Consider the following 72089-nt stretch of genomic DNA (forward strand, 5'->3'; position numbering starts at 1 on the left):
TATTAGTTTCAGAAGTACTACATAGTGATTAGACATTTATATACCTTACAAAGTGATCATCACAATAAGTCTACTATCCATCTGACACCATACATAGATATGATATTGACTATGTTCTCTATACTGTACTCTACAAACCTGTAAATATTTTTTCTTTTTTGTGAGTTTTCATCTTTATTCTGCTTAAAATTGCTCTGCAATTTACAGTCAGCCTCTGTAAAATCTGAAGATTATCATTGGGCTCTTTCATACTGCAGCACTCGTAGGCAAACAATGTTAGACTGCATTACTGTCATTTTAACACTATTGGCTGTGAACCAAAATTCAAAGGCAAATGAAATGATAATTCTAGAAAGTTTCTGATTGGCAACAATTCCACAAGCTTAATGGAAACCAGAGTTTCAGAGAAAAACAGTAAAGTTAGCGATGAAGTGGTAAGAAGAAAGAAAATACCACAAAGTACTAAGGATACTAAAAAGAAAGGCATGGAATTCTTCAGAAACATTAGCTTTAATAAACCCAAAAGGTGTACATTAATTACCTATTAGTAAACTATGTTGGCCCAGATAATCCCCCCTAAGGATTTGCAAATTAATTTTATAAAATTCATGTATTTGTATTAATCTTTTATAAAAAATGATAAAAATAATGCCTCAGAGATTTTCTTGAGTCACTTAGAGTATTGTTTTTAAAATCAAATGTTGTTGCCACTGTCACCAGATGAAGAATCAGTATTGTCTTGGAAATTAGGGAGACTCCTGTAATTCTTTTACTAAAATGATACCTTAATGGTGTTTACATTGGTGTGCTCTATTTATTTCCAGCAATACATGTGCAGGTAGCCTTTTGGCTCATAGATGCCAGTCCTATTTGCAAAGCTCTTTGGCCTGTTCTAAGTGCTCAGAACATATTTGTGGAATGGAACTGAACCAATTATATAGGTCTTTGATTGCACTGATTGTATAAGCTTGGGCAAAGAAAGCTACCCAATTTTGACAGAGCCCAAGGCTCCAGGAGAATTGATGTGCCTTCTTGCAGACAATTATTTAAATGTGTAAAACATTTCAAGCGGTACATAAATTATAAGGCAAGAAATATACAAGCAATGAAATTCACATTTATAAAGAGGAAATATGGTGAACATTTTTCTTTGATTTTTAGAAATCAAAAATCGCTCAGGGTGAGTATAACCCATACACTTAAGATATAAAAATCTTATTTCCCCAATTCTTAGGTACCTAAAAAAGAACTTAAAGGTGAAGACATTACACATCTAAAGAGACTGTTTTGCATTGCCCTTGTGCACCATTAAGCAACTCGAATTACTTTATCAGCCAGCCAATATTGCAAACACCTGTCATTTCCTTGGTGTTTATCCAAATATTTGTGGGTTGTTTTTTCCATGTAATGTAACTGCATGGTCATGGAAGCTTTTGAACATTAAGTTCTTCTACCTTTGGACTTCAGGAAATTAATAAATGATAGGCACTTCTACAATGTTTTATATGAGAAAAAATATCTTCCATAGAGGTTGGATCTGTGTGATTATAAGAAGAAACTAGGATTCATTGAGCACTTACCATGTGCCCAGAACTGACTTTTACAGAATAATTTCATTTTAGCCCTCACAGCAAATAAGGGAATTGACATTTGGAGAAGTTAGATAACTTACCCTAGGCCACAGACCTAGTTGGAAAGTAAGCAGGATACAAACCCACATCTGATTTAAGCACCTGTCTCTTAGCCTTCACCATGCTGTAGTGAAAGAGCAGTTCATTATATCTTGCAGCAAATGCAGGGTTTCAAATATGCAATGTATACTGAGAAAGACTTGGATGTCATAACCTTTCCAATTCTTCTATACGTAACCATTACATTACCTATGCCTATAGCCAGGTAATACAATGGTTACATATAGAAGACAGAGGAAGAGAGGAAACATAAATAAATAAATTTTGTATATTTGGAAAATGAAAGTTAAATTCCAAAAATACATTGGTTTGGGGGCCATATTAGTTGGTTCTTAAACAATTGTCTCTCATGTCCAAATACATTATTCTTTTCTGCTTTTTATAAAGCTAAGACTAGGACTACGAAAATTGCATTTCTTCTCTGTCAATTAATTCCTGTTAAAATCTGTGGGGAGGGGTGCTTTATAAGGACATTTAGAAGACAGGAGGAGGACTTATAAATATGAAAAAGAAAATATGTAGATAAGAGCAGAAGTTGGTGAAATAGAAAAGATAAAACAGAGAAATTCATTACACACAAAATATGGTCCTTTAAAAATATTAATAAAATTTTCAAACCTCCGGCACAATTGACCAAGAAAAAAAGAGAAAGCAAAAGAAATTTGAATTTCAAAAAAGAACACATAACCAAAGTTACAACAGAGATGAAAAGAAATAATAGTATTGGGGGTTTCTGTTTTCAGCATGACAGACTAGATTATTTAGATCTTAAAAATCTATAAAACTCTAATGCCAATGGAAAATGGACTAGAAACAAAGAAAAAATGTGAGATAATAAGAACATATCATAGTAAACTTCATACATATACTAATAGAAGGATAGTACAATGTATCTTGGGGGAAGCTGGGACTCAGACATCTTAAGGGAGGGTACTACAGATGCTCATATTTCTAAGGCAGTGCAATACAGCTAGTACTGGGAAGATAAAAAAGAAGGTGAAAACTGGAACCAATTGCTGTTGCCAGGGAAGAGGCCACTGATAAAGCTAAGTTGACATGACAGCCCGCTAACAGGAAGCAGAAAGCAAAGAACAGAATATGTAAAAAATACATCATTCACAGTGATAGTGAAAACATGTAACATTGGTGTATAATAGTGTACAACCTTTCTGAAGGTAATGTGGCGATATGGATCCAGAACCATAAAAATGTTCATTCCATTTGACATAGTAATCCACACTTTGTAGCTTATCCAAAAATAGGATTTAGAGATACAGCCAAACATTTATGTTCATGGTGGCTCATGACAGTATTAAGATTTAACTACATGCATGATAACTACATGCATAAACATGTCCTATGCAGATAGGTTCTCCTTTTCACCCCAGTTCTTTCAGTACTTACAGTAAGTAAATATTACATACATAGAATGTCTTTACTTCAGCTCCTTATTAAGCAATTCCAAAACCACTAAAATGTTACCAAAAAAATTAGTAAGAAAATTAAAATCTTGTGATCATCCCAAATGCAAAAGAACAAAAATAGTCCAGAGATTGATCCAGTAATTTGTAAAATATAAATTGCTGATCTCCATATTAAGCAACCAAATAAAGCATAATTAAGAATTAATACAGTGAAAAAAATCAATAAAATTCAATGTACATGAATTTGTATACAAAAGTATGTTGCATTTCTGTATACTAAGAATGAACTATCAGAAATGAAAAATTAAGAAAACAATCCAATTACAATTATATTTTTTTAAAAACTTTAGAATAAATGTAACCAAGGAGGTAAAAGACATGTACACTGAAAACTATAAACCAATGATGAAATTAAATGAAAAAATACAAATAAATTCAAAGATATTCTGTTTATGAATTGGAAGAGTAAATATTGTTCAAATATCTATATTAACCAAAGCAATGTGCACATTCAATTCAGTTCCCATCATTATTCCAATGGCGTTTTTCACAGAAATAGAAAAAAAAAGTTGTATAACTCTCATGGAACCATAAAAACAACAAATAGCCAAAGGAATTTTGAGAAAGATAAATCAAGCTGGAGACATCACTTTCCTTTATTTCAAACTATATAATAAAGCTATAGTAATCAGATACTATGGTATTAGCATAAGAACAGACACTAAATCAATGGAACAGAATAGAGAACCCAGAAAGAAACCCAAACATTTATGACCAATTATTTTATAACAAAGGAGCCAAAAATACACAATGGGAGAAAGACAGTCTCTTCAAGAAATGGTGTTGGGAGAGAGATTTCAAAATGGTGGCAAAGTAAGTGCAAGCTACATTGACACTCTCCCAGAACCAACTGGAATTACAACTTAAATACAGAAAAACTATCCTGAATAATCAACTGAAGTCTAGCTGGAGAGAACCCTGATAGCCAAGGAAGGAAGGTAGAGACCACATGGAGACTGTTAGGAAGTGCTGATTGCAAAAGAGCTGGCCAGGCTCCCTCAAGCAGCAGCTGAAGTTCCAGAGGGATATCTCAGCTGTGTGTGTGGTGGGGAGGAGGGGGAGGGAGGGGGGAGGGGCAGGGAGTGGGAGGGGCAGGGGGGGTTCACACTGATAACTTTGTGGTCTAAACCCAAAGCTGGTCTTCTAAGCCAAGAGAATCAGAACTGAAAAAAGTTGCCCACACAACATCTGGTTGTGAAAGCAATAGAGTTGCTGTCTGCTAGGGAGAGAAGGCTGGAAATGGAGGCACCCTCTTAAAGGGCCAATGCACAAAATTTTGTATGCAGCCACTCACTCTGGCAGAGGGAGGGCAGTTTAGACTAGATTATACAGTATGACCAGGGATGCAAGGATGATACAATATTCGCAAATTGTGGGTTACATCACATAAACAAATTGGAAGACAGAAATCACATGATGATTTCAATTGATGCAGAAAAAGTATTTGACAAAATCCAACACTCATTTTTGGAAAAAAAAAAAAAAAAACCTCAGCAAAGTGGGAATAGAGACATCACACCTCAAAATAATAAAGGCCATATATGACAAACCTACAGCCAACATTATACTCAATGGGCAAAAACTAAAACAATGTATTATAAGAATGGGAACAAGACAGGAATGTCTGCTTTCACCGCTCTTATTCAACATAGTACTGGAAGTCCTAGCCACAGTGATCAGACAAGAAGAAGAAATAAAAGGCATCCAAATTGGAAAGGAGGAAGTAAAACTGTCATTATTCACAGATGACATAATATTGTACATAGAAAAACCCTAAAGACTCCACCAAAAAAAACTACTCAATTTAATAAATTAATTTGGCAATGTAGCAGGAAACAAAATCAACACCCAGAAATCAATGGTATTTTTACACACCAAGAATGAATTCTCAGAAAGAGAAACTAAGCAGGCAATCACATTTACCATTGCAACAAAAAATTAAGATACTTAAGAATAAGCTTAACCAAGGAGGTAAAAGACTTGTACTCAGAAAACTATAGGACATTGAAAAAAGAGATAGAAGAAGATATAAACAAGTGGAAGAATATACCGTGTTCATGAGTTGGTAGAATCAACATTATTAAAATGTCCATACTACCCAAAGCAATCCGTAAATTCAATGTAATCCCCATTAAAATACCAATGACATATTATACAGATCTATAACAAATACTCCAAAAATTTATATGGAACCATAAAAAGATCCCAGATAGCTGCAGTAATCTTGAGAAAGAAGAACAAAGTTGAAGGGATCACAATAACCAGATATCACATTATACTATAATGCCACTGTACTCAAAACAGCCTGGTACTGGCACAAGAACAGGCATATAGACCAATGGAACAGAACAGAGAAATTGACCCAAGCCATCATGCTCCATTAATATTTGACAAAGAAGGCAAGAGCATACAATGGAGTCAAGACAGTCTCTCCAATAAATGGTGCTGGGGAAATTGGAGAGATACACATAAAAAAGAAAGAAAGAAAGAAAGAAAGAAAGAAAGAAAGAAAGAAAGAAAGAAAGAAAGAAAGAAAGAAAGAAGAAAGAAAGAAAGAAAGAAAGAAAGAAAGAAAGAAAGAAAGAAAGAAAGAAACTAGACCACCAATTTACACCAAACATAAGAATAAACTCAAAATGGGTAAAAAAGACTTAAATAGTGGGGTGGAGGGGGGGGGGGGCAATGGTAAGATATGTACACATATAATACCTTAATAAAAACATGGAAAAATTAAAATTAAAATAAAATAAAAGACTTAAATATGTCATGAAACCATAAAAATCCTAGAAGAAACATAGGCAGCAAAATTTCAGGCATCTCTCATAGCAATATATTTGCAGATACATCTCCTAGGGCAAGGGAAACTAAGGAGAAAATAAACAAATAGGACCACATCAAAATAAAAAGCTTCTGCACAGCAAAAGGAACCATCAACAAAATGGAAAGGGAGCCCACTGTATGGGAAAACATATTGGGCAATGATACATCTGATAAAGGGTTAATATCCAAAATATATAAGGAACTCATACAGCTTAACAAAGGAAGACAAATAATCCAATTTAAAAATGGGTAAAGGATCTAAATATACACTTCTCCAAAGTAGACATACAAATGGCCATGGGACATATGAAAAAATGCTCAAAGTCACTGATCATCAGAGAGATGCAAATTAAAACGACAATGAGGTATCACCTCACAGCTGTCAGAATCGCTATCATCAACAAATTAACAAATGACAAGTTCTGGTGAGGACCTGAAAAAAAGGAAACCCTAGTACACTTCTGGTGGGAATGCAGCTATTATGGAAAACAGCCTGGAGTTTCCTCAAAAAATTAAATATGGAACTTCCATTTGACCCAATGATCCCACTTCTAGGAATATATCTAAAGAAACCCAAAACACCAATCATAAAGAATATATGCACTCCTATGTTCATAGCAGAGCAATTTACAATGGTTAAGATCTGGAAACAGTGTAAGCACCCATCAGTAGAATGAGTGGATAAAAAAAACCTATGGTGCACTTACACCATGGAATACTATTCAGCAGTAATAAAGAAGGATCTCTTACCCTTTGAAACAGCATGGAGGGACCCGGAGAGTATTACGCTAAACAAAATAAGCCAATCAAGGAAAGATAAGTATCACATGATCTCATTCATATGTGGAATCTAATGAACAAAATAGATCCAGAGACATAGAAGCACAGAACAGACTGTTGGAATCTCAGAGGGAATGCAGGGGAGGGTGGGTGGTTGGAAAGAGATCAACCAAAGCATTTTTATGCATATATGTGTAACCCATGGACACAGACAATAGGGTGGTGGACGCCTGGTGGGCTGGAGGGGGGGAAGGCTAGAAGAAGTCAATGGGGGAAGAAGGAGACATATGTAATACTTTCAACAATAAAGATTTTTTTAAAATAAAAAAAATTTTAATGGTTTTTGGATACCTGGACAGTCACATGCAAAAAGTGAAATCAGACCACTATCTTATAACTCACAAAAAATAACTCAAAATGGGTCAAAGACTTGAATGTAATACCTGAAACCATAAAACTGCTAGATAAAAACATAAAAGATAAACTCTTTGACATGGATCTTGTCATTCTACATTTTTTTTTTAAATTCTACACCAAAAGCAAAGGTAACAAAAGCAAAAATAAGCAAGTGGGAGTACAACAAACTAAAAATCTTGCTGCACAGCAAAGGGAAAAGAAAAACAATCTACCAAATGGTAGAAAGTATTTCCAAACCACTTATCTGACAAGGGGTTAATATTCAAAATATATAAAGAATTCATATGACTCAATAGCAAAAAAATAAATAAATGAAAACAAATGCAAATCAAAACCACTATGAAATATCACTTCACACCTGTTAGAATGCCTATGATCAAAAGACAAGAACTAACAAGTGCTGGTAAGATTGTGGAGAAAAGGCAACTCTGTGCACTGTTAGAAATGTAAATTGGTGCAACCACTATAGAAGACATTATGAAAGTGCCTCAAGAAATTAAAAATAGAACTGCAATATGATTTAGCAATTCTACTTCTGTGTATTTTTGTGATGATAATGAAAACGCTAACTCTAAAAGACATATGCACCCCTATGTTCACTGTAGCATAATTTAAAATAACACAGATATGAAAGCAACCTAAGTGTCTATCAATGGATGAGTGGATAAAGGATGTGGTGTATATAATACCATGGACTATTATTCAGCCATAAAAAAGGAAGACAATCTTGCCATTTATGACAACATGAATGGACTTTGAGGGCAATTGTGCTAATTGAAATAAGTCAAAGAAATGTAAGTACCATAAAATCTCACCTATATGTGGAATCTAAAAAATGAAATAAGAGCCAGCTCATGAATGCAAAGAACAGATTGGTGGTTGCCAGAGAGGGTGGGAGAAGTGTACATAATGAGTGAAGAGGGTTAAAAATTACAAACTTCCATATATAAAATGTCATGGAGATACAATATATAGCATAATGACTATAGTAGTAAGAAAGTATTGTATAATTAAAATTTTCTAAAAGAGTAGATTTTAAAAGTTCTCATCACAATAAAAAAAATATTGGAACTATGTATGTAGTGATGGATGTTAACTGGAATTATTGTGGTAATTATTTTATAATATATACAAATATAAAATCACTATGTCATACACCTAAAACAACCATATCTTATTAAAAATTCGACTTAACAAAAGAATAAATACATATCTACTGAATTAAAACAAGAGTTAAGAAGGTAGAAATTGGAAGAGAAGAAAAAGAAAACCCATAGAAACAATCTACTATAGATCTTTGAAGAGTTAAATAAATATGAAAGAAGGAGATACAAATAGTTAAAGGAGTCTACCCAAATCACCTGTTCTAGGAAGCCTTTCAGACAATCTGTAAACTGGAGTAGCCTGCCTCTGAGCTACCATTGTCCCTGTTCCTTCCTATAACCCCGTGGTCGGCAAACTGTGGCTCGCGAGCCACATGCGGCTCTTTGGCTCCTTGAGTGTGGCTCTTCCACAAAATACCACGGCCTGGGCGAGTCTATTTTGAAGAAGTGGTGTTAGAAGAAGTTTAAGTTTAAAAAATTTGGCTCTCAAAAGAAATTTCAATCGTTGTACTGTTGATATTTGGCTCTGTTGACTAATGAGTTTGCCGACTACTGCTATAACCCATTGTGCTTACAGTACTCCATAAAGTGATGGCTAATTTATTTCTCTTATCCCCTTCCTAAGGTGTGATCCTTGAATCTATGGCACAGGAGGCTGATCTTTGTGTCTTGTCAATGGGAACCTCAGTTGGCAGATTGGGATGGTAGGAGAATGAGGTTAGAACAAGAATTTCCCAGTTCACCACCTGCTGATCACCATGGAAAGGCTGTCTCTGTCTGCAGAAATTCAGCTCTGGTCAGGCAGTCTTCTCCCTACAGCTACCTTCTCTGAGTTCCCCAATCTGTTCCCTCTCCTTGCTTCTTGAGGCCTAGGAGGAGGACTATGGCCTCATTTTGCTAGCCCTAGGATCATTTGCTTTTCTAAACACTTCCCACACCTCCATAAGCAGTCCTTTTCTCAAGTTGCCTACTTGGAGATGTTTTCTGATTCTTTCTAGGACCCAGACTAGTCAAAGGCCTTAATTCACAATTATGCATAAGATCTTTTTTTTAAAAATTTATCTTTATTGTTAAAAGTATTACAGATGTCCCATTTTATTCCACATTGATCCCCTCCACCCCCCACTCCCCACACACAGGCCTTTACCACACTATTGTCTATGTCCATGTGTGATGCATATATGCATGTAAGTTCTTTAATTAATCTCTCCCCACTCACCCACCCACCACTGCCTTCCCTAGTAGATTTTCCTGTCTGTCCCATGCTTCTATGTCTCTGGATCTCTTTTGTTCATCAGTTTATTTTGTTCATTTGATTCCACATATAAGTGAGATCATGTGATACTTGTCTTTCTCTGACTGTTTTATTTCGCTTAGCATGATACTCTCCAGATCCTTCCATGCTGTCTCAAAGAGTAAGAGAGCCTTCTTTTTTATAACTGCATACAGTCCCACATTGTAAATGTACCATGATTATGCATAAGATCTTGAATAAGGCACAAATTTTTCATTTGACAGAAAATGCCATCTTACACTTCATGAAGGGAACTATTAAGTAGCATTCTGGTCATTACCTAACAGACTGGAAGAAGATGATTCAAGAAATAGTAAACACCCATGAATAAATAAATAAAAATAATTGGTATGTAAATGGACTAAAATAATTGGACTTGTATGACAATAGTAGACTCCATTTGTTACCTCACAGTCAGCACTTTACATGTACTTCAATCCTCACACCCTTGCCCAGTGGAGGTGGTCAAAGAAGGCTTGTAAGAGAAAGCGATGTCTGTGTTGACACAGAATGGAGAAGCAGGAATCATCCACAAAGATGAAAGGACAAAGAAAGTCCTAGGTAGAATGCTATCATACACAATAAAGCAGATGCAAGAGAGCCGGTTGCATTTCAGGAACTTCAGACACTTCAGTAATGAAAAAAGAGGGAAGATTGGTGGTAGATGGAGCAGGATTTTATCCCAAAAAATCCAGTAATGAAGAAAGAGGGAAGATTGGCAGTAGATGGAGCCACTATTTCTACCTAGAAATGTCATTATCTAATAATTGTCTTGGGCATGTGTATGGAGCAGCAGTGAAAAGATTATTGTAATAAAGATTAAAATAAATAATGAAGGTAACTAATGAGTGTACTATTAAGTACTTTAAGACACTAGTTCTTATTTTTCTTAGGTTGTTGCTCTATGACGTTTTGCCTCCCCCCTCCCCCCCCCCGCCCTATTGTACCAGTCCACTTTCTCAAGCCCACATATGGCTGACTCTGTGCCCAGTTACTGTTCCGACTGTCAGGCAGACTCCAATGATGTTCAAACCAACCACATCTCTTGAAGTGGTGCATACTTTGATTAATGAATTGCTCTATCACTCACTGGGACAAGAGTGCCACCTTGTGTTGCGTCGCTGCTTTCTTTTTCACTTGAGCTACTTTGGGATGAGGCCACTGACGTTTTCCCCCAGGAGTAACATGAAAGAGAAAATTGCTAACAAATGTTTTGCCAAATACAACAGAAAGGGAGTCCACACCCTTTTTCAATATAAACTCAGTGCTACTGCCTGAGCTTAGCAGATTGGTTGCTACATGCTGGAAAATGCTTAACCTACATCCTCTGAACTCTTGCTATTATTGCTTTTAACAGATGTACAGGTATTTTAAACTTAAATTTAAAAATTATGATCTAGGACTTAAGTAGGTTAAGTACAATCCTACCCTGCTGTCTCTCATAAAGGCTCTTCTTAAAAACAACTTCTGAGAAGGGATTCCGGAGGTTGTTTGAAAGTGCATTCCTTGATGTCTGCAAAGGAGGCTGTAAGCCTTTGCAGACAGACCAGCTATTTAAACTACTTTAAAATAATTATTGCAGAAAGAAATTTCCTTAAATCCCTGGAGAAAGACCAGGCATAGATTCTTTCTGCCTCCTCCTCCACACACATTTCCACAGACAGTTTTGCTTTACTTTCCTCCTCTTCTGGCTTCATTTTTTTCTCCCATATTTGTTGAAAAAATATGATCCCACTACCTGAAAGTCTATTGCTGTTTTCTGAATCAAAGTATAAGATAATATACTGTCACTACACATCTAAAAATGCCACTGCACACACATGGTGAGCATGTGATATAAATTGGCATTCTGTACACAAAAATAAAACCCATCTTTACTGAGTATTTTATATATATTACCTGATTTAATTCTCACAAAAATCTGCTAATGAAAGTCTTATTGTCCTCATTTTAATATGGGAAACTGAATCTCAGAAAAGATTATACAAGGTCACATATCTATGGAGTGGTAGAATCATTCCAAATCCAATTATCTCTGAATCTAAACACCTGTTCCTCAACCATTATGCTTCATTGCCTCTAACAATAAATCTCCAATTTATAAGGATACACTAGTACCAACTACCTCTTAAGTACAACCAAATATAAATTATGTGTAAATGTCAAAACTGATATAAATTTGGAAGTAAGGTGATCATTCAAGACTTACTGCAAAGCTACAATAATTAAGACAATGGGTAGTGGCATAAGGATAGACACAGAAATTAATATAATAGAATTAAGAGTCCAGAAGTAAACCTATACATCTAGGGTCAACTGATTTTAGGCAAGAGTGCAAAAACCATTCAACAGAGAAAGAATTATCAACAAATAGTGCTGGGACAAGTGAATAGCCACATTCAAAATGATGATGTTGAACCCATACCTCACCCCATATGCAATATTAACTCAAATGGACTAAAGACCTAAATGTAAGAGAAAAAACTTTAAACTCTTACAAAGAATATGAACATAAATCTTTCTGACCTCAGATTAGGAAATGGTTTCTTAGATATTTCAAAAGTACAGCATCAAAACAAAAAAATATATAAATTGTACTTCATTGAAATTTTAATCTTTTGTGCTCCAAAGGATGCCATCAAAATAATGAAAAGTCACTCCAAAGGATAGGATAAAATTTTTACAAATCTTATATCTGATAAGAGACTTGTACCTGGAATATACACATAAAAAATTCTTTATAACTCAATAATAAAAAGACAAATAACCCAACTTTATTGTTTTAAAAACATATATATTGATTTTTTTTTTTTTTTTTTTTTTTTTTACAGAGAGGAAGGGAGAGGGATAGAGAGCCAGAAACATCGATCAGCTGCCTCCTGCACGTCCCCCACTGGGGATCGAGCCCACAACCAAGATACATGCCCCAGACTGGAACTGAACCTGGGACCCTTCAGTCCGCAGGCCGACGCTCCATCCACTGAGCCAAACCAGTCATGGCATAACCCAACTTTAAAATGAGCAAAGGACATGGAAGTACCTGAAGAGTATTATGCTAAGCAAAATGAGCCAATCAGAGAAAGGCAAGTATCACACAATCTCATTTATATGTGGAATCTAATGATTAACAAAATAGATACAGGGACATGGAAGCTTGGAACAGACTAACGAATTTCAGCGGGAAGGGGGAAGGGCTGGAAGAGATGAACCAAAGAACTTACATGCATATATTCATAACCCATGGACATAAATAATAGTGTGATAAATGCCTGGGGGTGTGCAGGAAAGGGCTGGAGGGGTTCAGTTGGAGGGGAAGGTGACATCTGTAATTCTTTCAAAACTAAAGATAAATTAAAAATAATCCTATCTAATAAAGAGGGGATATGCTAATTGATCCTCACGCCATCACAAAGATGGCGGCTCCCACAGCCAATAAGAAGGGAATATGCTAATTGACTGCCCCACTCTCAAAGATGGCAGCACCCACAGCCAATAAGGAGGGAATATGCTAATTGACTGTCATGCCCTCAAAGATGGCTGCACCCAAAGCCACTAAGGAGGGAATATGCTAATTGACTGCCCCACCCTCAAAGAAGGTGGTGCCCGCAGCCACAAGATGGCGGTGCCCAGTTCCCTCAGCCCCATGGGGGAAGCAGGCCCAAAGCTCAGGCAAGCCTTCGATGGTGGCTGCCCAGCCACCCAGCGCCACCCAAGGCTCAGGTAACCAGGGCTGGCCAAGGCTTGCACTGCTGGCAGTGGCAGCAACAGAGGTGTGATGGGGCGTTGCCTTCCCCTGATCACCAGGTTGCCTCCTGCCCCTGAGGGCTCCCGGAGTGTGAGAGGGGGAAGACCAGGCTGAGGGACCCGCCTCCAGTGCATGAATTTTCATGCACCAGGCCTCTAGTAATAAATAAAATGAGCAAAGGATCTGAATAAATAGTTCTCCAAAAAGACATCAAAATAGTCAATAAGCACATTAAAAGCTGCTCAACATTATTAGCCATCAGAGAAATGTAAATCAAAACCACTATGAGATATCATTTCATACCCTCTAAGATGACTATAATAAAAAAGACAGACAATAACAAATGTTAGTGAGAATGTGGAGAAAATAGAACCATCATACATTGTTCATAGGACAGTAAAATGGAGGAGTCACTTTAGAAAACAGTCTGGCAGTTCCTCAAATGGTTAAACATAGAGTTACCACATGATTCAGCAGTTCCATTCCTAGGTATATACCCAAGGGAAATGAAAACATAGTCACACAAAAACATGTACACAGATGTTCACAGCAACATTATTTATGACTAGAAGCCCAGTGCACGAAATTCGTGCACGGCGGGGGGTTGTCCCTCAACCCAGCCTGTACCCTCTCCAATCTGGGACATCCCTCTCACAATCCAGGACTGCTGGCTCCAAACTGCTTGCCTGCCTGCCTTCCTGATTGCCCCTAACCGCTTCTGCCTGCCAGCCTGATCACCCCCTAACCACTCCGCTGCCAGCCTGGTTGATGCTTAACTGCTCCCCTGCCAGCCTGTTTGCCCCCAACTTCCCTCCTCTGCCAGCCTGGTCACCCCTAACTGCCCTTTCCTGCAGGGTTGATCACCTCCAACTGCCCTCCTCTGCCGGCCTGGTCACCCCTACCTGCCCTCTCCTGCAGGGTTGATCACCTCCAACTGCCCTCCCTTGCAAGCCTGGTCCCTCTCAACTGCCCTCCCTTGCAGGCCGGGTGCCTCCCAACTGCCCTCCCCTGCTGGCCATCTTGTGGTGGCCATCTTGTGTCCACATGGGGGCAGGATCTTTGACCACATGGGGGCAGCTATATTGTGTGTTGCAGTGATGATCAATCTGTATATTACTCTTTTATTAGATAGGATAGAGGCCTGGTGCACGGGTGGGGGCCAGCTGGTTTGCCCTGAAGGGTGTCCTGGATCAGGGTGGGGTTCCCTTGGGGCGTGGGGCGGCCTGAGCGAGGGGCCTGTGGTGGTTTGCAGGCCGGCCACGCCCCCTGGCAACCCAACGGGAGGCCCTGGTATCTGGAATTTATTTTCCTTCTACAATTGAAACTTTGTAGCCTGGAGCAGAGCCAAGCCTGATGTTCCCTCCGGGGTGGCAGCCATCTCTGTGGCAGTTAATTCACCTTCTACAATTGAAACTTTGTAGCCTTAAGTGGGTGGGCCCAGCCAGGGTGTGTGGAAAGCTTTGCTTCCCCTGTTGCCACCGGCAACCCTGGCCTGCTCTCTCAAGCTCCATTCTGTTGCCATTTGTTTGAATTTGTTTACCTTCTATAATTGAAACTTTGTAGCTTGAGTGGAGGCTTAGGCCTGCAATGGCTATGGAAAGCTTGGCTTCCTCTGTTACCTGGGAAACCTTGCTCTCTGTGGCTGTAGCCATCTTGGATTGGGGTTAATTTGCATACTCGCCCTGATTGGCTGGTGGGCGTGGCTTGGCTGGTGGGCGTGGCTTATGTAGCGGAGTGATGGTTAATTTGCATATTACCATTTTATTAGAGAAGATGGCCAAAATGTGGAAACAACCCAAAGCTTAGCAACTGATAAAGGGATAAACCAAATGTGATATATTTATATAGTGAAATATTATCTATAATAATAAAAGCATAATATGCTAATTAGACCGGATAGCCAAATGGCCTTCCAGATGTCATTCCGAACGTCCTTCCAGACAAAGCCGCGGCAGCAGGGGCTGAGGCAGAAGCAGGCAGGCAGGCAGAGGTGGGTAGGGGCAATCAGCCAGGCAGGCAGAGGAGTTAGGGGTGATCAGGCAGGAAAGCAGAGTGTTTAAGGGCTATCAGGCAGGCAGGAGAGTGGTTAGGGATGATGAGGCAGGCAGGCAGAGTGATTAGGGGTAATCAGGCAGGCAGGCAAGCCAGAGGTTAGGAGCCAGCAGTCCCAGGTTGTGAGAGGGATGTCTAGAAACATGATAGGAAAGAAGTGAGATGATAGGAAAGATGTCAGACTGCCAGTTTAGGCCCGATCCTGCATGGATCCCTGCAAAATTGGACCTAAACCCACAGTCGGACATCCCTCGAGGGGTCCAGAATTGAAAGAGGGTGCAGGCAAGGCTGAGGGACCCCCACTCTCCCTCATGCATAAATTTCATGCACTGGGCCTCTAGTTCAGTAATAAAAAGAAATCAAGTAATGATATATGCCACAACATGGATTAACTTTGAAAACATTATGCTGAATGGAAAATATAGTTTCAAAGGATCACATATTGTATGATTCCATTTATATGAATTGTCATGAATGGGCAAATAAATAGTGACAGAAAGTAGATTTATAGCTGCCTGGGACTGACTGGGGAAGATGAGATTGAGAGGTGATGGCTAAGGGACACGAGGGCCTTTTTCAGGGTAATGAAAATCTTCAAAAATTAATTTTGGTGACGAATGCATAACTCTGTGTATCTCAGGTGAGTGATGTCAATTAACAAAAAACAACCCACATTCAGGAATACTAAGCCTTGAACACAGAAGCAGAGAAACACATGCCTTTTTTTCTATTTTACAATGGAGCTATTTTGTCCCTAGCCATTGTCTAAAACAATAGAGCAATAGCAGGCAATTTAAGGAACCTAACAGTTGGGTGTGCCACCAAAAGAGGCAGACAGTTTAACAGAGAGAGGAGGTAAAAAGATTGTCAAAGAGAGCTCTGCCAAAACCAGATGACTTTACTGACAGAAATTAAAGACCTAAATATGTGGAAAGACACCCTATGTTCATGGTTTGCAAGATTTAATTGTTAAAATGGCAATACTCCACAAATTAATCTACAGATTCAACACAATCCCTAGCAAAATCCCAGCTATCAGTTTTTCAGAAATGGGCAATCTTATTCTAAATTTACATGTAAATTTAGAAAGTCAACAATACCTAAAATAATCTTAAAAAATAAGAATCAGCCATGGCTGGTGTTGCTCAGTGGTTAGGGTGTTGGCCCAGGCAACAAAGGGTTGCAGGTTCCGTTCCCATCAAGGTCATTTAGTTGGGTTGCAGGTTTGATCCCTGGCCCTGGTCAGGGCACTTGCAGGAGGCAACAAATCGACGTGTCTCTCTCACATCAATTTTTTTTTTTTCTCTCCCCCTTCCCTCCTTTCCGTCCACTCTCTCTAAAAATCAATGGGAAAAAAAAATACTCTCAGGTGAGGATTACCAAAAGAAAATAAATAAATAAATGGAATCAATTTGGAGGATTCACACTTCCTGGTCTCAAAAATGTCTACAAAACTATGGTCATCAAGATGGTGTGGTATTAGCATAGAATAATCACATATCAATGGAACAGTATTGAGAGTCCACAAATAAATCTTCATATGTACAATTAATGTCATACCTTCAAGATGCGTATGTGGCAATAACGAACCTAAATTTTGGTTAGCTGTCCATCTTGCTTTTGAAGAGTGACAACAACAAGTTCTTAGTATAATTATTCATAATAGCTGAAAATAAACACAACCCAAATGTCCATCAACTGATAAGTAGACCATGGCATACACATATAGCTGGAATAGAGTGTCACTGGAAAGGGCCTGGGACTGGCCCAGGTTTGCCTCAGGACATCCTGTACTGTGTGGGTTCTTGACTTTGTGCAGGAAAGATTTCACAATATGAGTCCAGGTGATTTTGAGAGTAGATTTATTAATGCTGGGGACAGTGAAACAAAGGAAGGGCTTAGGGTAGAAAAAGCAACAGGAAAGAGCCAAGGCAGTGCTCTGCTCTGGCTGTCTAGAAACTTAATAGAAAAGAAGTGAGCCATACTGGGATTCATGGACTCATTCAGAAGTAAAAGTCACAGTGAAAGAAGTGAGCCAAGGTGGGGCTGTTTTCAGTTCCCTGAAAAGTCTAGGATAGAAGAAGCAACAGGAGAGAACCTGGGCTGTGCTCCGCATTGGCTCTCTAGAAATGTTATAGGAAAGAAGTGAGCCATGCTGATAGCTCACTGAAAAGTAAGAGAAAAGGGGGCCTTGGAAACAGGTTGAGGGGGTAAGCCCTGGACAAGCTGCCACTGCCTGTTACTCTTTTAGTTGCAAGTCTAGAATTTAGGAGAGAAAAGTAAAGATGCATACCTGAGAAGAAAGAAAGGCATGGGCCTACTTCAGAGAGAGCCTCCCCACATGCTGCTTTTGAAAGAATGTGATAAGTCAGATGTGAATGTACTAGTAAAACAATGCAAATCTCTAAGCCCCGTGTAGCTGCCCTTCAGACATGTACTAAAGACATTATTGATTTCAAAAATTAAAGAGCTAGTGAGCAAATGAAGTACATAAAGTAGTGAAACTGCTGCAAAGGTTACTTTGATGATATTGAAGATACAAGTCATTAAGGTAAGTCCCTGCCATGGACAATGGACTTTCAGGTCCCCTTTGCTGTGGGAAGCAAGAAGAAAAATGAGTCAACATACTTGTGCCAAAAATGAAGTGTTGGCAAGCTTTAATATTTTTCAGTTCCTTTAACCAGCCTTAAAATGACAATAACAGAGAGTCAGGAAATCATATTACTTCAGGAGAAGACCTATTCATGAGTTCATCTTTGAAAATATTAAATCTCTAAGGGATATTACCATACAGAGTGTACATGTAATATCTTAGTAATGAAGAATTGCTTTTGAAAAATATTCATTTTTACTGGGAAGGGCCATTCAAGGATAAAAGGTAGAAACTGCAAGGAATATTCTGAGTGGATATATAGGTCAATTTCCTTAATGTATGTGTTATACTTATGTTTTATTTTTAATTTTATAATTCATTTCCTTAATGTATATAAGCATATACACAGATACATATGCATATTCATTGCCTTTCTGAGTTTTATATTAAATATAGGAACTAATATGCAATTATTGATGAGTTTATATACCAATCTTCTTTTGCTAGCTTATACTACAACTAGAAGCCCAGCATGTGAAATCGCGCAATCCTGCCCACCTGTGCCGGTGTTTGGTTGTTATGGCATTAGGGCCACTGGGTTTTTACAATCCTAGCTGATAAAAGAGTAATATGCAAATTGACTGTCACTCCAACACACAAGATAGCTGCCCCCATGTGGTCAAAGATGGCTGCCCCTATGTGGACACAAGATGGCCAGCAGGGGAGTGCAGTTGGGAGGGATCAGGCCAGCAGGGGAGGGCAGTTGTGGGCGATCAGGCCAGCAGGGGAGGGCAGTTGGAGGTACCAGGCCTGCAAGAGAGGGCAGTAGGGGGCGATCAAGCCTGCAGGGGAGGGCAGTTAGGGGTGACCAGGCCGGCAGAAGAGGGAAGTTGGGGGCGACTGGGCCTGCAGGGAAGGGCAGTTGGGGGGAACCAAGCCTGAAGGGGAGGGCTGTTAGGGGTGACCAGGCCTGCAGGGGAGGGCAGTTAGAGGCAATCAGGCTGGCAGGGGAGCAGTTAGGCATCAATCAGGCTGTCAGGGGAGTGGTTAGGGGGTGATCAGGCTGACAGGCAGAAGCAGTTAGGGGCAATCAGGAAGGCAGGCAGGCAAGCAGTTTGGAGCCAGCAGTCCTGGATTGTGAGAGGAATGTCCGACTGCCCTCGAGGGGTCCCCGATTGGAGAGGGTGCAGGCTGGGCTGAGGGACACATACCCCCTGTGCACAAATTTCGTGCACCGGGCCTCTAGTATAGATGAAAAAATCCCAGTCTCTTGGGGATTTATAGCACTTACAACAACAAAAATGTTCTTACTCTATTTGTCAACTGGTGGTTAGTGTGTGCTCCACATTCCCTTCCCTTCATGATCTGGATACAAAGTAGCCTCTATGTGGAACTTTGTCACTGTTGTGTCAGAGGGAAAAGAGAGAGAGCAGGACAGAGGATGTCTCTTCTTAGAGCTTCTGGCCAGAAATGGCATATAACTTCCACTTATACTCCCGTGGCCAATGCGTGTAACCTGGCAACACCTGACATCACTGAGCTGGGAGGTATAACCTTCCCACAGGAAGGACACTGCAAGTCACATGGCTAAGCCTGACATCACAGGATGGGGAATCAGCAAATAGGTAAGAATAATAGTCTGCCATCATGGCAAATAACAGAATCTGAAGGAGACCTTAGAGATCATCTCATTCATCTCATTCAAGCACACCTGTGGGGGAGAAGTCAGAGGTCTAGAAAGGAAAACTTATTTACTCAGACTTATATAACTTATTAGGGTTGAATCTCTGATAAAGAGTCCCCTCTCCCTCATCATAATAGAATTTACCTTTTTATATGAAAAATCTATAAATGGAAAAGCAATAGAGTAAAGCAACTTAACGATGAATCTGCACAAAAGAAAAATAGATGCCAAGAGTAACTATTTCAACCAGCAAATGTATGTTATTAATGATGAATATCATTTATATTCAACAGAGTATTTGAAAATAAGGAAAATTATTCATATTTATTTGGGGAAATATTAACAAACAGGTCTTGATTTGTTGTTTTGATGATAGATTTTTAAAAAATTATGAAAAAAGTATTAATAATGAAGAATATATTGTGGTTCTGAGACATCAGTCTGAGCTCATATTTAGCCAGATGGATAGGCAGATAGATGGATACAGAAATAATTAATTACAGGTGTGTGTGTATATACATGACTTAGTATACATACAAACCTACATTTTTTAGTTGTTCTGTGACCATCTAGAAGCAGTGATACCCCATTAGCAGTGAGCACACCCCATGCTTAGACCTTTGTTCCTAATACCACTCTGTAGTAAACAGAACCAGAGCTCCCTGAAGAAGTGTCAGTGTCTAGGTCTGAGGGAGGGAAAATGCAAGATGATCCTGGAGATTTTTGTAGTGCCAGAAAGTTAAGATGTGTTCAAAAAACCAAGTTCAGGAGCACATCAAAGGGACACAAAGAGCCTACTTAACCTTTTGCACTCGGATGTTGAGTGTGACTCGACACGGTTAGCATTAGAATAAAGGAATCGAGAAAAAAGCAAGCGAGTGCAAAGGGTTAAGAACCCTCAAAAGCCACAACCAGAATAATTTAAGTCACAAAAATCAACAATAGCACTGAATTATATAACCCAAAGTTTAAAACAATACACATGAGTTCATAGTGGTATTAATAAGTCCATAAGGAAATAAAGAAGTAACAAATCTTTTTTACAAAAGAAGTCTGGATTTATATGTCGGTACTCATCTTTCCAGGAGCTTCAATCCTCCCTTGCTGGAAGCCAATTCCAACATGTCAGCAGGGCTGAATCATCTGGGACAGCTAAAAAGCATCTCCCCCAAACCTGAATAGGATAATCATTTGCTGCCAGACAGCTCAGGGCATCTTAAATCTGCATGTTATTGCCTCCTGTTGGCCAAACACCTGAACAGCTGTAAGCTATTCCCCAAACTGGCAATGCTTCTGTAAACCTTACCCTTTGAAGTGTATGTCTCCACCTTGCCGTAGGACAAATTGTGTTAATAAATAGCACGGGGTCCTTAGACAAGGGGTAGTCTTCAGTTCCTTTAGCTGAAGCTCCTCTGACCCCCAATGCCTTTCAAAATTATTTTTCAACCTTGGACTCCTTCTTAATCATCTATGCATCAGCTCCTTTCTCCAGATTGCAGCACCCTTTGTAAGGCTGGGACAAGAACCCTGGCACTCCCTCACTCTTAGTGTGAGCTAGATATAGTGACTTGTTTACAAAAATAGATATGGAAAGGGAAAAGTAGTAACTGTATGGTGGAGACACCTGGCAAATACTACCTTAACCAAGTGCTCAATCTTAAAATCCCTGGTGATAAATCATGTGGATATATGTACCTCCTGATGAAAAATGACAACAGTACACACATAACACACACACACACACACACACAACACACACACGTACAAACACATCAGTGTGTCTGCACTCTCTGGTTGCCCAATCTCCCATACTGTGCAATAAAAGGCATACTAGTGAGAGTCAGCCAGACAGACGATGCATTTTCCAAGCTGCTGTCTGAGAACCAGGGAGGGCACTGGGATCCTGGACCACTCTTAGGCTCCAGTGTTCAGGAAATTTTGGGAATCTGCTTGACCATGAATAAATTGGGGGAAGCTGGGCTCCAGGAGTTCCACACTTTGGAATGCCTTTTTTCCAAAAGTTTTAAGTCCCCATATGGTGACTGGACTGCAAGACATCCAGGCAAGGGTGCTCAGACCTAGTCCTATGCGGATCCAGTTATGTAGAAACACCTTCCTCAAAATCTTCTATATCTGCCTCTGAGACCCTAAACAAGCCACTCCATCTCCATTTCTCCCCTCCCAGGCTCTCTTCCCCCTTTGTGAGATTACAACAAATGGGGAAAGTATTTGACACAATCAGCATGAGGCCAAAGTGGGTTTGGGTGTGGATGGGGGAGGGCATGGATTGTAACATCCCAGATACAAAAGGAGCCTTTTTGTCTTAACTTGGTACCAAAATCTTTTGCAAGCACCATACTTAAAACACAACAATAAAGCATAATTATTAAGGACAAAATAAACAAGTTGTAGAATAGCATGTACAGTATGAAACCAATACTATAAAAATAAAAAATTATCAAGTATCAAAATTATACAAAGTATCAAGGCTTTAAATGGCTCTTAAATATGTAAATTCATAGACAATGGTCTGATATCAGTGAATATCTCTGGAACCAGGAAAAAGAGGTCCAATATCGAGTATTTTTAGGGTTGTCGAAGGAGGAACACACGAGGCCAAAGTGGTAAGGGTTTATAAATTTATTAGTTTATCTGGATACCAGATGGTCTGAGCCCCAAAATGGCACCAGCCCCCAAAGACGGGGAGTCAGGGATTTTTAGAGGACTCTATGCAGGCTTTTTCTGGGCAGAGAATTCTCCGTGCAGGTCCAGATTCTGGGAAAGTCCAGAGTGGGGAGAGAATGGTCTTAGCAAGTGGAATGTGGTCTAAGCAAGTGGAATGTCCATTGTGAAGTGGCCTAAAGGTCAGTTCCCAGGGGAGGGGTACTGATTCAATTATTTAATCAAACTTAACAAGTATAACATTTAATTTTTACAAGAAAACATTATCCTCCAACTCTTATACTTTCTCAGTTCAATATACCTTAATCAAGCCTTACTGTGCTTTTGTCCAGATCTCCTAGTTCCTTCTTCCACTAATGCTTTTACAGACTTGTTAAGTTTATTACACTCTTCATGTATTCTCATCCTAGACTGTCAAATTTCTTCTAGGATCTGTGTTTTCTTCTCCATTCAATTAACTATCCTTACAATCATCTCTGTCTTCTTTGTACCTCACATTGCTTAGAGAGTTCTAGTAGTAAGGAAATGCCATGTTTCATATACCCTACCTGTACCACAATCTTTACTCTTTTTTCAAAATTATAATAATGCTAAAATATTACTTTCAATGTTCATAATCTTCAACTCAGAAGAGTATTCATGTTTCTTTTACTCTATTATCCCAATGGGAACTAGAAGTCCTCCTATGAAGTGGGGGAAAGAGAACAGCGACACTTTCACAGAACCTACAAAATTTTCAGGATGGCAACCATTCTTTGAAATATAACAGTCAAAAAAAATAACACACACAAATAAATAAAAAGAAATGAGGATAAAAGAAAAATAATATCCTGAACCATAATATTAGATTTTTACTTAGTTACATCACAGAGAAAGAAGGCAAAATATTTAAATAAACGTATGTTCTTTAGAGAGGCTGTTGGTTTTATACCAAATAAAAGGAAAAACAGTTGAATAAGCTTTGGGTCTTCATTTCTCTTTCCTTCTCTAGGGGTAAACTGAAAAAGAAAAGGACAAATATAATTCCATTAATAAAATGGCATGCGTTTTTTAAATCTATTTAAATGAGTGTCAAATAGCTTAGACTGTCTTTCTGCAATTTCCAATTTTCACCAATGAAAATAAGTCAAGCTTGCCCTCGACCCATGGCAGCTGAATTCTTCTGCTGCACTAGGGGAGCAGACACCCCACTAGGTATTGTAAAGTCCTCTCCTCATCACTGATATCATGTTACTCCTCAGGCTTCAAAGTCACAAGCTTCCAACATCACTCCTCAGGGTCAATTCCTAAACACCTATCTCTTACCTTCGTTAATTATAAACCAACAAGGTGTCTTCTTCAAGTTAGACCTCTAGGAAGAAAATCTTACCATTTAGGACTGAAACAAACCACATTTTAAAACAACCAATTTGCAGAGACAGGAAGTTCTTCCTTGTCTGAATGCACAATATGTAGGCATTTTCATGTGGCAAAGAGTAAATTAAAGTCCAGTTAGTGGAATAAGCAGCACGGTCAGTTTGGAAAATATGAATGGAATTCATGCTAAAATTCACTAGACAACTTATTTTAAGAAAAAGTTTATTTTTTAATTTTCTCCAAAATATTGCAACCAAAATGGATGAAACATGTTTAAATTTTAAAGTGGGTCTTTTTGTCCTAAGAAGAGAAATTCTATTAAAATTCAGCATGTTGACATACTGGAAACTTAGTAGCAAATTATTTACTATTAAGTAGGAGTTCACATAGCAGATTTCTCATATTCTCCAATGACATGAATTTGGTATTGAGCTATTATTTTGAACCTTGTGAAATCATTGCCATTCAACTTTTTTTAACCTTCAGAAATTTATATTGTCCAGCCTAATAGCTGAAGTAATCCTCTATGAGTTATTGCTTAGTTGAATGGCTCTGTCTACTGTCACACTAGGTCAGAACAGGACAGTGATTAACTATCAAGCTCTGGTTTCAATTTTGAATTGTGGCTCCACCTCTCAGAATCTGGATGTTCCTTGGTAAACGACTTGGTCTATGGTTGATCTGTGCTTTGATCTGAAATATGGGAATAATAATAGAACTTAACTCAGACAACTATTGTGAGAATTAAATAAGTTAATATATAAAAAGACCTTAAAACAGTGATCGATACTAGTCCACATGGCTCTTAGCTATTTTAATATTAACTATTATAATTAGTGGGTGGTTTTTTTTATTAAGAAAATCCAGAGGATATTACCTGAAATGCTTGTGATTTTGTTGATTTTAGGCTAAAATTGCTTGACATGAAGCAACAAGTTTTGGACCCTGGATACAAAGAAATCAGAGAATTGGGGGAAGTAGTAGCATCATTATTAAGATAAATGAACATTTATACAACCATTGGATGATTACAAAGTAATTTTCCATGCTTCACATCCTTTAATTCCAGCTTAGTACTAGAATCTCTAGAAGAAAACTTAATAGCAACCCTTGCACCCAAATAAATAAAAGCATTATTGTCAAGTCATAGGGGAAAACAGTAATTGACTCAGACATTTAAATATAAACTCCCCCACTTGCTTGTGAAATCAAGCACACAGATTCAACCAAATTGCAAACCAGTACTTTTTAATAAAATGCTTAAATTAATTAAGGTTTTGGTTTAATGATGACTCTACCAAAAGATTTCAGAACTTCTGAATATTTCTATCTGTACTCATAAATGACTCAACTTTAGAAATAGAACAAACACTAAAAACGTTTAATAATATGCTTCAGTGCAGCAGGAGAAAAAAGCAAGAGTTAATTTAAGACATTTTTTTCAGACAACTATCCTATATAATAAAAGCCTAATAGGCTAAGTGTCTGGTTGTCTGGTCAACCGTTCAACCAATCAAAATGTAATATGCTAATGATATGCTAAGGCCACTCAACCGCTCGATATGATATGCATTGACCACCATGGGACAGACAGGGAACCAGTCGACCAGTCGCTATGACATGCACTGACCACCACGGGGCAGATGCTCCGACTGGTAGGTGAGCTTGCTGCTGGGGTCCAGCTGATCAAGACTGAGAGAGACAGGCCGGACACACCCTGGAGCCCTTCCACAGTCCCTCCCCAGCTGGCCAACCTCCCACATCCCTCTCCGGCCCCAATCATGCACCAGTAGGGTCCCTCAGCCTGGCCTGCAGCCTCTCAAAATCAGGGACCCCTCAGGGGATGTCAGAGAGCCAGTTTCGGCCCCATCCCACAGACCAAGAGAGGGACCCCACTGGTGCACAAATTCATGCATGGAGTCTCTAGTATGTAGAATAAGATTCCTGGGCCCTATGTGCAGAGTGTCCTCCAGACACAGAGTCCCCTGAGCCTTAGCCTGAACAGGCCACAACAAAGGACATTGTATATTAAAATGAAGATGACTCCAGCACCTCATCAGCAAAGCAGGCTTCTTTGTCATCAGCTGCGCAGCACTTTTGTAGAAGAGCTGAGAATTTCTCCATAACAGTTTTCAGTTGTTCCTCAGTGGCTTTGGGCTTGTGTTTCAACAGCTCTGCAAGTGCACTGCATTCAAATGAAACCAAAACAAAACAGGGAAGAGGTTACTCACATAAAGAAAATGAAGATCGTAAAGGCAGTAGTACTATTGTTTGAGATCATAATCTTTGGAGCCAGGCAACTGTGAGCCTGAGGCCCAGGCTTACCACTATAAAATTCAATATTCTCATTTCCATCAGGAAGAGAATAAAATCTACCTTCATGGAGTTGGTGGAAGTCTCAAATAAAATCATCAATGAAAATTTCTCAATATCTATAGTATCAGTAGATCAATAAACTCTTCTCAAATAAATGTCTGGAAATCATTATGCCATTGCATTTAAAAAGTATTCAGTTTATAGCAATGTGAGAACTAAAAATATTCTTAACAGCTTAATTACCTTAGACTCTAAAGTTTCTAATCCAAGATTCTATATTTTTGGTCTTTAGTTGGTCTATTCAAAATGAATATGCAGGGGCCAGGGGAAATAAGACTATCCGAACTCATGGGAGCCAGTGGTTCTCTTTCATTGATGTCTGCACAGATAATAGTGCTAGAGTGTCCTGTGAGCACAGTAAGTTTTACAATATTCCTCTTAAGTCTATGGCCACCATCAGAATCAGAACCCACCAGATATGACAGCAACTTTATATTGCATATCTAACCACTTGTGAGAGTGACAGAGCGTCAAGTCTCAGAATTCACACTTCTACATGTGTTTCATCCAAATGTCATTCTCAAAAGTTACATCACATAGGTTTGCCATATCATAATACAAACTTAAAATCATTTATGCCTAGAAATAAATTCTTCTAAGACTTTGCCTAACTTACTTACTACCTCACAAATGAATCAGTTAATTGTTCAGCTTTTTCTATTGTACCTGTCTTAAGATATTATTCTATTACTAGAGGCCTGGTGCACGAAATTCGTGCCCAGTCTGCACCCTCTCCAATCCGGGACTCCTCAGGGGATGTCCAACTGCCTATGGATCGGGCCTAAACCGGCAGTCGGACATTCCTCTCACAATCCAAGACCACTGGCTCCTAACCACTCACCTGCCTGCCTGCCTGCCTGCCTGCCTGATCACCCCTAACTGCTCTGCCTTCCTGCCTGATCTCCCCTAATTGATTCTGCCTCGGCCCCCGCCACCATGGCTTTGTCCAGAAGGATGCCTGGAAGATGTCCAGTCTATCTTGTCTAATTATCATATTACCCTTTTATTAGTATAGATAGCCTTTATCCTCAAGATTATTCTGAATGATTTTTAGGCAAATTTATAGTACAGTTTTTTGTTGTTGTTTGCTTGTTTTGCTAAGAAAACAAAAGCTATTCCTTTTTATTACACTTTTATCACCTTAACAAGGAAAATACTTAAATACTATTTTCTAAGGAATTTAATGACTACTTCAGAAAAAGTTACTCATTCCATTGACAGTTCTCCCTATCAAGGTTACAAACATATGCAGTAAAGAAATGCCACTCACATTTGTTTCATGACTTGTTGCTCAGGCTCGGCGTGTGCACATACAAATGCATGGAGAGTGAATATTGCAGCATTGAATTGTTTGGGAATGTAGGTGTCATCATCTCCCAGAGCAGAAAAGCATGGCCGTCTGTCCAAGAATGACTCTGTGCAGCATATGGTCACTCTGGTGCTCACAGGTGTCTGCTCATATGCCGTGCAAAATACATCCAGGGTGACGGACAGCTAAAGAACAGGGAGTCCAGCAGAAATTTAAAAGAAGCATAATGAAAGTTTTCTTGAACTCCTACTTTCCCATGGACCAAAAAAAAATGTTGGGTTTTAACTAGAAACTCTGAACGCAAGATTGACTTGAGGGAGTGATTTGCATACTACAAGTACTAAGTGTTTAAAAGTTTTTTCTATTTTAGATATATCTACATTTGCAGAATAATCCATTCAATAAAATAATTGATTAAAATAATTTGAGGTGATTCCTAAGGTATGTGTTGGTATGGGGTGAAAGCAGTCTCTCCAAAAAGTAAAAATTTTTTAATGCCAGATTGAAACGTTAAAAATTCAGGGAATTTTTTCAGAACAATTTATCAACTTCAGGATCTTGTCTCAATCCTCATTCTGATGGTCAGGATAATGTAGGCAACCAAGTCCTACACACACACACACACACACACACACACACACACACACACACACGTTAGTTCACTCTTGCTTCTGAAAGTTAACTTTGCAAATATCTCAAGACCAAGGTTCATCATTATTGACTTATTATATTTCAAAAGACTCACATAGTCTTCAGCACAAGCTGTTCTTCGTGATTCAGGAAGCATACAACACTTGCTGCCCATGCTTGCAAGCTTTGTTGAGAGATACACAAGAGTTGGAGTTGACAATTGGGGTATTTTCTTGGTGTAACGAACTAAGAGCCTGTAACAAAATAGTCCAGTGTTTTCAGCCGGGAATAAAGCTATTTTTTCTAACATAGCAGGTGAAGCAGAAAACAGACAAAATCAATTACAATAATTTTCCATCCATAAAATTATCTCCATCTTTAGGTTATTACGAGGAAGTTGGGGAGACCTCATCTTAAGCAAATAGGTAAGCCTAAATTTGAATTGCACCTGTTCTGTGTAGTCTTAGGAAAGTGACTTAACTTACTATAATTCAGTGACATTAAAATATTTACTAATTGCTTTTTTTCTCTCAATAAAACTTACAGAGAGCTTAAGATGCAGGGGTAGTCTAAAGTATATTTACAGTTGTTCATATGGAAAAAGATATGCAGGTTATGATTATATTAACTTTATTAACTCTGTTTAGCATACTCACAACTGTATTCCTACTATTGCTTTCCCTTGTATATCAGCACTGTGCTTAATTAGAAAGATATGGAGGGGTTTTCTAATCTATAAAATGGGATGAAATATACCTGACTCAATAGGAATGGTGCAGGGATTAAATTAAAAGACATAAAGTATGCCATCAATCTGGTATGATGTCTTGCATGTAACAATTCTTTATTAAGAATTCCAACCACCATTGAAAGTTGATATATGACTATAATCTACTCAAGGGAAGAGACTTGTTAATTATTATTATCCCTAGTACCCACAGTTAGAAGAGTGCTTATATATGTAAGTCGAACAGTAAATGTCTACCTAATGATCTTTCCCTACTTGTCTTTACTTTCACAGATAAGGCTTTACTAAATCAGCATATTATTCTTTCAACTTATGTATTGCAGCACTTCTTGATGCACTGTCATTCAAGTCTAACTAGTTGCTATTCTGAAAAGCATTGCTGTCTTTTGTTTGTTCACAATTATTTCCTAACCTTCAAAGGGAATCTTCAGTTCCTATATCAAAAGCTTTAGTATTTTCCTTCCCAGTCTCAAGAGGCTAATTTTTTAAACTGAACTCAAATATAAGTCTCTTCAACCCATCAACTATTTTATTCTCCAGTCTTTCTTAATGGAGAGAGATTAGAAATATATCCTGTATTTTCATTCATGTATGACAGATAGTGATATATATATATATATACTGTATATATACTGTATATATATATATGTATACACACACTAATAAAAGGGTAATATGCTAATTAGACCAGACATCCTTCTGGACCAGTGGTTCTCAACCTTTCTAATGCCATGACCCTTTAATACAGTTCCTCATGTTGTGGTGACCCCCAACCATAAAATTATTTTTGTTGCTACTTCATAACTGTAATTTTGCTGCTGTTATGAATTGTAATGCAAATATATGTGTTTTCTGATGGTCTTAGGAGACCCTGCTAGTGGTTCTCAACCTGTGGGTCGTGACTCACAGGTTGAGAACCGCTGCTGTAGAGCCTAAGACCATCAGAAAACACATATATTTGCATAACGATTCATAACAGTAGCAAAATTACAGTTATGAAGTAGCAACAAAAATAATTTTATGGTTGGGGGTCACCACAACATGAGGAACTGTATTAAAGGGTCATGGCATTAGAAAGGTTGAGAACCACTGTTCTGGACAAAGCCACAGTGGCAGGTGCCGAGGCAGAGGAGGTTAGGAGCGATCAGGCTGGCAGGGGAGCAGTGAGGGAGCAGCCAGGCCGGCAAGCAGAGGCAGTCAGGCAGGCGAGTGGTTAGAAGCCAATGGTCTCAGATTGCGAGAGGGATGTCCGACTGCCAGTTTAGGCCTGATCACACACCAGCAGTTGGACATCCCACGAGGGGTCCCAGATTGGAGAGGGTGCAGACCGGGCTGAGGGACCACCCCCCCCCCATGCATGAATTTCATGCACTGGGACTCTAGTATATATATATATATATATATATATATATATATATATATATACACACACACACACACAGAGAGAGAGAGAGAGAGAGAGAGAGAGAGAGAGAGAGTCTTAAAAATTACAAACTGATCAAGAAAAATATTAGTCAAAAACAAAAATACGCACGCATCTTGGAAGCCATACTCTCCAAGGTTTTTGAAAGTTTCACAATCTTTTTTTACAAATTCGTGTGGTTCATCCACAAGAGGCTGAAGTTCATACAACTAAAAGAAAAGAATTGTGCTTACAGGGTTTCACCCAAGGATCAGATGTAGGCTGTTTTTTACCTGTATAGGCTGAATAAGAGCCTTTTTCCCTTCTGCCCAAAGTCATGTAAATAAACCTTTGATGCCAAGCCTGTTACAATACACCCACACTGCATAGTATAAGTGATTAAGAATATTCAGGCTCTGGAAGCTGCAGCCCTGCCTGTTGCTTGTTCTAAAGACTGTTCAGGCTCTGGAGTGTATTTGAGCCAGGTAAGCTGAATCCTTTTCTAGTTGTAGAACTTTACTTCTGATCACTAAGTTTTAGAAAACTCACCTCTAAAAATGGGAATAAAGATGGTTACTCACCTCACGGAATGTTCTGTGGAAACCACCTGAGCTAATGAAATTTCAACAGCACTTGGAACACAATAAAAACTCAATACATTATAGCTATAACTGTAAGCATTATGATTATTATAAAGCCATCTCTCTAGTTGAATCCTGACATCTCTGAAATAACAGTTTTTACCTTGATCATGGGATCCATCATGGTGCCTGGCATATAGCAGGTTCTTGGTAAAGGAAAGAAGTTTGCAAATCACTTCATATATTCAAAGTGCTAAATATCCTAAACCTGCTAGAATCCCATTTTAACATAGTTAAATATAATGGCAAAATCCTCCAGAATAGATTTTGTCTCCTTACTTAATTTCTTATAAAATCATTCATAAACCTTCTCAAAAAGATTTGAAAATATTTTAAATGAATAGATTTTTCAACCTTCCTTAAGATGCTAATTCTTGATATTTGACAAATCTTGAAATCAGGTCAATTTTCTTCCTATCTACGTTATATCACTTTTAATTATCATTTACATTTACTTCATCTTATTTTGTTCCCAAAAGTTTAAAAAAGAAAAGCAAAAACATTGTCAAGATTTTGTGAAATTAGAGATTGTTCTCTTCAAGTCATTTTTCTCTGGACTATTCTATGTTTTATTAACCATTCTATCAAAAACATTTCCCCCTAAGATGCTTAAGAGCACAAAATTGAAATTATCTCAAGAAAATGTCTCAATTGTATTATATGCATTTTTCATTCTGGTATTATGTTTCTTTCTTATTATTGGAATCACCAACCAAAGATCTCTATTTTATTTTTCCTTTGGGAAACCTACCACTTTGTTATAGCATGCCTGATTATCATGGGTGTCACAGCACTCCGCCAGTGTAACTTGATATTTCTTGGCAAGTCTCAGTATTAATGAGACAGAGAATTCAGGATACCTTCTTGAGTATGCATGTAGAAACCTAATTAAGATGAAAATAAAATAGACTTAGTTGAACAACGAAGAAAGAAAAATCGCCTAACTAATCACAAGAGAAACACATATCCCAAAGGTCTCAATTTAACCAAACCCATGCAATAAAGCTTGGTGGCTAAGGGCTTGGGGTTCAGAATTAAAGCTACCTTCATGCAAATCCTTGTTCTAACACTTATTTTACTATACCACCTTAGGCAATTTTTTAAACTATCAGCACCTTAATTCCTTCCTCTTTACATTTCCATTTGTATGAAAAAAATATTTTCCATTCCTTTACTTTCAGTCTTTGTGAATATTTTGTTCTGAGGTGAGTCTCTTGTAGGCAGTATATATATGGGTCATGTTTTCTTATCCATTCAGCTACTCTATGTCTTTTGATTGGAGCATTTATTCCATTTATATTTAAGGTTATTATTGATAGGTACTTATTTAATGCCATTTTTTATTTATATTTATGTTCCTCGCTCTCTCCACTTCTTTTCCTTTTAAAGTACTTCCTTTAACATTTATTGCCGTGGTGGTTTGGTGCTCATGTACTCCTGTAGCCTTTTTTGTTTGGGATGCTCTTTATTTCTCCTTCAATTTTAAATGATAGTCTTACTGGATACAGTAGTCTTGTCTTCAGATCCCTGTTTTCCATTACTTTGAATACTGCATGCCAATCTCTTCTGGCCAAAGTGTTTCTGTTGAGAAATCAGCTGACATTCTAATGGGTACTCCCTTGTAGGTACCTTTCTGTCTCTCTCTTGCTGCCTTTAAGCTTCTTTGTCTTTAATGTTTGTCATTTTTATTATGACTTGTCTTGGACTGGGTCTCTTTGGGTTCATCTTGATTGAAATTTTTTATGCTTCCTGAACTTGTGTGACTTTTTCCTTCACCAGATTAGGGAAAATTTCTGTCATTATTTCATTAAGCAACTTCTCTATTACTTGCTCACTTTCTTCTCCTTCTGGATACCCTCTGATGTAGATGCTAAGTTTCATGATGTGCCTTAAATTATCCTCCTGCTTTTTAAGTCTTTTTTTTCTTTTTGCTTCTCTAATTGGGTGTGTTTTTTCTACCTTGTTTTTTAAGTCACTGATTTGATCTTCTGTCTCATTTAATCTACTTTTGATCCCTTCCAGTGTATTCTTGATTTCAGAGATATTATTCTTCATTTCCAACTGATTCTTATTTATGGTTTCTACTTATTTCATGCTGTTGTAGTTCCCACTAAGTTTCTTGACATTCCTATGCCTCACAGTCTATGTGGGGTGGCCTTATATAGTAAGTGTTTTGTGGGACTCAGTGGTGCAGTCTCTTAGATCTCCTAAGCTGGATACTCTATGAATGTCCTTTGTGTAAGTTATTTGGGTTATTCTGTTGTAATTGGGTCTTAAATGTTGTTCCATTCATGGGAGGAATCTCCTTTCACGCTGGCTGACTGTGAGGCTCACCTGAGACTACCTCATGTGAGCTGTTGTGGAGGTGCTGGCAGAACAAAACAAAACAGAAACATATACAAGAACCCCACAACAACAACAGAAGCAACCACAAAAAAAGGAAGAATTAGGAAGGAGAATAGAGAACAATAATAGAAGAAAATACCAGGGGGGGAAATGGGAAGAAAAAGGAATATGAAAGGGCAGATATGAAAGAAAGAAAATCCTATATAATAAAAGGGTAATATGCAAATCTACTGAATGGCAGAACAACTGGTTGCTATGATGTGCACTGACCACCAGGGGGAAGAAACTCAATGCAGGAGCTGCCCCTAGTGGTCAGTGAGCTCCCACAGGGGGAGCACCACTCAGCCACAAGCCAGGCTGATGGCTGGCAAGTGCAGTGGCCTGCCTCTGCGGCAGGGCTAAGGATGTCCAACTGCCCATGGGGAGCGAGCCTAAGCCATCAATTGGACATCCCTGAGGGCTCTTGGACTGCGAAAGGGCACAGGCCGGGCTGAGGGACTGCCCCTTCCCCAAGTGCACAAACGTCGTGCACTGAGCCTCTAGTAATAAAGAATGGGGGAAGGAAAATGGTATAAAAGAGGAAGAAAATAATTATGAAAAGAAAAATATAGGAGAAAGCAGATAGACAAAAAGTAAGAAAAGAAAACATGAAAAAGCAGAACAAAGAAAAAATAGCATAAGAAAAGAGAAGGGGAAAAATAGATCTATGAAAGAAAAAAGAGACTAAAATAATAACAAATCAATAAAGAAGGAAGATTAAAAATAAAAAAAGTAAAGTGGCATTCATCTCAGCAGAGTTTAGTGCCTCCTGGGAGCGCCCTTTGGATCCTGCTCTTCTGATAACTGAGGCTGACTGTTTTGTCTGCCAATTCTGGACTTCCTGGGAGAGAGTTAGGTGCTTACCACTATCAGAAACTGTCCTGCTTTGGCTCTCGGCAACCTGTTTGAAGCTTCAAGCAATCCACCGTTTGTGTCTTTCTCCACAGGACTTGGCTGCTCCTGGGAGGGGCCAACCTCCACTCTAAGGTGGGTTTGTTAGCAGTACGTGGCCCAGTGATGGGTCAGCAAACTTCCCCAGGTTCCCCAGGCTCCACCTCCACCTGCGTTCACCTGCCAGCCAGCTATCAATCTTAATCGCTCAAGAGTCTGGTTCTAAACAGGACTTAGGTGGACTCAGGAGTCTAGAGCTGGGTCATCCATGAGGGGGAGATGTTGCTCGGATTTTAGGGAAAGTGATGACTGTGTTTCCCTGTCTCAGAATTGCTCTTCTGAGAGAGTCCCGGAATATTTCCCCGCCCTCAGCTGGGCAGAGATCCTCATAAGAAGTCCAGTGGGATCAGCTGGGAACCTGGAGTTTCTATCCACTCTTCCATGTGGGGGAAGCACCAGTCAGGTTCCTGGTGTAGTCGGACAGTTGGCCCAACCTCCAATTCAGTCACTGGTGCTTCCTGAGACTGTTCAAACCCATAGGCTTGGCCTCTGCTGCTTTCTCCTCTGCAAAGATCAAGATGCATGGTGTGGCAGGCAGGGGTCCTGAGGATGGGTGGGCTGTAGCACCTAGGGGGGGGGTTGCCTTTTCCTGAGCTGTGGCTTCTGAAAGGGGCCACCACAACTCAGGAAAAATGGCTGTTTGGTTTGGGGAGTGGTGAGACTGAATACAGGTCTCCCGGCTGCCTTTTATCCAAGTCTCCCTCCAATGCTTCCCACCCCAGCCTCTCCTAAGGCACCTCAAGTCCCCACCGCCCTCCCTCCACCAAAGCCTCAGATGAGTAGCTGCAAACAAAAACCCTGTGCTCTGGGTTTGTTTGTTTGTTTGTTTGTTTGTTTGTTTGTTTGTTTGTTTTTAATAATCCTTATCTCCCACCAGCTCCAGACTCCCTGGCAGCCAGAAGCCCTTGCCACCTTTCTTGGCTGGATGTTACATGGGCCGGCTGTGGTGCTCTGAGCTGTGCAGCCCAGCCTGGGTGTCAGGCCTGGGTGTGAAAGTTTGTTTGAAAAAAGAAGAAGAAGAAGAAGAAGAAGAAGAAGAAGAAGAAGAAGAAGAAGAAGAAGAAGAAGAAGAAGAAGAAGAAGAAGAAGAAGAAGAAGAAGTCACTTCCAGAGACTAGATTTTAGAAGGACAAGAAGAGAAGCAGGGGATTGGTTTGGAGGTAGTCAGTGTCCAGGCAAGAGGTGATGGTGGCTTGGCCTGAGGTGGTGACAGTGAGTGTGGAGAGGGGCAATAACCTCCTGTAGTCAAGAGCTCCCTCCTCAGTCTCAGCCTGCCGCCTGTGGAAGCAGGGTCAGCTCCTTTCATGACCTCGCCCTTCCAGCCAGTCTTCTGTCCTTCCTTGAACCTCAGTTGGACCTCAGTTGGTAATTCCCAGTGAATGGTTCCCAATTTAGTTGTATTTCCAGTCTGGCCCTGGGAGGAGGTACAAAGAAGGTGTGCCTATTAGGCCACCATCTTCCCCTTACATGGCCGGCTACGTTGTAGATGAAAGCAGGCAGGGCACTCAGTGCAGCTGGATCACAGATTACCTGCACTGCCACATGTCTCAGTTTCCGCCTCTTTGGAATGGAGAGAAATATAGTATCTATCTCATAAGGTGGATTGTAAGAAACACAGGACATGATTTATGCATAACACACACAGTCTGGCACATATTAAATGTTTAATTAATGACTCCTGTTATTATGTATATTTTGTTTGATTTGGACTACTTCAAAAGAAGTGCTGATAGATAAATAGGTAGGTAGGTAGGTAGATAGATAGATAGATAGATAGATAGATAGATAGATAGATATAGATAGATGATAGATAGATATATAGTAGATAGATATTCTTAAATTTTTATTTTCCTCTCCATATGAGTGAAATCTTGAAGGGTACACAATTTTATAAAATATTACTTAGTGCACAGAATACTATTATAATCCAACAATATAAATTCAAAGTTTCTCACCACTTACTAACTGTAAATAATCATTTATTTTATCATTTAATTGTATGCTGCCTTGCCATGCGACTGAACTTCTGCTCTTCATAAACAAATATACTTACTTGTCCAGGAAATCAACTTTTGCCTCCTTATAGTACTTGCAAACGTCCTCATTTTCAACAAAATCAGTAATTTGTGGGGCCTGAGCAGGAACCATATTATCACCTGCCATCTCCGAAAGACAGTAGAATTTTTCCAACATAGGCTTATTACAGCAATCTGCCAAGAGAGTGGTGATTGCTGCTCTATTTTCACACATATACTTGGCAAGATCCACCTACAAGCAAGTTGATTAAAATCGTTCAATGTAAATTGACACCGTTATACTTTTTCTCCAGACTTCTATTATGTTGGGAGAACACATCCACTGTATTCTAAGACCATGTACATGTCAACCAGCCTTCTATGAACATTTTCAGTCTATGTTCCTAAGTCTGTAGATTCAGATAGAACTACTAAGATATTTCCACTTGATTAAAAACTTTATTAATTTTTTAATTTTATATTTCTACTGTTAAGGCATTTAAGTTTTAAGTTAAAACCCAGCAATAGGGTCCTTGCTGGTTTGGCTCAGTGGCTAGAGCATCAGCCCATGGACTCAAGGAACTCAGGTTCAATTCCAGTCCAGGGCACATATCTCAGTTGCCTGCTCCATTCCTGGCCCTGGTTGGGGCGCATGAGGGAAGAAACCAATCAATGTGTCTCTCACATTGATGTTTTTCTCTCTGTGTGTCTTCGCTCCCCTTCAACTCTCTCTAAAAAATCAATGGAAGCCCTAACCGGTTTGGTTCAGTGGATAGAGCATCGGCCTGTGGACTGAAGGGTCCTGACTTTGATTCCTGTCCAGGGCACATGCCTGGATTGCAGGCTCTATCCCCAGTAGGGGGCGTGCAGGAGGCAGCCAATCAATGATTCTCTCTCATCATTGATGTTTCTATCTCTCCCTTTCCCTTCCTCTCTGAAATCAATAAAAATATATTTAAAAAAAACACAGCAATAGGGGCTGGGAGGAAAAGATGAAAGGATTAAGAAGTACAAATTTGTAGTTACAGAATAGTCACAGAGGTGTAAATAACATCATAGGGACTACTAGTATAGTCAATAGTATCCTAAGGACTATGTGTAGGAAACATCAAGAGGGCACTCTGTACATGACGTTCTAACAATGATGCCTTACAGCTGAAACTAATACAGAATATCATTTTTTTTAAATATGTTTGCTTTCTATTTTTTAGAGGGAGAGGAAGGATAGAGAGATAGAAACATCAATGAGAGAGAAACATGAATCAGCTGCCTCCTGCACACCTCCCACTGGGGATCAAGCCTGCAACCAGGGCATGTGCCTGCCCAGGAATCAAACCGGTTACCTCTTGGTTTCTGGGCCGATGCTCAACCCCTGAGCCACACCGACTGGGCCAGAGTAATATTAAATATAAACTGTAATAGTAAAATTAAATGTAAAATATAAACTGTAATATATATCCTATATAATAAAAGGCTAATATGCAAATCGACCTAACAGCTGAACAACCGACCGGTCGCTATGATGTGCACTGACCACCAGGGGGCTGACACTCAATACAGGAGCTGCCCCCTGGTGGTCAGTGCGCTCCCACATGGCTGACGAGCACAGAGGTGGTGTCGGGAGCCCCTCCTACCTCCGCAGCAGCACTAAGGATCCTTGGGGGATGTCCCCCTGCCGGCTCCCCTGGGGATCGGGCCTAAGCTGGCAGGCAAACATCCCCCAAGGGGTCCTGGACTGCAAGAGGGCACAGGCCGGGCTGAGGGACCCCCCCCCAAGTGCACGAATGTCGTGCACCAGGCCTCTAGTGTGTGTGTGTGTGTGTGTGTGTGTGTGTGTGTGTGTGTGTGTGTATTTCCAAGTATTGTTTTTCCAAATATTCCACATTTTGAAACCAAATAACTCAATAAAATGTGAGGGATTTTTGGAAAATTAGTCAAAAGCATAGTCACAGGCCCTACTTACACATGTAAAATATCTGCCTTAAATTTTCCAGAAAGTGTTCTGAGAGATTAGGATTCTGATATTTGGTCATGTATTTATATTTTGGGAAAAGAGATATCATGCTAAATATTTTTACATTAATAGGGAATATACAGAGAAAAATTACAAAATTTCAAAAAATGTCTTCAGGCACCAGCTCTTCTCCAACTCTTCCCACATCCCCAAAGATTTTTCTTAGGAAACTATCTTTGCAACTGTCCAACTTCAGTTTAAGCCTTTGTTCTCAGGTAGAATATGACTGAAAGGGATTACAAATTGGTGAATGTATCAGACTATTTTGTGAGTGGGATAGCCAAGTTTACAAAAATACAAATAAATAACCTACCACAAGGCAGGGAAAGAATTGAGTATATTAGACATAGAAGACAATTTCAATTCACTGTCAGCTGTCACCAATTATACTAAGCAAATTCATTGCACCCACTGTGCATGTTACCAAAGCAAAGTCACCAAAGAGAATACTGAGCATTCCTTACCCTGTCGTCTGCACATTCAAGCATGTCACTTTGGCAGCATTCCTTATGGACTTTGGTAAAATTTGTTGACAAATTAGAAACCGTCACAAAGTCAGCAAAGGGAAATTTCTGGCTCAGGCGAACTACAAACCTAAAAAGAAAATTCTCCCATCACAATTTGTTAACATCCAATATTTTATGTAAAAGCACTAGGAAAATACTACTTATAGTAAGAAAATTCAGGGTAAAATGAAATATATAAGTAATTCGTAAAATTATCCATTCTTATTTTATTGCTAGTTCTAAGCCAAATTATCTTAGGGCAAAATGTTTCCTTAGGGCAGAATTATCCATTATTAAGAGTGTGTGGCGGGTAGAAAGAAGTCAGCGATTCATAAAACCAGAAATCAAAGAGGCATTCTGAAAGAGGTGACATCTGAGAAGCATCAGGTTTGGAGCCCATATCTGACTTCCAGATCTGACTTCACTGCTCATTAGGGGTGTGATCCTCAGATAGTTACTTACATTCTCTGAGCTTTAGCCCTGGAGAGACAGACTCAAAGCATTGTGGTGAGAATTAGATTAGATGATGCATAGAAAAGCATTTTATAAACTGGAAAGGGCCACACAAACTCCAGTTGTCTTTGTTACCAATAAAAAGCCTTCTTCCTGAGTTCCAAAGCACACTGAGAAAATGAATTTCATAAGTTTTCAAAATTAAGGAGTTTAACATATTTTTACCATGAAATTGATCCAGAAAAGTCTCTACGCCCAATGACAAGATATGAAAGGCCAATATCCACAAGCTTTCACAAGTCATTTCAGACTTGTCTAACTCTGATAAAAGATACTTCCTCCCCCAAACCAGTCCCAGCCTGTTCAAATGTGCATTGTTTCCCATTGGGGTGGTTTTGTTTAACTATTTGTTTGATTTTGTTGTGTAGATGATAGAGGAGAGAGGCAATGATAGTTCCAATGATGGTTTCTGCACATCTTGCAAAATATGTCATTTCATTTTGTCCTTTTTCATGTTGATTATTTGTTGACTAGTAAGTAAATTGGGGATGGGAAGGGTTTTCTTGACTCAGATGTTGAAGGATATTCCTAGAACAAGGCAAGTTATATAAAAATAGTAGTCCAGAAAAAAACAAGAAATTAAGAACAGAGTTGGAGCTATGAGAAAATGAGAAGTAACCTTGATGGCCCAATTTAATTATCAGAACATAAAAAACAAGCACAGTTTTATATAATTGCAGGGGGCTCGGGGGCGATAAAATAAAATAACGAACCCTAACTACAATTGTATAAAAATCATGGACCATTAGATGGACTATAAGATCCCTAGTCTTTATAAGTAAACAGGAGTTTAAATACCTGGTCTAGAAGGACAAAAAATATATCCTCTAAATTTTTTTACTACCTTGAAAAAATATGATTAAAGGAATGAAAAATTGTCATTTGTGCTCGGATTTTCCACTTCTGTCAAATTTCTACCTTTTAGATAACCAAAAAGATGTATGTGAAAGCACTATGTAAAAACTCATAAAAATATAAAATTCTGTCAATGGAACCATCATCCTTACATCATTATAAAGTACAAATCTAATTTTAAAATACCATTCTATTAAAGCACTTTCTCCGCTGTTTTGGAGCATGGAGCACTTGAATTTCTCTATGAAAGCTGAACTCAGTATTTTTTCTTGCAAGGCATCCATCTGCAGAAAGAAATAATTTTAAAAATGTTCTTTAAAATTCGACATTAGGGAAAAAGAAGAGAGAGAAAAAAAACACATGGACATGGACAAAGTGTGGTGATTATGGAAGGTACAAAGTGGGGTGGAGGTGGAGGAGGGTATAGGGGGATGAATGGTGATGGAAAAAAAATAGAAAAATATTCTACATGAAACACTCCTTCATAAGTTCAGATGAGACTATGACAAATTATATTTTAAAGACATGCTATACACCTAAATTATATTTTAAAGACGTGCTATACACCTAAATTCCCAAGTACTCACCATTGGCAAATCATTAATTTGCTGTGTAGTGAGAGGAAAAATCAGTCTGGTCATAGTGGAAAATCAGTCTGGCCCCTAGGTAGTGAACAACCAGCATGGGGGCATGGCCAGGGAAAAGGGAACTGAAGAGAATGGTAGAACAGAGTGCACTAACATCCCAGGGAACATAATTTTACTGATTTCTTAATTTTGCATAAATTCATTTCAATCCCTCCTTCACCAACTCTCACATCAATAAACTGCCTCGAAAAGATGATGAGTACATAATAAATATTTATGGAATGAATGAATAAACCCAGGTATCTAGGAGCAGTGAAATTCTCCACTTTGAATTCCCTCCCCAATAGGAAAGGTTCAAGAAAAGATAAACAAAAACTGTGGCCCTCTGCTCTGCGTTTTTACAAATGAGTTTCTGTATTTCACTATAAGAGACAAGGTTATTCAGACACATACACAGTGGTTCTCTGTGAGGTTCACGAAGGTAAAACTTAGAAGGAGGAATGAGGATGTCATAGGCCTTCAAAGAGGGTGAAGAATCTTTGGGGTGGGTAAGAGTAAGGAAGGCTTTTTGAAGGTAATGAAGTTTATGTCAGAGACTTAAGTGCCCTACATAAGATGTCCCAAATCTGAGGTTTGAGTCTGAACTGGCTCTTCTGTTCTGCTGCTGGGCATACCTTTGGGCCCAAGCAGGCAGCTTTGTCAGCAGCTTCGCAGCATTCTGTTAAAGCTTCTTTATATTCTTGAATAGAGTAAAGGAGCTCTGGGCCATACAAGAAAGGATGTCTCCTGGCAACTTCATATGAGTGCCTACATTTTTAAAAAAGAAGAAAAGGCAGTCATTTTTCTGTAGCAGACAGGATTACAGAAGTAATTATTATCGACCATTTCCTTAGAAACTCCAAAACCCAAAGACATAAAACTTACCAATTAAACTCAATTTGCATATGACCTTGCCTTTGTCATTTTTTAAATCAATGAAAAGGTTAAATATATATACATATAAAGTATATACACACATATAAAATAGTTAAATATTGGTGATATAAGATTATTGGCTAAAATGAAGGTAAATCTGACGATCTTCATAATCTACACTAATAAAAGAGAAAGATGCAAATTGACCGTACCTTCGCGACATCCAACAGCCAATCAGGAGTGACTATGCAAATGAACCCAACAAAGATGGCAGGTTAATTTGCATACCCAGGCACCGAGCGGCCAGGGATGGGGCAGGATGCTTGCATCGTCGCCATGGGGATAACACAGGCATTCCACACCGCCCCAGCCACTCCGGGCCTCTGGGCATCATGGGAAGGCGGAAAGGCAGCTCTGGCATCAGAGCAAAGGCAGTGCCGGCAGCCAGGGGAAGGAAGGCCCATTCTTGCACGAATTTTCGTGCATCGGGCCTCTAGTATTTTAATATGTGTTAATGTTTTTCATACAGATGATATCCTGTTTCAATGAATTCCAACAGATCATTGATCAATATGTATTGTGTAAAATTTTATAGCTTTAAACCAGAAGCCCAATGCACAAAAGTCATGCAAGAGTAGGCCCTCCTTCCCCCGGCTGCTGGCACCGGCTTCCCTCTGGCACCCGGGATCCAGGTTTCTCTTGCAGCCCCAACTTCATCTGGAAGGTCATCTGGAAGGTCGTCCAGAAGGTTAGCATATTACACTTTCATTATTATAGATCGTATTTCTTTCAATTTGTCATTAGAACAAAAGCTTTTAAGTCTTAGTGTTGAAAATATTTTTATAGTAATTGTTATAATGAGTCTTAACCTATTTCATAAGTTTTAATGTTGAAGCATAAACATCTGATTACTTACGTTTCTAACAACGTCTGTTCATTTGCCTTAAAGGCAGTGCACGTTGCATCAGAATCTATTGTCCCCATTGGAGGGATGTTTAGCTCATCACTTTTGTGTTTCACGAAGCACTGGTATCTCAAAGGTGCTTCTGCTTCACAGCAGTCGGCCATTTCATCATAGTTCGCAGGAAGAGATGTAAGGGAACACAATTTAGCTGTAAAAGGGGTGTCCTAAAGGGAACACAGAAGTCTTCAAATTCCTAGTCGTATTTTATTTCCTCTATACCCAAAGAAAAATGTTTAAAAGTGTAAGATACCAGTAACCCTTGGTGAGGAAAGCATATAAAAATCTACTTTTTCCTCAGGTTTAGAAAGTTTCCCTTGATTTGACCATCTATGTGCAGTGTTTTAAGAAGTAACTGTCACACTGATAGTTACAGTGGATAAAAGGACAAAAGGACAGTCAATGGTTTGACGAATGAATGCTATTCCAATTTTCACCTGAGGCTAAAGAAGAGGAACAATCATAATAAAACTGGAAGGAAAATACTCCTGTAAGTAGCAGGTGAATTCACTTTAGAGAGGAAAGTGTTAGGAAAGTTTCTCATTTGATTTACTTTTTTTTCTGAACGGTCCAACTTCGTAGTACATACTATTTAAAAACTCAGAAGTAATACAATTCACTACATACTAATTGTTACTGCATTAAAATATGGATCTTTTTATTCTAGAAACATTTATCTCAAAACAGGTTGCATTAAATGAATTCTTTCAATCCCCATTAATTTTATTATGAAAATAATTATAATACCAAGGGAAATATATTGCTCAAGACAGAATTTATTAATTTTTTAAAAACACATTTTTTTAAAAAAAATTCATATTTAGAGCCATAATGCTGTGTGAAGTTAAAGTGCTGATTACAACTTCAGGGCGAGAGACATATAAAGAAAAACAGAAGGAGAAAAAGCTTCAGTAAAAAATAAAAAATGGACTTGCCACCAGGAAAGTATGTATAGATTGAATGGTGGGAGCAACATTCACCTCCACTTGTATTGAAGATCTATCTGGAAACAACAAAAGCTCAAAGACCTTTAAAACAGGTGAATGCCCCAATATTTTATTGTAAAAGTATGAATATCCCTAAAATGGGGAATCTAGAGCTGTACTCTTATTTTACCCAGCTACAAAATTAGCATGAAAATCGCCCAAGTGCTTTCTGAATATTAAAAACCATGCTATTACTATCAGCCTCTATGAAAATACTTCAAACTTCAGATTTTAAAAGAGACACTATTACAAATGACAAATTTCATTTAAATCCACTATGACCATTGTGTGTGGTCTTAATAAAGAAATGATTTAGAACTGTGGGCATAGCTAGAATGTTTCTATCATAGAAGAAATGATGGCTCTACCCATTTGTGAGTGTTGCTTACAAATATGGTCACTTAGAAATCATTGAGAAAGCCAAAATGGGATGTTTTCCCTTTGAATTGCTCAAAATTATTTAAAATAAGAAGAAATAACATTCAAAATTACAATGTACTTACAAGTAACTTGCAAAAAACTGCACCTAACTTGTCATGAGCACATACTTTTGCCAATTCAGTTATTTTATTTGTTATTTTTATAATATCATCTAATGGGTACTTCCGGAGAAACTGAGAAAAGGTAACCAGCACCCTGGAACACAGGACATAGGAAAACATGGCATAATAAAGCTTTAATATAAAGTATGCTGCTATGCTAGAGAACAAATTGTGTTCTCAGGATGTGTTCTATAGTATTTTGTGCATCGCATTATTTTCAGAAAGACTATTCACATCAGCAATTATCTCAGACCTAACCATGTATGTGTGGTTTTCTAAGCAAAGAGGACATGCATTCCCACCATGTTTACATATATATGAGTAGATGAACACATACAGAGCAAGCAAGCAACATGCATTCTAAATAGGTATAATTGTTAAGATGAGGGGCATTACATAGGCCTTTGGACTATTTAAACATACACACACACACAAACATCTCCTTTAATCGGGCTATAGAATAAAACTGATCTTCAAAAATTAAACTATTTCTCATTTTTTACTGGATTTAAAAAATATTAAAATGCTCTGGAGAAACCACCGATCTATTTGCTAGGTAAAGGAATTTGAGTGTATGCTGGGAAAGTCTTTCCCTCAATCAAGTTTATATAAGAATTCCAGAGCTGCTACACTTCCCCATACAGTAGCCATCACCCATGTGTGACTATATAGTTAAATTAATTAAGATTACATACAGCTAAAACCGGTTTGGCTCAGTGGATAGAGTGTCAGCCTGCGGACTCAAGGGTCCCAGGTTCGATTCTGGTCAAGGGCATGTACCTTAGTTGTGGGCACATCCCCAGTAGGGGGTGTGCAAGAGGCAGCTGATTGATGTTTCTAACTCTCTATCCCTCTCTCTTCCTCTCTGTAAAAAATCAATAAAATATATTTTTTTTAAAAAAAAAGATTACATACAGTTGAAACTTTTGATCCTCAGTTGCACTTACCAAATTCAAAGTACTGGCCAATATAGTAGCCACTGGCCAGTGGCTACTATATTGGCCAGCACTGGAATGGAATATTTTCATGAATGCAAAAAAATTCTATTGGACAGTGTTGTGCTAAAGTCTGGACTCTGATGACAGGGGAATATAAGAACTTCAGAATAATAACCGATGCTGTTAGAAGCATTAAATTTGACTCTTCAATATTGTAACTTACAGGTCTCTGAAATATTCTTCTCCCAAATCCATATACCGACGAGCAAGCTCACGCTTGTCTGGGGGAAAAAAGATTTTAAATTCTGAAGAAAACCACTGGTTATGATATTACTTTTTACGTTTCTCTCCATTTCACTAAGGTATTCATTTGCTCCTAAGTATTGGGCTCCAATCATTTCAGAAAATTTTAGAACGATGGTGAACTATTTCTTCTGCTTTTAAACAAATGTGTTATTTAATCACCAATAATACTATTTGAAAAATCATTAAAATTATTAAGTATGTAAAGCTTTATATTCAAACTTGGATAAAATCTAATGCTCTTAGTATATATTAACAGCTACTGAGAGGACAGTGAGAAAGAAAAAATATAAACACCTGTTCTATTTATAAGATTAATAACACAGGTTTTTTGTTGTTGTTTTAATGCATCAAGGTGCAATGGATAGGGCATTGGAAATTTTGAGTTATGAATTCTATTTTCAACTATATTCTGTGAAGTTTAAGTCACCTTTTTTAACTTAGGATGTTAGAAATATATTAAGATAACTTACAATACAAAATTTCATCACAGTCTAGAAATTAATGATAAAAGAAAACTTTCTTCTTTAAAGATGCAGTGTTTACTGAAACTTTCTTTTACTAGGAAAATGAAATAAATTTGAACAATAGAAAAATAGAATTCTTACGTGTATCTGGAGGAACCACACTGCTTACAGAGCTGAGAAGAAAGAAAACGCAAATGAAGGTTGCCCACTTCATCGTGCCAAAGACTTACGGGGTTGAAAAAAGAGAAAAAATAGGATGAATAGAGAGAAATTGGCACTAATATACTTCTTTAACCAATTATTGTAGATTATTAACTAGACTCAGCTTTCTATTTTAATGGCCCTCAACTGATTATAAAATTCATAATGTTCTTGCCAAGAAATTGTTTGACTAATTCCCTTGCGTGTGTTTGCCATCTGGAACTGTTTTCTCCAAGAGACCTCACAATTCATTAAAGTTATGTAAAACATCTTATCAAATTTTACCTCATAGTTTAAAAGATCTGTGCTTTTAGGTGGGGCAATAGTAGCTTTACAGTTGCGAGTACATAAATAACAAAGTTAATTCTTCTATTATTATTTACTAATTATTGTATTTCTTTCTTTTTATCTTTAATGTTCAAAGTATTACATATGTCCAATTTTTCCCCACTTTGACCCCCCTTCCATTCCATCCCTGTCCCCTTAGACCTACCTATTGTCTATGTCCATGGATTATGCATAAAAGTTCTTTGGTTAACCACGTGCTGTGACCCTCCCACTTCTTTCTTCCCTCTGAGATTCCTCATTCTGTTCCATGCTCTCGTGTCTCTGGATCTATTTTGTTTATCAATTTATTTTGTTCGTTATATTCCACATATAAGTGGGATCATGTGACACTTATTTTTCTCTGACTGGCTTATTTCACTTAGCATAATACCCTACAGATCCCTCCATGCTGTCTCAAATGGTAAGAGATCTTCTTTTTTACACCTGCATACTATTCCATTCTGTAAATGTACCACAGTTCTTTTTTATCCATTCATCTACTGATGGGCACTTGGGCTGTTTCCAGATCTTAGCTATTGTAAATAATGCTACTTATATTCTTTCTGTTTGGTGTTCCAGGGTTCTTACAATATATTCCTAGAAATGGGATCAATGTGTCAAATGGCAGTTCCATTTTTAATTTTTTTAATTTAAATTATTTATTGTTTAAAGTATTACCTAAGTCTCCTTTTTCCCCCATTGACCTCTCCCCAGCCACTCTCACCCCCCAGCACATGCCCTCACCCCTCTACTGTATGAGTCCATTGGTTATGATCATATACATGCATATAAGTCCTTTGGTTGATCTCTTATCCCCCTCTCTCCCCTGCCTTCCCTCTTAGGTTGGATGGTCTGTTTGATGCTTCTATGTCCCTGGCTCTATTTTTGTTCATCAGTTTATGTTGTTCATTATATTCCACAATGAATGAGATGGTGTGATATTTACCTTTCTCTGATTGGCTTATTTCACTTAGTATAATGCTCTCCAGGTCCATCCATGCTGTTGCAAATGGTAAGAGTTCCTTCTTTTTTACCGCAGCATATTATTCCATTGTGTAGACATGCCACAATTTTTTAATCCACTCATCTGCTGATGGACACTTAGGCTGTTTCCAAATCTTAGCTATGGTGAATTGTGCCACTATGAACATAGGGGTGCATATATCCTTTCTGATTCATGTTTTTAGTTTCTTGGGATATATTCCTAGAAGTGGGATCACTGGGTCAAATGAGAGTTCCATTTTTAGTTTTTTGAGGAAACTCCATACTGTTCTCCACAGTGGCTGCACCAGTCTGCATTCCCACCAGCAGTGCACGAGGTTCCTTTTTCTCCGCACCCTCACCAGCACTTGTCCTTCATTGATTTGTTGATTCTGACAGGTGTGAGGTGATACCTCATTGTTGTTTTGATTTGCATCTCTCAGATGATTAGTGACTATGAGCATGTTTTCATATGTCTCTTGGCCTTTTGTATGTCCTCTTTTAAAAAGTTTCTATTTAGGTCCTTTGCTCATTTTTTTATTGGATTTTTTCTCTTCCTTTTGTTAAGTTGTGTGAGTTCCCCGTAAATGTTGGAGATTAAACCCTTATTGGAGATAAGATTGGCAAATATGTTCTCCCATGCAGTGGGCTTTCTTGTTGTTTTGCTGATGGTTACTTTTGCGTGCAGAAGCTTTTTATTTTGATGTAGTCCCATTTGTTTATTTCCCCTTTAGTTTCCATTGCCCTAGGGGCATTTTTCTTCTATTAATTCTGCACACACATTCTATACTAAGAAGAATAAGCCATGGCTAGTTTGGATCAGTGGATAGAGTGTCAGCCTGTGGACTGAAAGGTCCCAGGTTCGATTCCGGTCGGGTGCATATACTTGGTTGTGGGCACATCCCCAGTAGGAGGTGTACAGGAGGCAGCTGATCGATGTTTCTCTCTCATCGATGTTTCTAACTATCCCTCTCCCTTTCTCTGTGTTAAAATCAATAAAAATATATTCTTAGAAGAAGAAGAAGAATAAAACCACATAAATGTTAGTTATTTCTAGATACTCTGTCCTTCAAGCTTTTAAATTCTAATGTTACCCAAGGACTCTGATATGAGAATAAATGCATACATTTAAACCAAGAGTTATAAACATGGCTTATAGAATCTAGTTTCTAAGTAAACAGGAAATGAGTTCCAATGATTTTCAAATGTTTTCTATTTTATGGGAGAGTTTAAAAAGTGAGAGTAATTAAGAAAATTGCTTTTTACAAAATAATAGTAGTGCACTGATTATTTAGAAAAGAAAAAAATACCTAACTGAAATATAAATATAACTGGGATTTAAACCTGAGTCTTTATCCCTTTTGTCCTTTGTTTTCCATTCAGTTTGACAGGATGGAAATGGCATAGTATTGAAGCAGGTGAAATATTTCTTTGGACCAGTCCTCCACTTCTTTGTATTGTGAATCATAACCTTAAACCTACACTCTTCTACTACCCTTGGGGTTCCTGGAGCTTCTCACCAAGTCATTCAAACCATGTTCCTCTCCATCTGGCCATCTTCTTGGTCCAGCCCTTATGAGGTCCCTTCTATGATAGACTACTACTTCTGAGTCACCTACTCTTAGAAATAAAGTGAAACATATGCATAAGAATGTGACAACAATCGTATATAATAAAGATGTAATATACAAATTGCTCCTCACACCCTCACACAAGATTGCCACCCCTATGTGGTCAAAGATGGCTGCCACAAGATGGCTGGCAGGGGAGGGTAGTTATGGGCCATCAGGCCAGCAAGGGAGGGCAGTTAGGGGTGACCAGGCCAGCAGAGGAAGGAAGTTGGTGGGGACCAGGCCTGCAGGGGAGGACAGTTGGGAGGGACCAGGCCAGCAGGGAAGGGCAGATGGGGCGACCAAGTATGCAGGGGAGGGCAGTTGGGGGAGACCAGGCTGGCAAGGGAGGGCAGTTAGGGATGACAAGGCCTGCAGGGGAGAGCAGTTGGGGCAATCCGGCTGGCAGGGGAGCAGTTAGGCATCAATCAGGCTGGCAGGGGAGTGGTTATGGGGTGATCAGGCTGGCAGGCAGGCAAGCAGTTAGGAGCCAGCAGTCCCAGATTGTGAGAGGGATGTCCAACTGCCGGTTTAGGCCCAATCCCTAAACTGGCAGTTGGACATCCCCCAAGGGGTCCCAGATTGGAGAGGGTGCAGGCTGGGCTGAGGGACATCCTCCCCCAGTGCATGAATTTCATGCACCAGGCTTCTAGTCTATATATATAAAAGCCTAAGTGACTGTTTGATTGCTCAACCAGTAGCTATGATGTGCACTGACCACAAGGGGGCAGACACTCAATTCAGGAGCTGCCACCTAGTGGTCAGGGCACTCCCACAGCAGGAGCACCACTCAGCTGATCAACAGGCACCAGACACTGGGCTCATGGCTGGTGAGCACAGCTGTTGCAGCATGAGCCTCTACCGCAGCCACTCCCCTGTGCGACCCTCCCCTATCTGGACTGGGACCGGGATCTGGACCAGCATTGGGACTGACTGGGCATGAGCTTGTGGCCGCTTCTCGGTCATGGGTGCACAGGTATTGCCCTAGGACAGGCACACGAAGACCATAGTGGAGCGGCAGCAAGCCTATTGAGCAGTGGTGGTGGCAGGCACAGCGTGGCCGGGATGAGTGGAAGCAGCATGGCGCCCATCCTGGGCTCAGGCTCCTCCCCGGCCTCCTGTCACTTTGCACATTATTACATCCCTCAGGGGATGTAGGACTGCCGGTTTCATCCTATCCCTGAAGGCCAGGCCGAAATCAGTGCACCGGGCCTCTAGTATCTAATAATAGCTACAGTATTTTAACAGAGACTTTCTAGTGACAACCATTTAACCCAAAGTCTTTAGAAAATAGGGGAAATTTGATTTCATTTGGAGAGAAAAATAAAAACAGGAAAATCTTTCCTTAACATTCTCCCTACTGTACTATAGACATATGCAGATGTTACCTATCATGAGGGGCCTGGGCTGTTTTCAAAAAAATACAGAAGGTAGAAAAGTGAAAGACTGTTAAGCATCAAACTACCCAATTAAAACAGGGTAAGCTATTTAATTTCTTATTTACTTGTGCAGATACATTTTCCACCCCCCATTCCTCCCTTCCACTCTCTCTAAAAAACAATGGGGGAAAATATACTCAAGTGGGGATTAACAAAAACAAAACAAAACAAAAAAAGAATAATGGTATCTAAAGGCAAATATTGTCATCCTGGCCAGGCGGCTCAGTTGGTTGAAGTGCCAGGAATTATGCTAAAGGTGTAAGCAAAATGCCTTGTTTTCAATACACCATTATTGACTAAATAAGCAGTAAATATTTTCAACTTGTACTTTTTAACCTTTTCATAAAATTCAATGTGTGAGTAGAGATTATAGTGACATGTGATTATACTACTAGAATTCTGTAGTCTGTAAAAATCTTGGGAAATTGAAAATGCTAGTGAAATTTTCATTAATTTGAAAACTCCCTAGAAATAGTGCTTAATTTGTTTCTTTGCAATTATTTATCTTTAATGAAATTGAAATGAAACAAAAATTTATGATATCCTATTCCATTCAATTTACATTAGCCTTCCATTTTAATATGCCATAAGTTTTAGATATAACTTAATAAAAATGTAATTTAATAATAACTTTTGGGAAGGGGTAAAGAAGGATAAAAGAAACAAAACATTAAAAAAACACATATCAATTGCAATATGCTTCCTAATTTCAGAAATGTTACAATGATAAAACAACGTTCATCTTAGAGTAGGAAAATGTGGTATTTTAAAGGCCATATTTTGAACCTACTATTTCATTTCCATTCAGCAGGATCTTTTGTGCTATTACATTGAGTGTAGAGAATATAAATCTAAATGGCCCTGTTCCTTAAAAATCAATAGACATCTTTTGTCAGAGAAAAATATAGCAATATAGCAACCATCACTGCTTCAAAAACAAATCTTTCTGAAGCTATCTAGTATTACCAGAATTTATCAGCTTATTTTAATACCCAAGAAATCATACATACCTTCTCATATACTCTATTGATTCTGAATATGCATCAAATTCATAGATCATTGTTGTATCTGATGTTCTGGTCTAAATTTAAGAAGTTTTTCAAATAAATTGTAGCAATGTTATGTTTATCATCATATACCATAGCAAGTCTACTATGCCAACAGAGAAATTATAGAATATAATTCTATAAATATAGCTAATATATTAAAGACATGTTTTAAAAGAATTAATTCAATTTGATTCAAAATAACACAAAACATGGTATTCTAAGTAACTGGAACAAATAAAGAAATATGTGCTTTCAATCAAATAATTAGAGAATCTAGCCATGTTGAAATAATATATCACACCTGTTCATCAGACCCTTTCATATGAACTATTCTTTTATAGATTGAAATATATGAGAGAATTGTCTTCTTAACTCTGAAATTTGCTAATACCACAGTAATGAGTTACTGGACAAAGCCATCCTATATAATAAAAGCCTATGTGGTCGTGACACCCTCACGCTGTAACGACTGATCACCAGGAGGCTGCATGCAGAGCAGGCACAAGTGGGTGGGCGGGGCTGCGGATGTGGCTCTGTACACGTGGGTGGGCGGGGGTTTGATGCTGCATCCCTGTGGGCACTGGCAGGTCCTGCAGCCGCCACTGTGGGAGGGACTTACAGGTCCTGCAGCCACTGTGGCGGGAGGGAGGAGGGAAGCCTGGGTCCCGAGGGTCAGGGCAGAAGCGGTTAGGGGTGATCAGGCAGGCAGGCAGAGTGGTTAGGGGTGTTCAGGCAGGCAGGCAGACGAGCGGTTAGGAGCCAGCAGTCCTGGATTGCGAGAAGGATGTCCGACTGCCAGTTTAGACCCGATCCCTAAACTGGCAGTCAGACATGCCCCAAGGGGTCCCAGATTGCAAGAGGGTGCAGGCTGGGCTGAGGGACCGCCTGCCCCCGTGCACAAATTTCATGCACTGGGCTGCTAGTGAAAAATAAAAGCCCACAAATCAATATTAAACTATATATGGGCTGACTAGACTTCCTAGGTGATGGGCTTATGGTAAAGCACAATAAATATTTGTAGTGAATGAAAGAATTAGTGAGTGACTCACTCCACATCCCAATATCCTCAAGAGACAAGTTCCCAAGAGATAAGGCTGGGTAGCATCAGTAAGTGGAAATGAGTCTTTACTCCCAAAAAGAAACACATTTAATAGAACTTATGAGAGACCAGTCCATGTCCTAAGCACTTAACACATGTGCAAGCATTTAATCCTCACAGCTGAGGATTATTGAGGATTATATGCAAGCATTTAATCCTCAATACTATTATTATGCCCACTTAACAGATGAAGAGATTGAAGTATCAGGTTAAGCAGCTTAACTAATTTATGGTTTATTAAACTGTGACCTCCTTGAAAACTGTCAAGCTAATAAGCAGTTGAGTCAGGATGCAAAGCCAAGAAGTTAGCCCTGAGAATGAGTGCTCTTAACCACTCCCCTCTCCTGCATACCTAAGAATCATGGACACCACAGACTTTATCCATATAATTAACACATTATTTCAGACTCATAGAACTCCTCCAGGTTCCCTACATATTAACCAAGGTCAGGGGGCAGGGCTGACCATATGGGTGTTGCTGGAGCTCTGGAAAGAAATGTGACCCAAAACTCCTGCTACTGCAAATTTGCCTTAACTGTGTTTAAAATTAAACTGTCCTTGAAATTCCACTCAACATTATAATGATATTTGCTGTTACAACTGAAAATGAAGTTCCCATGAAGAATTCATATCTCTTGAGCATCCTTCTTATTACAGTCTGAATTTTTATCCTGCCTTTTGAAGGCTGTATGGCTCTTCACTCTTAATTACAAAACAACTCTCACTCTTGACTGTGACCTCCTTGAAAACTGAGATCCTCTGTCTTGATTCTCACTCTATCCCCAGTGAGTAAAATACTGGAGATTCAACAAGTATTTGTTAAATGGGTGAGTATATATCCAACAATGTTTGCTGAATTAATCATATAAAACATGTAAAATTATTTAAGACAACTAATCAATTGTCTTTTATTTTCTATTCTGAGGACAAAATAAATACATTCAATACCATATTATCCCCAGTATTTTATTGATCAATTTACTGCTTGCAGAACCAAATTATTTGATCCCTAAATATGGTAAATCATTGCCTGAATTTTCTGAGATAAGTTGATTTTTATTAATGTATAGTTAACATACATTATTATCGCTTTAGGTGTACATTGTAGTGATTTGACATTTATATATCTTGCTATGTGAACACTACACAAGTCTAGTAACCATCTGTCACCAGGCAAAGTTATCACACTATTATTAACTATAATCCCCTTTACCTCTTTCACCCATCCCTTCACTTCCCTCCCTTCTGGCAACCATAAATTTGTTCTTTGTTTCTCTGAGTCTGTTTTACTTTTGTTTCTTTCTTTGTTTTGATTTTTTTAAGTTCCATATATAAGTGAAGTCATGCAGTATTTCTTTTCTCTGTCTGACTTATTTCACTTAGCATAATACCTTCTGGATCCATTCACGTTGTGGCAAATGGCAAAATTTCATTCTTTTTTATGAAAAGAGTAATATTCCATTGTATATATGCACCACATCTTCTTTATCCATTCATCTATTGATGGATACCGAGACGGCTTTCATATCCTGGCTATTGTAAACAATGCTGCAATAAACATAGAGGTACACATATCTTTTCAAACTAGTGTTTTGTTTTCTACAGATAAATGCTGGGTCATATATTAGATTTATTTTTAGGGTGTTGTTGTTTTTTTCAGGAATCTCCATACTGTTTTTCATAATGAATGCATCATTTTGCAGTGCCACCAACAGTACATGAGTGTGCCCTTTTCTCCACATTGCCAACATTTGTCATATGTTGGTTTTTTGGCAATAACCATTCTACCTATTGTGAAGTGGTATCTTACTGAACTTAGAATTGCATTTCCCTAATGATTAATGATGTTGAGTATCTTTTCCTAGGACTGTTGGCCATTTGTGTGTGTTCTTTGGAGAAATGTCTCTTCATGTCCTCTGACCATGTACTGATTTGATTATTATACTTTTCTTATTGAGTTGTGTCAGTTCCCTATATATTTTGGATATCAACCCCTTATCATTTATCATTTGTGAATATCTTCTCGCATTTAGTAGGTTATCTCTTCATTTTGTTAATGGTTTTCGTCATTGCGCAGAAGTTTTTTGGTTGATATAGTCCCATATGTTTACTTTTCTTTTGTATCCCTTGCTTGAGGAGACATTTCCAAAAATATATTAACTAAGACTAACAATGGTGTCAAATAGTTTGCTATCAATGTCTTCCAGGACTTTTATGGTTTGAGGTCTTACATTTAAGTCTTTAATCCATTTTGAGTTTTTCTTGTAGATTGCGTTAAGAGAGTGTTCCAATTTCAATTTTTGTGTGTATTTGTCCAGTTTTCTCAGTACTACTTGGTGAAGGGATTGTCTTTTGTCCAATTGATATTCTTGCCTCCTTTTTCTTAGGTTAATTGACCATATAAGCAAGGGTTTATTTCCAGGCTCTCTGTTCTACTCCAAATTGATTTTTATTTAATATCATTCTGTTCAATATTATTTTTGCCTAAAAGCATAACTGAATATGATTTAATTTTATGTATTTAAAGGCTTGCCCTTTAAATCCACAAATAAAAATAAAATTAGTTCAAAATTTAATCCACATAATTTGATTGAATAAGCACTAGTCTTTCATTTCAGAACATAATAATGATTGCAATAATGATATATAGCAATGCAACATAATATATTGAATAATGTTAAGTATAATTCTTCCAACAGCACTGGGAGACAATGAGAATAGTCCAGAGAGAAGAGAAAACTGGTGTAAGGTTAAAATGTGAATGAGTGTAGACCAGGACAAGAATACATGGTTCTTCTAAGTTGGCATCTAGTAGCTTTCTATTATGCTAGTCTTCATTTAAAATACCTAAAATAGATAACCTATGAAAGAAGAGGAAGATTTACCAACTACTAACACAAATACCCAGAAAAAGAAAACATGACTTGCCAGGGCTAACCAGATGAACAGATTACTCCGACACCGTTTCACTATGGGGGAGAGGGCTAAGGAGCAGCACGCTGAAGGAGCCAGGCCATTTCCATTGCCCGCCTTGTTAGGTCTTTATTGGAATTTTTATCTTTAGATACAATCAGAAGGGTGAGTAATCTTGGGAGGACACGTGTGTTTACATTGTCCTCTAGGCAAGGACATCCAGGGTTTAAGCATAGGGATTCCAGTAAACACCTGGAGGTTAGTACATGCACAGACTTGTTTGGAAAGGTCAAGGAATAATTAGGGGCCCCGCCTTCGACACTCCCCTAAGTCTTCCCTAAGTCAGACAATTTGCATATTACCTCTTTATTATATAGGAGGATAGTAAGTAAAAGAAAGTCAAAGTGGAAATTACATGTGTATTGTGAGTATAATTATGTTCTTTTAATAAGTATCTACTTATTAAAAGGGAGAGAATGTAAACTAGAAAGCAAAATAGTGATAAGATTACATTTCTAGAATTGAACAGAATTTTTCTCCCACTGAAGTTTCCAGATATTCTATAATGTAGTTATAACACTTCTGTAAAGAAATATTATTTTTAAAATAGAAAAAAAATGTAAATTCTAAGGACTTTCTTAGTGTCATTTCCTAATTTATTTGTTTTTCATTTCATCTGGTGTCTCGCCAATATACAAATGATTTCCTATGTTTACCATTACACGATGTACACCAAGAGCTCCAGATGGCTTCTTACAAAAAAGTATCTTGTTTCTATCAAACACGCTCCATAAAATACTTCAAAGTTAAATTATGTGAATATATTTTGACAGGAGACCAAACACTTTAGAATATATAAATCTTTTATTTGCTTTCAAGGCTCTATAACACTATTCAAAAGGTGAAAAAATTCTGTTGAGTATGCAACAGGGATTAACCCGGGAATTGGGGAGCCTGAGTTTTTACTTATTTAAGTTATAGTGGACATACAATACAATATTAGTTTCTGGTGTACAACAGTGATTAGACATTTATATATTTTACAAAGTGATCATCACAATAAGTCCAGTATCCATCTGATACCATACATAACAATGATATTGACTATGTTCCCTATGCTGTACTTTGCATCCCCGTGACTATTTTTTTTTTCTTTTTTCTTTTTGTGAGTTTTAATCTCTGTTCTGCTCAAAATTGCTCTGCAACTTAGGAAATTTTCCAACCTATCTGAAGTTTAGTCAGCTTCTGTAAAACCTAAAGATTATCATCAGGCTGTCTCATAGCACAATGCTGGTAGGCAGACAAAGTTAGAGTGCATTACTGTCATTTTAACACTATTGAGTGTGGATCAAAATTCCAAGGCAACTGAAACTATAATTCTAGAAAGTTTCTGATTAGCAGCAATTCCACATCTGAATAAAAATCTGAGTTCAAGAGAAAAACAAATTTAGCAATAAAGTGATAAGAAGAAAGAAAATGCCACAAAGTATTCAAAAAAAGGCATGTAATTCTTCAGAAACATTAGCTATTATTAACCAAAAAGGTGTACATTAATTACCTATTAGTAGACTATGTTGGGCCATATAATCCTTCTCTAAGGATTTGCAAATCCTATATAATAAAGAGGTGATATGCAAATTGACCATCACTACAACACACAAGATGGCCACCCCTATGTGGTTAAAGATGGCCTCCACAAGATGGCCGGCAGGGGAAGGCAGTTGTGGGCAATCAGGCCAGCAGGGGAGGACAGTTGGGGGTGACCAGGCCTGCAGGGGAGGGCAGTTGGGGGCAACCAGGCCTGCAGGGGAGGGCAGTTGTCGGGGACCAGGCCTTCAGGGGAGGACAATTAGGGGCAACTAGGCCAACAGCGGAGGGCAGTTAGGGGTGACCAGGCTGGCAGGGGAAGGCAGTTAGGGACGACCAGGTTGGCAAGGGAGGGAAGTTAGTGGTGATGGGGTCAGCAGGGGAGAGCATTTGGAGGTGACCAGGCCTGCAGGGGATGGCAGTTAGGGGTGACCAGGTTGGCAGGGGAGTGGTTAGGGGGTGATCAGGCTGGAAGGCAGAAGCAGTTAAGGACAATCAGGCAGGCAGGCAGGTGAGTGTTTTGGAGCCATCAGTCCTAGATTTTGAGAGGGATGTCCAACTGCTGGCAGGGATTAGGCCTAAACAAGCAGTAGGACATCCCTCAAGGGGTCCCAGATTGGAGAGGGTGCAGGCTGGGCTGAGGGACACACACCCCCCATGCAAGAATTTTGTGCACAGGCCTCTAGTTATAAATAATCAAATATTGTTGCCACTGTAACAAGATTAAGAACCAAACTTATTTTGGAAATCAGGCAAACATCTAATACACTCCTTCATACATTTACTACACTGATGCCCTTAATGGAGGTTTAAGTTGGTGTGCTCCATCTTTTCCAGCAATATATTTGCAGGTAGCCTTTTGACTCATGGATGCTGGTACTGTTTGCAAAGCTCTTTGGCCTGTTTTAGGTGCTCAGATTATATTTCTGGAATAGAATTGAACTTATCACACATATCTTTGATTGTCACTTACTGTATAGGTTTGTTCAAGGAAAGTGACCCACTTTTCACAGGGGCCAAGTGTCCAGGAGAATTGCTGTGCCTGCTTGCAGACAATTATCGAAATGTCTAAAACATTTCAAGTGGTATATAAATTATAAAGCAAGAAATATACAAGCAATGACATTTATATAAAACAAAAAGGAAGTACGGTAAACATTTTTCATTGATTTTTATGAATCAAAAATCCCTCAAGGTAAGTATAACCCATATACTTATAATATAAAAATATATTTTTCTCCACTTCTTAGATACCTAAGAAAGAACTTAAAAGCAAAGACATTACACATCTAAAAAGACTGATTTGCATTGCCCTTGTGCACCATTAAGCAACTTGAATTACTTTGTCAGCCAGCCAATATTTCAAACACCTGTCGCTTTCTTGGTGTTCATCCAAATATGTGTGGGTGACGTGTTTTTTTGTTTGCTTGTTTCTGTGGGGTGTTTTTTTCATGTAATGTTACTGCATGGTCATGGAAGCTTTTGAACATTAAGTTCTTCCACCTATGGACTTGAGGGGATTAATACATGATAGACATTTCTGCAATGTTTTATGAAAAATAATATCTTCTATAGAGGTGGGATTTATGTGATTACAATAAAAAGCTAGAATTTGTTGAGCACTTATCATGTGCCCAGAACTGACTTTCACAGAATTATTTCATTTACCCCTCACAACAGATAAGGAAATTGACACTGAAAGAAGTTAGATAACTTAACCAAGACCATGACCTAGTTGGAAAGTAAGCCAAGATACAAACCCACATCAGATTTAAGCACCTGTCTCTTAGCCTTCACCATGCTGTAGAGCAATTCATTATATCTTGCAGCAAATGCAGGGTTTCAAGAATGCTATGTATACTGAGAGAGATGTGAGTAGTATATTTTTTTAAATATATTTTTTTATTTATTTCAGAGAGGAAGGAAGAGGGAGAGAGAGAAGAAAACATCAATGACAAGAGAGAATCATTGATCGGCTGTCTCCTGCACGCCCCCTATCAGGGATCAAGCCCGCAACCCAGACATGTGCCTTTGACTGGAATTGAACCGTGACCTATCCACTGAGCCTAACAGACAGGGCAGTAGTATATTCTTGATTGCCACTTAGTACATAGGTTTGTGCAAACAAAGCTACCCATTATTTTTTTGTTGTTTGTTGTTTTTAAAACTTTATTGTTGAAAGAAGTACATATATCCTATTTTCCCCCATTGACCCTTTCTAGACTGCCCCCCGCCTACCCAGGTTTTCACCACCCTGCTGTCTGTATTCATCAGTTATGTATATAACTGATCTCTTCCCACCTCTCCACCCACTGCACCCCCTTCCCTCTGAGATTTGACAGTCTGTTTCATGCTTCTATGTTTCTAGATCTATTTTGTTCATCATTTTATTTTATTCATTAGATTCCACATATGAGTGAGATCATGCGATTGTTTTTCTCTGATTGGCTTATTTAGCTTAGCATAATTCTCTCCAGGTTCATTCATGCTGCATCCCAAAGGTAAGAGATCCTTCTTTTTTACAGCTGCATAGTTTTCCATGGTGTAAATGTACCACAACTTTTATATCCACAGCTACTGATGTGCAATTGGGCTGTTTCCAGATATTAGCTATTGTAATTAGTGCTGCTATGAATATAGGGGTGCACACATTCTTTCTGACTGATGTTTCAGGTTTCTTACTATGTATTCCTAGAAGTGGGATCACTGGGTCACATGGGGGATGTGGGACTGCCGGTTTAGGCCTGATCCCTCTCACAATCCGGGACTGCTGGCTCCTAACTGCTCACCTGCCTGCCTGCCCGATCGCCCCTAACCACTCTGCCTGCCGGCCTGCTCGCCCCCAACTGCCCCCCCTGCCAGTCTGATCGCCCCCGACTGCCCTCCCCAGCTGGCCTATGGCCCCCAACTGCTCTCTCTGACCGGTCTACCTGGCAGACAACAATCCTGATGCTTTTCACAGGAAATGTTATGTGGGTACCTTTCTCAGTTCTGATGCTCTGGGATGAGAAGCCCAGCTTGGGGTTTAGACCCCAAAGGTCTCAGTGGAAACCCCACACAGCTGAGATATCCCTCTGGATCTTCAACTGCTGTCTGTGGCCCAGATGACCAGCTCTCTCTTGCCTCCACACTTCCTACCAGTTTCTATATGGTCTCCACTTTCCATCTTTGGTTATCCAGGTTCTCTCCAGCTGGTCTTCAATTGATTATTCAGTATGGTTTTGCTGTATTTTACTTGTAATTCCAGTTTGTTCTTGGGAGAGTGTCAGTGTAGCTTCCACATACTCTGCCACTATTTTGGAACCCCTCTATCCAGTTTTTATATAAAAATATCTTATTTCACCAATTATTAGATACCTAGGTAAGAACTTAAAGCTAAGAATATTACATATCTAAATAAACTGGTTTGCATTGCCCTATTGCACCATTAAGCAACTCAAATTACTTTGTCAGCCAGCCAATATTTCAAACACCTGTCACTTTCTTGGTGTTTATCCAAATATTTGTGTGTATGGTATTTTTTTGTGGGTTTTTTTTTTTTTTCATGTAATGTCGCTGCATGACCATGGAAGCTATTGAACATTAAGTTCTTCTACCTTTGGACTTTAGGGAATTAACATATGATAGACATTTCTATAATGTTTTGTATGAGAAAAAAATATCTTCCATAGAGGTGGGAATTGTGGGATTAGAACAGTGATGGCGAACCTATGACACGCGTGTCAGCACTGACACGCATAGCCATTTCTGATGACACGCGGCCGCATGCCGAGGATGAAACATTTGCTGCTCCTGAGGATGAAACATTTGCGACTAGAGTCTTGGAGTTAGTTTTTTCCTCAAAGTGACACACTACCCGAGTTATGCTCAGTTTTTTGGCGAAGTTTGACACACCAAGCTCAAAAGGTTGCCCATCACTGGATTAGAATAAAAAGCTAGAATTTGTTGAGCACTTATCATGTGCCCAGAACTGACTTTCACAGATTATTTCATTTTAGCCCTCATAGCAGATAAGGAAATTGACACTGAGAGAAGTTAGATAACTTAACCAAGGCCATGACCTAGTTGGAAAGTAAGCCAAGATAGAAACCTACAACTGATTTAAGCACCTGCCTCTTAGGATTCACCATGCTATAGTGAAATAGCAGTTCATTATATCTTGCAGCAAATGCAGTGCTTGAAGAACAGAGTGTATATGGACACAGACTTGGATAGCATACTCTTTGATTGCCACCTCATACATAGGCTTGTGCAAAGAAAGCTACCCATTTTTGACAGGGTCCAAGGCTCCAGGAGAATTGCTGTGCCTTCTTGCAGACAATGTCTAAAACATTTCAAGTGGTAAATAAATTTTAAAGCAAGAAATATACAAACAATGACATTCACATAAAACAAAAAAGAAATACAGTAAATATTTCTTTCATGGATTTTTAGGAATCAAAAATCCCTCAAGGTGAGTATAACCTATACAGTTATGATATAAAAATATATTTTTCTCCACTTCTTATATACCTAAGAAAGAACTTAAAGGCAAATACATTACTTATATAAAGGAACTTGTTTGCATTGCCCTAGTGCAGTGGTCGGCAAACTGCGGCTCGCGAGCCACATGCGGCTCTTTGGCCCCTTGTGTGTGGCTCTTCCACAAAATACCACGTGCAGGCGCGCACTTGCAGTGCGATTGAAACTTCGTGGCCCATGCGCAGAAGTTGGTTTTCGGCTCTCAAAAGAAATTTCCATCGTTGTACTGTTGATATTTGGCTCTGTTGACTAATGAGTTTGCCGACCACTGCCCTAGTGCACCATTATGCAACTCAAATTACTTTGTCAGCCAGTCAATATTTCAAACACCTGCCACTTTCTTGGTGTTTATCCAAATATTTGCGTGTGTGGTGTTTTTTTGGGTTTTGTTTTCCTGTAATGTCACTGCATGGCCATGGAAGCTTTTGAACATTAAGTTATTTTGGACTTCAGGGAATTGATAGATGATAGATATTTCTGCAGTGTTTTATATGAGAAAAAATATCTTCCATAGAGGTAGGATTTCTGTGATTAGAATAAAAAGCTACAATTTGTTGAGCATTTATCATGTGCTCAGAACTGACTTTTACAGAATTATTTCATTTTAGCCCTCACAACAAATAGGGAAATTGATGCTTGGAGAAGTTAGAAAGTAAGCCAGGATACAAACCCACATCATATTTAAGCACCTGTCTCTTAGCATTACCATGATGTTGTAAAGAGCAATTCATTATATCTTACAGAAAATGCAGTGTTTCAAGGATGCAAATGAAAAAGGCTTAAAGAGCATAATCTTCCCAGTTCTTCTATATATAACCATCATATTACCTTTGCCTACAGCCATAACACAAGAAGATAGAGGAGAAGAGGAAAGATTTTTAAAAATAAGTAAATTTTGTATTTTTCTCCCCTGAAAAATAAAAGTTAGATTCCAAAAAATATTATTTTTATGATTTTAGTTGGTTCTTAAGTGATTGTCTCTCATGTCCAAATGCATTATTCTTTTCTGCTTTTTATAAAGCTAGGACTATGATTATGAAAATTGCATTTCTTTTCTGTCAGCTAATTCCTATTAAATTCTGAGGACTTTAGAAGGAAATTTAGAAGGCAGGAGGAGGAGTAATAAATGTGAAAAATAAAATATGTAGATAAGAGCAGAAGTTGGTGAGATAGAAAAGATAAAACAGAAATTCATTACACACAAAATATGGTTCTTTAAAATATTAATAAAATTTTCAAACCTCTGGCTTAAGAGAAAAAGAGAGAAAGCACAAGAAATTTGAATTGAAAAGAGAATACACAGCCAAAGATGCAACAGAGATAAAAAGAAATAAAAGTATTGGAGGTTTTGTTTCCAGCATAACAAACTAGATTATTTAGATCTCACAAATCTATAAAACTGGAATCCAATAGAGAATGGGCTACAAACAAAGAAAAAAATGTGAGATAATAAGACCATATAAAAGTAAACTTCAAACATAAACTAATAAAAGGATAGTACAATGAATCTTTGGGGAAGCTGGGACTCAGACATCTGAGAAATGCTCATATTTCTAAGCCAGCACAATAAGGCTACTTCTAGGAAGATATAAAGAAGGTGGAAATTGGAACCAATTGCTATTTGTCAGGGTAGAAGGCCATTGATAAAACTAAGCTGACCTATCAGCCAACTAACAGGAAACAGAAAGCAAACACAAAGCATGTGACATTGGTGTATAATAGTGTACGACCTTTCTGAAGGCAATGTAGCGATATGGATCCAGAACTATAAAAATGTTCATACCATTTGACATAGTAATCCACACTTGGTAGCTTAACCAAACACAAGATTTAAAGATGTGCCCAAAGATTTATATTCATGATGGTTCATGACAGTATTAAAATTTACCTACATGCATAATAACTACATGTATAAACATGTCTTATGCAGATAGGGTTCTCCTTTTCACCCCAGTTCTTTCAGTACTCGTATTAAGTAAATATTACATACATGGAAAGTCTTTACTTCAGCTCCTGATTAAGCAATTCCCAAACCACTAAAATGTTACAAAAAAATTAACATAAAATTAAAATCATAATGGTCATTCCAAATACAGAAGAACAAAAATAGTGCACAGATTTGTCCAACTATTTGTGAAATAGAATTTGCTGATATCCATGTTAAGCAACCTAATAAAGCATAATTAAGAATTAATAAGGTAAATAAATTCAATAAAATTCAATATACATGAATTTGTATACAAAAAATATCTTGTTCTTCTATACACTAATAAAGAACTATCAGAAAGAGAAATTAAAAAAACAATCCTATTACAATTACATAAAAAAATAAAATAGCACCCTAGCCAGTTTGGCTCAGTCGATTGAGTGTCAGCCTACAGACTGAAGCATCCTGGGTTGGATTCTGGTCAAGGGTACATGCCTGGGTTGTGGGTTTGATCCCAGTAGGGAACATGCAATGATTCTCTCTCATCATTGATATTTCCATCTTTCTCTCCCTCTCCCTCTCCCTTCCTCTCTGAAATCAATAGAAATATATTTTTAAAAATAAAATAAAAAATAAATAAAATACCTAGGAATCATTTTAGCCAAGCAAGTAAAAGACATGTACATTGAAAAGTATAAGCCAATGATGACATTAATTGAAGAAAATACAAATAAATTCAAAGGTATTCTGTGTTTATGAATTGAAAGGGTAAATATTATTAAAATGTCCATACTACCCAAAGCAGTCTGCATATTCAATGCAACTTCTATCAAAATTCCAATAGCATTTTTCACATAAATAGAAAATAAGTTGTAAAACTTGCATGGAACCACAAAAACACCCAAGTAGCCAAAGTAATATTGAGAAGAAAAAAAACTGGAGACATCACTCTCCCTGATTTCAAAATTGTATAATAGGATGATATTGGCATAACAACAGACACATGGATCAAGGGAGCAGAATAGAGAACCCAAAAATAAACCCACACATTTATGGTCAATTATTTTATGACAAAGGAGCCAACAATATACAAGGGGGAAAGGACACTCCCTTTCAATAAATGATGTTAGTAAACCTGGACATCCACATGCAAAAAAAAATGAAATCAGATCACTATCTTATAATGCACACAAAAATTAACTCAAAATGGGTCAAAGACTTGAATGTAAGACCTGAAACCATAGAACAACTAGATGAAGCCTGGCCAGTGTGGGTCAGTGGTTGAGCATTGACCCATGGACCAGGAAGTCATGGTTCAATTCCCAGTCAGGGTACATGCTCAAGTTGCAGGCATGGTCCCCATTGTGGGTGTGCAAGAGGCAGCAATCAATGAGTCCCTCTCATCATTGATGTTTCTATCTCTCTCCCTCTCCCTTCTCTCTGAAATTAATAAAAGCATATCCTAATATATAAAAACCTTGGGTCTGTAACAATCAGAGGCTCGACTGGACACCAGGCTAGGGATCTGAGGGAGCTGGAGCTGTGGGCCCCTGGCCACCATGGCAGTGGCTGGGAGGAGGGAGCTGTGGGCCCAAACAACCAAAGGACCAGTTCAGCTCTCATGGGCGGGGCTGTGGAGGCTGAGGAGCCTCAAGGTGAGGCAGAGGAGAGTTGCAGGGCAGTGAGGCAGAGGAGAGTCATGGGGCAGGGCTGTTAGCTTGGAGCTTCCCCGGGTGGCTGAGACGGAGGAGAGTCACAGGGCAGTGAGGTAGAGGAGAGTTGTAGGGTAGCAGAGGCAGGGCGGAGGGCTGTGAGCCTGGAGCATCACATGGCTGCTGAGGCAGAAGAGGCCAAGGAGCCTCGTGGAGTGGGGGCTGTTAGCATGGAGGTTCACAGGGAAGGGGCCACAAAGGTGGAGGAGTGATGCTGGGCAGAAGACATAGCCCTGATTGCAGCTAGGCCTAGGGAACCTGCACAATTTAATCGTGCACAGGGCTACTAGTTAAAAAATAATTAAAAACTTGGAAGGAAACAAGATGGCGGCATAGGTAAACCCCTGAACTTGCTGCCTTGCACAACCACATCAAAACTACAACTAAAAGACAAAATGGATATCATCCAGAACCATGGGAAGGCTGGCTGAGTGGAAATTATACAACTAGAAGGAAAGAGAAAACTGCACTGAGACTGGGAGGAGGTGCGGAGGTGCGGAAGTGAAGTGTGGAGGTATGGAAGTACGCAAACGGGCTGGCAACTGGGTATGCTGTTGTCTTTTTCAATTGGTAGAGAGATACAAGCGCTGGACTGCTCTGAACTCCAGTTCCAGGCGAGACTCTGGGGACCCAGACTCATACAGGGAGAAACTGGACTGTCTGGCATCGGGCCAGAACACAAGGGCAGTTTTCTCTCAGAGGTGCTTGCAGCAATTATTGTTCCTGCACAGTGCCGCAGGACACAGAGACCCAGGGACCTCTTCAGGTCAGGGTTCATGGTCAACCATTGCTGTTTGCTCCGCCCTGGTGATTCCCTGACACCCAGTCCCACCCAATTTACAACTTCACCCAAGCTGTGCTCAGAGCCTTTTGCATATGAATGGCCTGGCCTTTTGCAATCTAAAACCTAACAAACTGCAGCTGATTCAGAGAACTCCAGAGCCTCCAAAAGAAGGCCCAAGGCTGGACAGCAGCTTGCATTGCTTCACAGCTGGGCCTCATCTGGGTACCTCCAAACCACAAACAAAAAGAGGAATCTGCAGATCTCTCTGTAACTCCTGCTGGGTGGCCTCAGGCAGTGGCTGACTTTGCATTTCCTTGGAGATCCAAGAGCCAATGTACCCTGTGGTCAGAGTGAGACCATCCAGATTACAACTCTTCACATCAATAAGAGACACACTCAGGGGGCACACTCAGCGAGCGCCAAGGTCCCACTGAAGCAAGTCTTGACCGATAAGGGTGTCTCAAGCACAGAAGTTCTCCCATTGTAGACACAGCTGATCCTCACAGCCAAGTGGCCTGGAAGTCAATTCCTCCCAGTGATACCAACAACAATCAAGGGTTAACTACAACAAGACTGTGCACACAGCCCACAAAAGGGTGCGCCAAGAGTGTCCACCTCATGAAATTAGTGAGGTTGAGCCACAGGGTCCTATAGGACACCTAGCACACAAAGCCACTCTATCAACACAGGGAAGCAGCCAAAATGTGGAGACAAAGAAACAGGTCACAAATGAAAGAAATGGAGGAAAGCAAACGAATGGATAGAGAGTTCAACACCACGGTTATTAGGTTACTCAAGAATCTTCTATAAACCTCTGAGAAATTTAGTGAGACCCTCAAGGATATTAAAAAGGACCAACTAGAAATTAAGCATACACTGACTGAAATAAAGAATAATATACAGAGATCCAACAGCAGACTAGAGGATCCCAAGAATCAAGTCAAAGATTTGAAACATGAAGATGCAAAAAACACCCAACCAGAAAAGCAAAAAGAAAAAAGAATTCAAAAATATGAAATAGTGTAAGGAGCCTCTGGGACAACTTGAAGCATACCAACATTCAAATTATGAGGATACCTGAAGAAGAGAGAGAGCAAGATATTGAAAACCTATTTGAAGAAATAATGACAGAAAACTTCCCCTACCTGGTGAAAGAAATAGACTTACAAGTCCAGGAAGTTCAAAGAACCCCAAACAAGAGGAATCCAAAGAGGACCACACCAAGACACATCATAATTAAAATGCCAAGGGCGACAAAGAGAGAATATTAAAAGCAGCAAGAGAAAAACAGTTAGTTACCTACAAGGGAGTACCCTTATGATTGTCAGCTGATTTCTCAACAGAAACTATGCAGGCCAGAAGAGAGTGGCAAGAAATATTCGAAGTGATGAATAGCAAGAACCTACAACCAAGATTACTCTACTCAGCAAAGCTATCATTCAGAATTGAAGGTCAGATAAAGAGCTTCACAGATAAGAAAAAACTAAACCAGTATTATATGAAATGCTGAAGGGTATTCTTTAAGAAGAGGAAGAAGAAGAAAAAGGTAAAGATAAAAATTATGAACAACAATGTGACAACAAATACATATCTATCAACAAGTGAATCTAAAACTCAAGTGAATAAAAAATCTGATGTACAGAATAAACTGGTGAATATAATAGAATCAGGGGCATAGAAAGGGTGTGGACTGACAATTCTCAGGGGAAAAGGGGTGTGGGGGTACAGGAAGAGACTGGACAAAAATCATACACCTATGGATGAGGACAGTGGGGTCAGGGAGTATGGGCATGGGGTGGGGTGGGAACCAGGTGGAAAAAGAGGAACACCTGTAATAATCTGAACAATAAAGATTTATTTTAAAAATAATAATAATAATTACAAACATAAAAAAAACCTACTAGATGAAACATAAGAGGTAAGCCCATTGACATGGGTCATGGCATGTCAAGTTGTGTGGTTTTTGTGGGTTTTTTTTTAATTATACAGCAAATGCAAAGGTAAGAAAGGCAAAAATAAACAAGTGGGAGTACATTAAATTAAAAAGCTTCTGCACTGCCTGGCCAGTGTGGTTCAGTGGTTGAGTGTTGACCCATGCACCAAGAGGTCATTTTTCCATTCCAGATCAGGGCATATGCCCAGGTTGCATGCTCAATCCCCAGTAGGGGGCATGCAGGTGGCAGGGTGATCAATGTTTCTCTCTCATCTATGTTTCCATCTCTCTCTTCCGTTTTCTTACTCACTCTAAAAATAATAAATCACTTTTTTTAAAAAACTTCTGTATAGCAAAGGAAAAGATAAAAAAGCAACATGCCAAATGGTAGAAAATATTTGCAAAACATATCCTCTCTAATAAACTGGTAATATGCAAATTAACCATCACTCTGCTACATAAGCCACGCCCACCAGCCAAGCCAAGCCCACCATCCAATCAGGGCGGGTATGAAAATTAACCCCATCCAAGATGGCTACAGCCACAGAGAGCAAGGTTTCCCAGGTAACAGAGCAAGCCAAGCTTTCCGATAGCCTTTGCAGGCCTAAGCCTCCACTCAAGCTACAAAGTTTCAATTATAGAAGGTAAACAAATTCAAACAAATGGTGGCAGAATGGAGCTTGAGAGAGCAGGCCAGGGTTGCCGCCGGCAACAGGGGAAGCAAAGCTTTCCGCACACCCTGGCCGGGCTCACCCGCTTAAGGCTACAAAGTTTCAATTGTAGAAGGTGAATTAACTGCCACAGAAATGGCTGCTGCCCCGGAGGGAGCAGCAGGCTTGGCTCTGCTCCAGGCTACAAAGTTTCCATTGTAGAAGGAAAATAAATTCCAGATACCAGAGCCTCCACTTGGGTTTCCAGGGGGCGTGGCCGGCCTGCAAACCACCACAGGCCCCTCGCTCAGGCCGCCCCACACCCCAAGGGAACCCCACCCTGATCCGGGACACCCTTCAGGGCAAACCAGCTGGCCCCCACCCCTGTACCAGGCCTCTATCCTATCTAATAAAAGAGTAATATGCAGATTGACCATCACTCCAACACACAATATGTCTGCCCCCATGTGGACACAAGATGGCCACTACAAGATGGCCAGCAGGAGAGGGCAGTTGGGAGGCACCCAGCCTGCAAGGGAGGGCAGTTGTGAGGGACCAGGCTTGCAAGGGAGGGCAGTTGGAGGTGATCAACCCTGCAGGAGAGGGCAGTTAGGGGTGACCAGGCTGGCAGAGGAGGGAAGTTGGGGGCAAACAGGCTGGCAGGGGAGCAGTTAAGCATCAACCAGGCTGGCAGCGGAGTGGTTAGGGGGTGATCAGGCTGGCAGGCAGAAGTGGTTAGGGGCAATCAGGAAGGCAGGCAGGCAAGCAGTTGGGAGCCAGCAGTCCTGGATTGTGAGAGGGATGTCCCAGATTGGAGAGGGTACAGGCTGGGCTGAGGGACGAAACCGAATTTCGTGCACCGGGCTTCTAGTATTTGATAAGGAGTTGAAATCCAAAATATATGAAGAAGTCATAGAACTCAATAGCAAAAATAAATAAATAAATAAATAAATCACAATCCATTTTAAATATGGGCAATGGATATGAATAAAAATAATTCCAAAGAAGGCATACAAATGATCAAAGAGTACCTGAAAAGTTGCTCTACATCACTAATCAAAAGGGAAATGCAAATAAAAAGCACAATGAAATAGCACTTCACACCTGTTAGAATACCTATGGTCAAAAGACAAGAAATAACAAGGGCTAGCAAGGATGCAGAGAAAAGGCAACCATGTGCACTGTTGGTATAAATGTAAATTGGTACAGCCACTATGGAAAATAACATGGAGGTGCCCCAAGAAATTAAAAATAGAGCTACAATATGATCTAGCAATTCCACTTCCATGTATGTGATGAAAATGAAAACACTAACTCAAAAAAAGACATCTCGACCCCCATGTTTTTTGTAGTATTATTTAAAACTAGAGGCCCGGTACATGAAATTCATGCACTGGGGGGCGGGGGGGAGGGTGTCCCTCAGCCCAGCCTATACCCTTTCCAATCTAGGACCCCTCAGGGGATGTCCGACTGCTGGTTTCAGGATAGAGCCTAAACCGGCAATCAGACATCCCCTCTCACAATCCGGGACTGCTGGCTCCTAACCACTCACCTGCCTGCCTGCCTGATTGCCACTAAACATTTCTGCCTGCCAGCCTGATCACCCCCTTAGCATTCCCTGACACCCTGATCAATGCTTAACTGCTCCCCAGCCAGCCTGATTGCCCCCAACTGCCCTCCCCTGCTGGCCTGATCGCCCCCAACTGCCCTCCCCTGCTGACCATCTTGTGGCAGCCATCTTTTACCACATGGGGATGGCCATCTTTGACCACATGGGGGTGGCCATCTTCTGCAAGGACGTGAGGGTCAATTTGCATATTACCTCTTTATTATATAGGACTAGAGGCCCGGTGCACGAAATTCGTGCACAGGGGTGCGGGGGAGGGGGTCCCTCAGCCCTGTCTTGGTCTGCAAATACACCAGCATCCCTCACCCTGGCCTATAGCTAGAGGTACCTCCCCTCCTTCTGCACAGCCTCTGGGAAGGTGCTTGTCCTGGGGCCTCCTCAAGGCCCTGGCCCACGACGCCCTGTAGTTCGGGTACCCGGGGGCTTGGGCTTTCAGGTCTGGCTTCCTCACCTGGCATGGTGAGCATCAGCTGCCATGGGAGCCTTGCCTTAGGAGTCACCCCCTTGGACCATACTACTTGCGAGTGTGTGTGTGTGTGTGGCCTCGGTGGCAGTGATTTGATGTCTGTAGCATGCCCACTGACACCCACTACCGCGGCGCAACACTGGTCCCGTCTGGACTGCTGGCAGGGGGCTTCCAGTCTGTGACCTGGGCTGATGGGCTGCGACTGGGGGCTGCAGGTGGAGGACCCCGGCACCCATAGGGCTGTCAGCATCAGGAACTGGAAAGATTCATTTTTCTGGTTCCTCCTCAAGCCCGCAGATGCTAAGCTCCGGGCCCCACAGGCCCGTTCACTCCCACCGCAAGGCTGGCCAGGACGGGGGCATGGGCTCGCTGCCCCAGAGGCCCCTTCTGTGCCCCAGCACAGCCATGGCGCAGACACTGAGCTCGCGCCCCCGCTGGCGATGCGAGCTCAGCATCCGGCCGGCCCCATTCGGCCACGCCTGGCCTTTGCCTCCATTTGCCTACGCCGCTCAGCGGCGGGGGGGGGGGGGGGGGGGGGGGGGAAGGGGGGCTGCAATCGCGTCCGGAGGGAGGCAAGGGTGGGGGGAGGGGACCCTCTGTCCCTCCCACCCGGCCTTTTCCTCCATTTGCCTCCACCGCTCAGCGGCACAGGGGCCCGATCGCGTCCGGAGGGAGGCAAGGGCTGGGGGCGGGAACCCTCCATCCCCGCTGCCCGGCCTTTGCCTCTGTTTGCCTCCACCGCTCAGCGGCGTGGGGGCCTGATCACGTCTGGAGGGAGGCAGGGGCGGGGGCGGGGACCCTCCGTCCCCGCCGCCCGGCCTTTGCCTCCCGCCAGCCCAATCGGCTACCCTGGCCACCCGGAGTCCCGCCCCCTGCGCCTCTCACCGGCCCAATCCTGAGCGTAGCAGAGTGATGGTAATTTACATATTACCTTTTTATTAGGTAGGATGGCTAGAGATGGAAACAATCTAAGTTGTTAGCCATAAAGAAGAAGACAGTCCTACCATTTTTGACAACATGAATGGACTTTGAGAGCATTAGCTAAGTTAAATAAGCCTGACAGACAAATATAAATACCATGTTATCTCAATATGTAGAATCTAAAAAAATAAAATGAAATGAAAATGAGCCTTTGGATGCAAAGAACAGATTGCTGGTTGCCAGAGGGGGGTGGAGGAAGTGTACAAAATGGGTGAAGAGGGTTAAATATTATAAATTTCCATATATAATTGTTTTTTTAATCATGGATATATGATGTCACATAATGACTATAGTAATAAGATTGTATTGTATACTTGAAAGTTGCTCAAGGAGCAGATCTTAAAAGTTATCATCACAAGAAAAATACTTTGGAACTATGCTTATAGTGATGGTTATTAATGGGACTTATTGTGGTAATAATTTTGAAATACAGACAAATAGTAAATCACTACATCATACATCTAAAACAAATGTAACCTTACATGTCAATATCTAATTTTGTCTAAAATATACAACTTAAAAAAAGAGTAAATAGAT

General features: G+C 39.5%; 1 protein-coding gene across 1 annotated transcript; it reads right to left on the bottom strand.

Annotated features, from left to right (window-relative positions):
* Positions 1-24310: 24310 nt before the first annotated feature.
* On the bottom strand, positions 24311-45959 carry LOC307093207 (albumin-like; the record flags this gene model as incomplete). The annotated part of the gene is made up of 14 exons (XM_079761102.1): positions 24311-24394; positions 25754-25886; positions 27348-27571; positions 28132-28270; positions 30299-30396; positions 31559-31691; positions 36197-36411; positions 38637-38766; positions 40233-40330; positions 41308-41440; positions 42465-42676; positions 44044-44131; positions 45199-45256; positions 45887-45959. 14 exons carry the CDS (start codon positions 45957-45959, stop codon positions 24311-24313), a joined length of 1818 nt encoding a protein of 605 aa, XP_079617228.1.
* Between the last annotated feature and the right edge of the window lie 26130 nt (positions 45960-72089).

This window comes from Cnephaeus nilssonii, assembly GCF_951640355.1.
Source record: "Cnephaeus nilssonii genome assembly, chromosome: 1".
In the NCBI taxonomy this organism is placed as follows: Eukaryota; Metazoa; Chordata; class Mammalia; order Chiroptera; family Vespertilionidae; genus Cnephaeus; species Cnephaeus nilssonii.